Source organism: Primulina eburnea, chromosome 10, assembly GCF_022965805.1.
Source record: "Primulina eburnea isolate SZY01 chromosome 10, ASM2296580v1, whole genome shotgun sequence".
Classification (NCBI taxonomy): Eukaryota; Viridiplantae; Streptophyta; class Magnoliopsida; order Lamiales; family Gesneriaceae; genus Primulina; species Primulina eburnea.
This window is the reverse complement of record NC_133110.1, coordinates 8,796,052-8,849,587: the sequence shown is the minus strand read 5'-3', so window position 1 is coordinate 8,849,587 and position 53,536 is coordinate 8,796,052. Positions and strand designations below refer to the sequence as shown.

Here is a 53,536-nt window from a genome sequence, read left to right as displayed (position 1 = left end):
TCCCGGGACATGCTCCCCGGCCCAAGGCTCCGCACCTTGGTTCTTAAAAGCCCAGGGCACTACACCCTGGCTCGGTGCCACACACCTCGACCATTCCCAAGTCCCGGGACATGCTCCCCGGTCCAAGGCTCCGCACCTTGGTTCTTAAAAGCCCAGGGCACTACACCCTGGCTCGGGGCCACACACCTCGACCATTCCCAAGTCCCGGGACATGCTCCCCGGCCCAAGGCTCCGCACCTTGGTTCTTAAAAGCCCAGGGCACTACACCCTGGCTCGGGGCCACACACCTCGACCATTCCCAAGTCTCGGGACATGCTCCCCGGCCCAAGGCTCCGCACCTTGGTTCTTAAAAGCCCAGGGCACTACACCCTGGCTCGGGGCCACACACCTCGACCATTCCCAAGTCCCGGGACATGCTCCCCGGCCCAAGGCTCCGCACCTTGGTTCTTAAAAGCCCAGGACACTACACCCTGGCTCGGGGCCACACACCTCGACCATTCCCAAGTCCCGGGACATGCTCCCCGGCCCAAGGCTCCGCACCTTGGTTCTTAAAAGCCCAGGGCACTACACCCTGGCTCGGGGCCACACACCTCGACCATTCCTAGGTCCCGTGACATGCTCCCCGGCCCAAGGCTCCGCGCCTTGGTTATTTGTAAGTCTAGGGACCCGTACCCTAGCCCAGAGAACCGAACCTCGGTCATCTACTAAGTACAGAGATTTTTATCCGGTTTAGATCTCAATATCCCGACTACTTATTGAAAGTTCCTGGCGTATTATCTCAAGTCCATAGACACGAGACTCCGACTCCTCATCCCATCTCTGGGAGACATGAAGCTCCCGATGCTTTTATAAACTAGATTGATCATCTCTTTCGGAATCCAAGCATGACTAAATCGGGACAGCGAGTATGACTCTAGCCCGACTATTTAAGGGATGTGTGATGATACCCCTGTAAGAGCCTTGGTCATGAATGACCCGGGATATCATATGGATTCCCAAATCAGGATCAATTTGCAGGATGGATTCTTCTGAAGGCGGGCAAGTGCAAGCTCGGACTCTACTCCCCGGGCAACCAGACGCCCGGGCTCTCATATAAAGCCTCGGGAGGTATTCTAACCGGGCCACCTCGAGAATTGAACCACACTCGAGTATGATTGATACAGGCCGTCTAATCTGTCAGAACAACTTGGGCTTGGAGTGTCCTAAAAGTCATCAGAAGCTAGGGTATGGACAACCGACTTGCCATACTTAGTAGGTGGCACTGGAATCGAGGTACCTACCTCATTTTCTCCTATAAATAAGCAGGTATACTTCTCATTTGAGGGATCCCCTCTCTGGTTCTCTCTGGAGAATTCACCCTTACACATATGTTATCACACATATTTACACCAGTAGCCTTTACTTTTATCTAAGCTACACTGGTTATCATCTTTACCTGCTGACTTAAGCATCGGAGTGGCCACGCCGGACACCCCTCCGGCGCCCATTCACGAGTTCATCTCCTTATTTGCAGGTCACAGTGGAAGCTATAGCTCACGGGTTCATCTACCTTGCTCATTTTCCTTAATAAATTATTGATCTGATCCGGTGGAGCACCCGACCCTGCTCGTCCATTTCACCAGGATCGGATCAATATTATTTTTGAAATAAAGAAATGTTCGAGTCATCCAATCATGATTGTGGCTAACATGGGAAAATTGAAATAAAAATCCAACCTTTAATTATCTGCTCAAAACAAAGATTCATTGATTCAAAACAAGTCAAAAAATTGAATCTGATTTGTATTTGGGAAACAATCGCCCTATTTTTTAAATAAATCAAAAAGTTCGAGTCATTCATTCATGATAGTGTATTATCATGGCAATATTGAAATAACAATCGGAAATTTTCTCCATTTACTTAGAATCAAAGATTCATTGATTCAAAACAATTCGAACAAGTTGTATGTGATTTGTGTTTGGGAAAGAATAGCCCTATTTTTAAACAAAGTAATGTTCGAGTCATTCACTCATTATAGAATAGCCACCCCGGGAAGATTGAAATAATTCCAAAATTTGATTTATTTGCTCGAAACCAAAGATAAATTGATCTCAAACAAATCGAGCAAGTTGAATATGATTTGTTTTTTTAGAAAGAATCGTCTATTTTTGGAATAAAACAAACTTTGAATCATCATTTTATGATATTGTATCTATCATGGGAAGATCAAAAGAACAATAGAAAATTTGATCCATTGGCTTGATACTAATTATTAATTAATCCAAAAAATGTCGAACAAGTTGAATATGACTTGTGTTTGGGAAATAATCGTCTTAATTTTCAAATAAAACAAAGTTCGAGCCATTCGCTCATGATAGTGTGGCCATCATGAGAATATTGAAATAACAATTGAATTTTTGCTCCATTTTCTCGAAACAAAAGATTCATTGATCTAAAACAAGCCGAACATATTGAATATGACTTGTGTTTTGGAAAAAAAAAGTTTTATTTTTCAAAAAATCAAAGTTCGAGTCATCCATTTATGATAATGTAAAGATTCATTAATCCAAAAGCAGCCAAACAAGTTGAATATGATTTGTGTTTGGGAAAGAATCATACTATCTTTTTATCAGTTCATAATATTGTAGCCATTATGCTAATATTGAAATAACAGCTGAAAATTTGATCAATTTGCTCGAAATAAAAGATATTGATCCAAAACAAGCCGAACATGTTGAATATGGCTTTTGTTTTGGAAAGAAGAGACATATTTTTCAAATAAATCAAAGTTCGAGTAATCCATTTATGATAGCGTAGTCATCATGAAGATTGAAATAATAATCGAACCTTTGTTTCATTTTCTCGACCGAATATTCATCAATCCAAAACAAGCCGAACATATTGAATATAACTTGTGTTTTTGAAATAATCGACTTATTTTTCAAATAAGTAAAGTTCTAGTCATTCATTCATGATGGAGTAACCATCATTACTCCATCCTGCCAATATTAAAATGACAATCGAACACTTGCGACATTTGCAAAAGCAAAGATTCATTGATACAAAACAAGTTGAACAAATTGAATATGACTTGTGTTTTGGAAAGAATTGTCTTATTAAATAAAGTAATGTTCGAGTCATCCAATCATTATTTTGTAGCTATCATAAAAAAAGATTGAAAAAAAATTGAACATTTTGTTATAGTAGGTGCTTAACAATCCAAAACTTATGACTTTGCCTTCATTAACTATTATTTAATAAAGAATATTTATTTTAGTAATATTTTAAGTTTGAATATATTCTGGAATTTACTTTATCTGTATACACATTCAAAATACATAGATAAAAACTTTTTGAATATATTATATGGTAAATCAGGTCGTATATAGAAAGATCGAAAATAACAATCGAACGTTTGCTCCATTTTCTCAAAATGAAAGAATTATTGATCCAAAAGAAATCCAAAAAAGTTGAATATGACTTGTGTTTGGACAAGAATCGCCCTATTTTCAAATAAATCAAAGTTCGAATCATCTATTCATGATAGTTTAGGCATCATGGAAAGATTGAAATAACAATTGAACATTTGCGCTATTTGCTCAGAAAAAAAGTGATCCAAAACAAGCTGAAAATATTGAATATTACTTTGGTCAAGAATGAAACTAATTTTCAAATAAAGCAAAGATCGACTCATCCATTTATAGCACAAATCGGTCTCTTTTTTGCACAATGGTCTTTCCCCTTAACCGCTGGGATCGAGTTGGAGCCTTTGAAGGTTGTTTTCCATCTCGGTGTCTTTGGTGTTCAATTCTCTTGCTTGATCTAATTAAAACCTGAGCCCTTCTGCATAAAGTGTTTCCTTATCTGTTGTCTTTCCTTTTCAATTTCAAGCTTATCTTGTTCTGCCTTCAGTGTCTATCAATAATTTCACTTTATTCAGCGGCTTTAGACATCCACACATGCATATCTTTTGATTTCCAGTCCGACTCCTCTCATAAAGTGTTCCCCCTTCTCATGGGCTATGTACATCACATATTGACATCCCTTTCAAATTTCAAAATATATTCAGTGACCGACATACAAGAACTATTTAGTTTTCCTTGCCCTAACATCATTGCTAAAGTATTTGTTGAAAAACATCGTTTTGAAGCCTCTCCAAGTGAGTTGTTCCTTTCTGACAGATATACGGGTAGCTTCCCACCATATCTTTGTTTGCAGGGTTAACATGAAGATTGCACAACTAACCGTGTCTGTATTTTTAATGTGCATATATGCAAAAATGGCTCTAAGTCTTTAATCCATTCTTTAGCCACAAACAAGTATGTGTTTTCTGCAAATGCCGATGGATTCATTATACTGAACAGTCAATGTCTAGGTGGCGCTCCCACTTGTGCTTGTTCTTGTTGCCTTTGCTGCATGATTAACAATTGTCGTATTTGTTATAGTAGGTGTCCGACAAGCCAACTTGTGGCTCGGGTTTTATTGACTCAAATGTAAAACAATCTTTATTTTAAAATTATTTTACGATTTTATTTGATTATAGCATTATAATTTATTTGTATATCCATGCAAGCTGCATAGATAAAGTCTTTGAATATACAATAGGTACCATGAGGTTTGCGTCGCAACGTAAGATTATGGAACTCATTAGGAAGTGTTCTGTATATTCTAAATAAGTTTTAAGTTAAATCAGCCGCCTAAAACAAGGATAAAAGTCGCTCGAGTTTGAGACTAGCATCTGTGATGTAAACGCCATGTTACATTGGCAAGGGTATGTAGATGTCCATTCACAGAGATGGGTGATCATATGATGATGCACTGAACAACCCTCCCTCGGATTGTCCAAGTGGTTCTCACTTATCGAGTGGAATAGTCCAAAGTTATGGTTGTACACCATTAGTCCTTTGACCCGGACAATGTAGGGGCTATACGTACTAGCATGCACTTTGATCCGTTTATCGACTCCATCGAGGGTCATCAGGTGGCGAGATTGGGTGTAGTTTCGAAATACGTAGAAGCAAATGCATTGTAGTCGGGGATTCACCATTCGCCTGCGAGTGAGGATATCCTATGTGATCTGATGAGTTAATAGTGCAAGGAGTCTCTGGCCAGAGCAAGAAATGTGCTTTAGGAAAATTGGAAAAGGTGTTTTCCTAGTTGCACATACCATGACACTATTAGTGCTCAAAGATAAATCACATCGTTATCGAATTCGTATGCAACTCTCGTTTTAACAATAGTTGCAGATTCGATCGAGATATATGTGTTGAAGGGACCGTACTGTATGCTAACCATGACTAAAGGTTCTTGCAAGCATTATCAGTAATACTTAAGGCATCATGAGGCGATGCTACTAGACGCTCATACCATGATCTGATGAGTGCGATCAGAAATGAGTTCTGACATTCTTGATCAATGTGTTGATGTAAAGAATGAGGTTAACTAGGGTAAACCCGAATAAGAATAAATGTTATTCTGAATTACATGGAGATGTGAATCCACTACTAGCTGTATCCCTGAACCATTGAGGGTCACACACACGTATCGGATTCTGTGTTCCCATTAAGATAGTCAAATTTCAAGGATTTGGAATTTGGCGAATTTAGTTTGATGGAGATCAAACAAGAAGCTTATGAAGGAATTCATAAGCTGATTCCATAGGATGGAAGAAATGAAAGTTAGCATGATTGCTAAATAAGGAAAGAGAGTGGAATTACCTGTTATGTGAAGGAGTTCACTAAAACTGGTAGCTGCCCATTATGGTAAGTGAAAATTTTGATTTTCGAAATTTTCGAATTTCATTATATGAACAAGATTTGTATTCTCGATACATCAGAGCTCTCGGATCGTCGATCGAGGTTATAATGAGTTCGAAATCATTTATTTAGTGAATTAGAATTTACTGATTAAATTATTGTACTGGTACTAATGACTACTAACATGTACAAATTCCCATACATATTCTAGAGGAGTCTAGAATTAAAATAACATATGAGTTAATTATATAAATTAAATAATGATTATTTAATTTAATTAATAAGTATATATATTTTATATGATGATATAAAATACATGTATATATCTGGTATTATTATATCATGTATTATCAAAAGTTGATAAATTTGCTATATACTAATAATATGAGAATTTAATTATAATGAAAATATAGAGTTTTTATGGGAGAAGAACTCCTAATTAGATTAAGAGTCTTACTCTATAAATACAACATAAGAGGCACAGTTCAAGAGAGAATTTTTCCCATAAAAATTCACAAAATTCATTCCCAAATTGGAAAAACAACTCACGGCCAACCTTGAATTTGGAAGCAAATCAAGCCATGTAATTTTGGATTATTGACTTCATTAGTTTCCTTAATAATGATAAGACATCTCTCGGCCACTTTGTAAAAAAGGTTCGGCCACTTTGAAAAAGAAGAAAGAAAAATTGGCTGCAAGTTTCTTCCTTGTGACGCACCTTGTCGTCGCTACACTGATTCCGGATTTAGGAAATTCGGACGTCTCAGTCTAAACGCACAAATCTTTTGGATTTTCTAGTGCAAACTAAGCGAGGAAAACAGCCTTCGATCGTGGACCTAATCAGACGATCAGAGGAAGCACGTTCGTAGGAAATTACAAGAAAGACTATATCCGCCTCAAACCAGAATAGTTTAGAGTTCATCCCAAACACCCAATGAATGTTTTAAACACACGACGTCGAAGAACAAAAATTTAAACTTGCGATGTGTCTTGAGTGCGAGGATATGTTTTGTTGGCATCCTATTATCTTACATATAATAGGATTATTATAAAGAAAATAGAGAATGAAATTCATAGTTACCTACTTTTCGAGTTCCTCGAGCATGAATGAAGCCTCGTGTCTTCTCTGTCCAAGAACTTAAAAGACTCTGATATCATTCAACTGTAACACCTTGTTCTTGCATAGTTGCTCAGTAATCATTTTATATATACTAATAGTTTAGTAAAGACATTGATTTTGGTTTATAAAAATTTTGACAGCACTTTTCCGTAATTAGGACCCATCCAAAATCTGAAACCATAATAAAATACCCTACACATTTCAACAATTAAAACAACACAACAACTGTAATCCACAACATTTCCTAAAGTCGTGCTCTAGTGCCTGAAGTTGCTCTTTGTTTGATAATATATGACGGTGAAGTGTGAGCGTATATATAGATGCATCTCCATTTCGGAAGAAGGACGACATGGTGATTCGATAAGACAGTACATTAATGTTGATGAATCTTTGTGCGTGTTCTTGATCACCATGTTTTTCTTATTTGAGAAATCTCCATTTTGATTTTCTTAAGGCTTCGTATAGTTGTATGTTAAAAGATGATGTCCTTATGTCTTTGACTGTAGCCGGATTGAATGTTTTTGTCCTTTTGTATTATACTACTAATTGGCATTTGTTAATTGGTTCTGGCCAGATTGGTCTTTGAAACTTGGAAGCCATGAGTGTGCAGAACATATATGTTGATTTATAAATTTATTTGTTTACATTAAACCTTAGTATTTATCGTATAGAGAAATGTTATGTCGCTCACTCATTGCAGCCAATCCATGCGGACGCTGCAGAATTGGCACTAACATTCATTATATATACTAGTAAAAGATGCACATGCATTGCATGTGCTATTATTATTTTTAATTTGAGTAAATAATATTAAATAATTAACACGAAATTATTTTTGATTTAGAAAAGTTGTTCGATTTAAAAAGGAAGTTTTTTTTTTTATTTTTTATATTTAAAATATGGAGTGATTTGAAAAGGTTTTTAGTAGAGTAAGAAGGGTAATTATGGAATTAAGTATTTTGGTGTCCTCAAAGGTAGTTATTCTAAGGCTCTCATACTTAATATAATAGTATATATATATATATATATATATATATATATATATATATATATATATAATTTTTTTAATTTTTAAAAACTTTGAAATTTTTTTAAAGAAATATTTTTAAAGTATTTCTTAATAACCCCGCTGCTGCATCGTGTTTGTACGATATGTTTTTATAATTTATTTGGTTTATATTTAAATGAGGATCAAAATATATTTATAAGAAATAATAAGTGGCTACATTATAATTTTGATATATGAACTAAAAAAAAAAGACCTAAATAAGAATTGAACCCACAACCTCATGGCAAAGAAACATAGGTTTTATCCACTAAACTACATGTGATTTACATTAAATTTTTAACACTTTATTAATGAATATAATTAGTAAAACAGACCAAGAAACCAAAAATTAGTTACTCTAGATATCTCTTACTTAATAATATAGTATAGATAGTATAGAAGTCTAGATATATTATAGAAGTATAGATCACAGAGTCAGTGCGAAACCTAGGTTCGCCACCTCTACATGCAGCAGTGGAGAGTCCGATCGCCACCTCACCGCACCTCCGATACAGCCCATGCCCCACGTGCTGCCGCCCCCTCCGGTCTCTTTTTCAATTTCAGATTTTGGAAATAAAAACAAACTAAAGAATGTCGATGTGGACGAGGCAGCGGTCTCCTGTCATATATATATATGTATAATCAACTTTGGATTACTTGCATTAATTGAAATAAACTCCCCCACAAACCCCAAATTTCTCTTCGACTTTCTCTGCTTTTCATGTAACTGAAGTGCGAAGCCGTTCTCAAAAGCCAAAGCAATAAAACCCTTCAAAATTCTTCCTTTTCTTCCCTTTTTTTGATTGTTTTCCTGCGAAGAAAAAGATAAAAGAATCATAGAGATGGGTGAACTTGGGGTGGTGAATTCCGACGGCGCTGTTTTAAAGGAGGAAGAGCGTTTGGTATGGAGTTTGGGGACGACTCCTCCACCTGATCCAGCGTCCTTTAGTGAGGATTGTTTATCTGCGGCAGAGGAAGCGGTGGCGGAATTGGTGAATTGCATTCACCCCACTTTAGACTCCGATGAAAACAGAAGAGACGTCAATGATCATCTTCAGAAACTCATCAAGACTCGGCTCAATTGTGAGGTGGAATCATTTTTCCCCAACTTTTTTCTCATGTTTTTAGCGGGTTAATTTTATGCTGGACAAGCTTTCTTCTATATCAAGACCGTTTGATAGGAGAAGCAACACGCTCAAAGATTGAAAGCTCAGAAATCTGTTCTTGATTCTTTTATATGGTTTGATTTGATATCTCAGAATTCTAACATTGAGCCCAAATAAAGTTGTTCTACTCTTCTCCATCATGCTAAGGTTTCCTTCCAGATTAGATTAATATATTATGAATTAAACCCTCCGGTGTTGAATCTTGCCAAGTTATCCAGGATATAATTGATTTATTAATTGGGAAGCTCTAAAAAGTGTACTTCTTTTTTTCGTTTCATAACTTGCTAAGTTATCCAGGATATAATTGATTTATTTCTCGGGAAGCTCTAAAAAGTGTACTTTTTTTTCGTTTCATAACATAGTGAGTTCAATAATTACATGCTTTTTTTAGAATGTAATTACATGTATTGTTATACCCATTAATTTGGTGTTCAAATACCACAGGTTTTCCCCTATGGATCTGTGCCTCTCAAGACATATCTACCTGATGGAGATATAGATTCAACAGTCCTGAAAGGTCCTAATGTCGAAGACTCTTTGGCCCACGATGTTCTTGCAGTTTTAAAGAAGGAAGATCACAAAGAGGATACTGACTACCAAGTTATGGATACCCAATTTATTGACACCGAGGTAGTCCAGATGTAAAATATACTTTATTAATTTGGTTTTCTGAATGACTCTGTCTTCTCAGGATATTTATGATCATTTTGTGTAGTTTTGAAGTGTGTTTGTTCTTCTGATTGTAGCTTAAGCTTGTGAAATGTCTTGTACGGAACATAGTGATAGATATATCTTTCAATTAGCTAGGTGGACTTTCTACTCTTTGCTTTCTAGAGCAAATATTTAGCCACAAAATGAGAAATATCTTTCTTCATACCTTCTCACCAAGAACGAGCTCTTAAGGCATGATACATCTTTCGAATTCCTGGATGAATACTGTGTCGACTACAATGTGCTTCCCGTAGTATAACTTCTTTCAAATCTATCAAATTAGGAACCACTGGTCTACCATTAAAGCGTAGACTACCATCTGAGGCAACACTAAACTTTTCTGTCTGACCTGTTCGAGACAATTCTTTTAATCTATGGATATGCGGATCGGTCTTCTGTGCTGCTTTGATGCTGGATAAAATCTATAGCTCAACTTGAATAGATGACACTATAACGTAGTCTCCACTGATCTGATAAGTACATCCTGAAGTTCCCAAGTGCTCGTGAACTTTAGAGATAGTCAAAGATGTCAGCATGACATTCTGAACTTTCTTGCTGAGAGCATCTGCAATAAGATTCATTCGAACTGGTTGATACTGAATCTCACAATCAAAATCTTTAAGCAACTCCATCCATCGACACTGTCTCATGTTCAAGTCAGGCTGTGAGAAAAGATATTTAAGACTCTTGTGATCCGAATAAATCACAAACTGCTCATCGTATAGATATTGATGTCATAACTTCAATGCAAACACAATGGCAGCCAACTCTAAGCCATGGGCTGGATATCGGGTCTCATGCGACTTCAACTGACGAGAAGCATATGCAATCACTCGCTCATTTTGCATTAGGACACAACCAAGTCCATTTAGAGATGCATCTGAACAAACAACATATCCACCTGAGCCTGATGGCAAAGCTAGCACTGGAGCTGTTGTCAACTTTTCCTTCAAAGTCTAAAAACTTGACTCACATTCATCAGTCCACACAAAACGTCGATCTTTTTGCGCTAATTGGGTCATAGGCCTTGCTATAATAGAAATCATTCAATAAAACGCCTATAATATCCTGACAAGCCCAAGAAACTGCGAATATCGGAAATATTTGTCGGTGTTGGCCAATTAATAACAGCGTCCACTTTACTGGGATCTACAGATACTCTTTGAGCTGATATAACATGACCCAGAAATACTATTCTGTCCAGCCAGAATTCAAATTTAGAAAATTTTTTGCATACAATTGCGCTGCTTTGAGCGTTTGGAGGACTAACCTTAAATGTTCTCGATGCTCCTTCTTTGTTTTTGAATAAATCAGAATGTCATCTATGAAGACAATAACAAATCTGTCCATAAATTCTCGAAAAACACGATTCATCAAATCCATAAAAACCGCTGGAGCATTAGTCAATCCAAAAGGCATAACTAGAAATTCATATTGTCCATAACGTGTTCGAAATGCTGTCATTGAAACATCTTCCTCTCGAACTCTAAGCTGATAGTATCCGGAACGAAGATCGATATTTTTTTTTTTGATAAAAGACTAATTTATATTATAATAGGTAAAAGTTACATGAGATAGCGGATAAGTAATCCGCGAAATTACATAAGAGCTGGACTATTGTCTTAAAGCACTATTATCCCGTCAATAAAAATTGCCAACTGATCAAACAAGTCATCGATACGCGGCAGAGGATACTTATTCTTCACAGTAGCTTTGTTCAACTGTCTGTAATCAATGCACATTCTCATCGTTCCCTCTGTCTTCTTTACTAATAATACCGGAGTTCCCCAAGGTGACATACTTGGTCTAATATAGCCTTTTTCTAGTAAGTCTTGTAATTGCCTTTTAAGTTCTTTTAATTCCGCCGGAGCCAAACGGTATGGTGCTCTAGAAATAGGATTTGTCCCCGACACCAACTCAATGCTAAAATCTATTTCCCTTTGGGGTGGAAATCCAGGAATTTCGTCGGGAAATACATCAGGAAATTCCTTGACAACAGGAATATCTGAAATTTCAAATCTTTTTCCATGTGTCGCATCAACTGCATAGATCATGAATCCTTCATCCATGTTGACAAGATTCTAAACATTTCTATTGCTGACACTAATGGAATACGTGATTGTGAATCACTACCGTAAAAATTCCATTTACTCCCAAAATACGGTCTGAATCTGACAACTCCATGGAAACAATCCACGGTAGCTCGATAATTTGACAGAGTATCCATTCCCAGAATACAGGCGAAGTCAGACATATTTAACTTGATGAGATTAGTTATCATAATATTATCATCAAATCTAATAACACAATTCAGGATTATCTCATGAGAGATCAAACATACACCGGCAGGAGTAGAGACTGACACAGTATCTATCAACGGAGTAGTAGCAATCTCATGCTCATAAACAAATACAAAGATACAAATGAATGAGATGCTCCTGTGTCTATCAGTATACGAGCATGATGATTAAGCAGATACCTGCAATAACTCCGCCTGGTGCGTCTTGAACTTGATCCTGGGTTAAAGCATGAAATCGAGCATGCTGTGGCCCGGGAAAACGTTGCTGAACAGAACCTTTAGGCTGAGGATAGTTAGACAGCTGAAAAGACTGAGTCGGAACAAAAGGTCTATTTGCTCGTCCTCTAAAACCCTAACCAAACTGAGGTTGCTGAAATTGTCGTCTTACTGCATTAGGACATACTCTAGCATAATGTCCAACTTGCCCACAGAAATTACAAGATCCATGAACTCCCGTACACTGAGTACTGAAATGCTTACCACCGCAGCGATCACAAAATACTCCACCTGGTGACCTAACTGAACTTCCATGCTGACTGCCGGAACTAGAAGAACTACTACGAGTCTGTTTCTTGAACTGTTTTCCTTTGGCCTTAAAGTTTTGCTGCTTTGGTTGCTGATAAGACTGCGAAGGCTGATACGACAGTAAAGGTCGGTATAGTGGTGCACCCACTGGCATCGGCACATTACCTCCGAAACTCTGAGGAAAACATGGTTGAACTGACTGTGGTTTTGCCAAAAGTAGACTTGCTTCCACATTCTTGGCTTTCTCTACAGCATCGACATAATTAACAGGCGCTCTAGCTACTACTAAAGTACAAATGGTTCGATTTAATTCTTGCATAAAATGAGATAGCTTGTTCCGATCCCTGCTAGCAACATGAGGAACATAGGCAAGAAGCGCTGAAAATTAAGAGGCATACTCCACTATAGTCATGTTACCTTGAGTCAATCTATTGAATTTAGCTTCCTTGGCCGAATAATACGAGGGCGCTGAATATTCTCGAGTAAACTGAGCGCAAAATACATCCCAAGTAACTCTTTCACCTGATTCTTTCAGAGCTTCCTCAGTAGTCTCCCATCATAACTGAGCTCGGTCTTTTAGTTGACAAATAGCCAACTTAAGCTGCAAATCAGGAGTGTACTCCAACATATTAAACAAACGTTTCATACTTTTTAACCATGCTACAACTTTCTCACCATCTTCATTTCCAAAGAATCGAGGAGGACGAATATTCTGAAATCGGGATATAACTAGTTCCATTTCACCCATTCCTCTAGTCATCTGATCCACTTCATGCTCAACGTTAACATTTCGTGCTTCACCACGAAGACGACGACCTCGTCTTCCCCATTCAATCTCGTTAAGTCCTCCCACATTAGGAGCTTCAGATTCCTGAACAACTTCCTTTATTTTTCTGCCTTACGTCCAGGTGTCATCTACAAGACACAAGAGTTTAATCCACAGACAGAAGCAAAATAATCGGTTTAGTATAAGAGCATAAACTTAAACTAATAGGCAATTTCTACACTAAATGCCAAAACTTAATAAACTATTCGCTCTAGTCATTCTGATTCAATTAATTCAAAACATAGAAACAACTAAGAGCAAATAATCAAGCACATGCACAATCATTTTATTTGTGTCTAAACTCGAGTGACCTAGACTCTAATTCTCTGATACCAAACTGTCAGGGCCTGTGCTCTTAATTAATATTTAATTATCACACAACAAGGATTAAATGATGTAAACAGCGAAAACGAGTTTAAAACGTTCATTTTGGCCTACAGAAATTTCGGCATGACCTCTCCGTAAGTAGGACATCCCAAAAGTTTCAAAACACAACAACAATATGCGCTCGAAAATAACATCAAGTTCACAATCAACCAAACAAATATCCTACAGCCGCACTGGTCAGGACTAAACACAACATACCACAAATAAAATGATATTGCGTGTGTTCGATTATTTGCTCTTACTTGTTTCTATGTTGTGAATTAATTGAATCAGCATGACTAGAGCATATAGTTGATTAAGTTTGGCATATAGTGTAGAAATTGCCTATTAGTTTACTAAAACGATTATTTTGTTTCTGTCTGTTGATTAAACCCTTGTGTCTTGTAGATGGCACCTGGACGTAAGGGCAGAATAGGAAAGGAAGTTGTTCAGGAATCTGAAGCTCCTAATGTGGAAGGACTTAACGAGACTGAATGGGGAAGATGAGGTCGTCGTCTTCGTGGTGAAGCACAAAATGTTAACATTGAGCATGAAGTGGATCGGTTGACTAGAGAAATGAGTGAAATGAAACTAGCGATATCCCGATTTCAGAACATGCGTCCTCCTCGATTCTTTGGAAATGAAGATGGTGAGAAAGCTGTAGCATGGTATGAAACGTTTGTTTAATATGTTGGAGTACACTCCTGATTTGCAGCTTAAGTTGGCTATTTGTCAACTAAAAGACCGAGCTCAGTTATGATGGGAGACTACTGAGGAAGCTCTGAAAGAATCAGGTGAAAGAGTTACTTGGGATGTATTTTGCGCTCAGTTTGCTCGAGAATATTCAGCGCCCTCGTATTATTCGGCCAAGGAAGCTGAATTCAATAGATTGACTCAAGGTAACATGAGTATAGTGGAGTATGCCTCTCAATTTTCAGCTCTTGTTGCCTATGTTCCTCATGTTGCTAGCAGTGATCGGAACAAGCTATCTCATTTTATGCAAGGATTGAATCGAACCATTTGTACTTTAGTAGTAGCTGGAGCGCCTGTTAATTATGCCGATGATGTAGAGAAAGCCAAGAATGTGGAGGCAAGTCTACTTTTGGCAGAACCACAGTCAGTTCAACCATGTTTTCCTCAGAGTTTCGGAGGTAATGTGCCGATGTCAGTGGGTGCACCACTACACCGACCTTTACTGCCGTATCAACCTTCGCAGGCTTATCAGCAACCAAAGCAGCAAAATTTTGAGGCCAAAGGAAAACAGTTCAAGAAACAAACTCGTAGTAGTTCTTCTAGTCCCGGCAGTCAGCATGGAAGTTCAATTGGGTCACCAGGTGGAGTATTTTGTGATCCCAGATATCTATATATTATACTGGTTTGATACTTTTGCCAGAGAGATGTCTTGTGTAGCTGTATGGTGATGTATTTATGTTGTTTTGGATTTTATTTGTGGTATGTTGTGTCTAGTCTTGGTCAGTGCGGCTGTAGGATATTTGTTTGATTGATTGTGAACTTGATGTTATTTTCGAGCGTATATTGTCGTCGTGTTTTGAAATTTTTGGCATGTCCTACTTACGGGGAGGTCATGCCGAAATTTCTGTAGGCCCAAATGAACGTTTTAAACTCGTTTTCGCTGTTTACACCATCTAATCCTTGTTGTGTGGTAATTAAATATTAATTAAGAGCACGGACCCTGACATATTCGGTAGTGTATTATTTGTATTCTTGTATTCAGGCACTCTACAGATTTCTGGATTACTACAGTCAATTTGATTGGGATAACTATTGTATCAGTTTGAAAGGGCCAGTTCGTAAATCATCCCTGCCTAATATAGTGGGTAAGCTGACTCCTTTGGTTACATATTTGTGATTTGAATTTAATGCCCAGTGTCCTGTGTTGAATGTTCTCATTCTCCTTTATTTTCTCTTATTATCTTTCTCATTTTTATTCGCCCTTTTGGATTCTAGTCTCTCTGTTTTTGTCTCTGCGGTGAAGTTGCCAAATAGTGGATGGGATGATCTATTACTTGGTGAAGAATTCATGGAGAACTGCATGGAAATGATTTCAATTCCATATAGGGGGTCTGAAACAAAACAAGAAGGCATTTCAAACAAAACACCTCAATATCTTCGATCCACTAAAGGAAAATAACAACCTTGGGCGCAGTGTACATAGAGGTAATGCAAATTTTAGTCCGTCGCCTTTTTGTGTGGATGACTTTTAAGCTCAATGACATCTGAAATTCTAGGTTGTGATGCAACCTACTGCATCAGCCATCATGCCAGATTTTTAATCCACAGCCTTTTGACAGGTTTGGTCCACATTCGGCATTCTCAAGTCATGTCGGATTTTGGGTTTTGGTGGAAACTAATGTTAACAAACAAAAAATAGTTGAATTTGGATTTGACATGGTATCTCTTGGGCAATGTCTATTTTCATTTTCTGAAAATGTTTTCCATCTCTGGAAATAAAGCATACATTAACGTATTATTTTATTTTCTAAAACAGTAATATTGTCTTGTTCTTTTCAAATCAACTTTTATCACTCCCTAAAACTACTCTGTTTATGCATTTATATTCTTATCCAGTACTATATATTTGACGAATGTAAAATACCCTTTCACTGAAATTAAATATATGTCAACAAATAATTTCATGACTGACATGACATATGCATGATTAAAATATATCATTTAGGAAACAAAATCAAACATTCTATTACATTTTCCTTTACAATCTCCAAAACACATTTCTAAAAACATACCTCCAAAGATGCTGGAAATGAGACAAATCTTCACATAGCTGTATTTGGTCCATCTGCATTTTCTCCTGCTCTCATAATCCAAAGATTCCGTTCAAACAAATTTCACTTAGTGGATGAACTAAGGAATGCTAAGGTATGTTCTCCACATGTTTTTACTGGAGTAATAGCACCTTTTGTAAAGTTGTGAAATAAGTTTTCGGCATCAACTGAATGATCCATACTATGCTTATTCTAAGGTAATTTCCACCGTATCCGGAGTGCCTTTAAGTATGGGGCTCGCAAGCTAGGTAAAGCTCTATTACAACCGAGGGATAAAATTGCTGAAGAGATCAATAATTTTTTTGCCAATATTCTTTCTAGGCATGGAAATATCTCCAGAAATTGCATAGAACATTTCGCTCTAGAATTTGGTGATGAAGTGTCTTCAACTACATCTTTTTCGTCCGACGGTGAATTATATTCTGACAATGGAAAACATCTAAAATTTTCTGTCAGTGATTTTGATAAAGTTAGTTTTGGGATTGAGGAGAAATATATTTTCAAGAATAACCTTGATAGATATTTGGCAAGGGAAGTTCCTGCGGAAGTGACATCACAAGTGTTAAAATCACCTGCCAAAAATGAAAGCTTTGAGGCAGGGAATTTTCAAATAAGTTACTTAGTGAATACTCATTTGTTTGATGGCAATTCATGGTTTTTTTTTTTTGATGGCAATTCATGGTTGAAAAACAGGGAGAAATATTCTGAGATAAATAATATGTATCAATTGTGTGTGAACAATTTGAAGTGTCTTTGTTTGAATGGTTCTGGTTCCTCTACTCACAAGCCTGGTATTTTGGAAAATCTATGTTATGATGTTACTAAAGTGGGATCAAGTGGCATAGGAGTATCAGAAACTATTGATTCTTTGGCCGACCTCTCTGGAGATTATGATAGTCATATCAGGAGTTGCTTCACGGTCAATTATGCCACGGGTTTGCTTCATCTGCATCTGTAGTGTACAATCCTCCATCAGCACCTTTTACGACTCGAAGCAAAAAGCAATTTGATATTGTTTGTCATCCAATGCCTCTCAGGAGGACCACCTCTCAAACTACCACTCGTTCTGGAGGGAAAGCCAATGTACGAGTAACTGGCACTTACTTTCCGAACATGATAGTATATTTTTCACTTCTCAAGTCTTGATTTCGTGGTCATGCTTCAATTTTCCCTATATGATTTCGACACGATTTATTTTCATTTGCCTTGTAGAAAGTTTTTTACAGGAAGAGATCGTCACGAGGGAGGGGCATGAATAAGATGCAGGACTATCACAGTCAGTTTCTGGATGTCAGTGTAGTAATTGCTTATACCCAGCTGTCGGCTGGTCAAAATCTTTTGGAAGCTATACACATGATATTCTGTCTGCTCAAAGCAGATCTCGAGGTTAGCTGGAATCGATGGGAAACCAACCGATTCTAACTCAGATCCGTGTAGAATTGAATTTGGATCAATTGGTAATTTAGCAGAACAGTTGCTTTCACGCCTTACTAATCTTAGTGGATCGATTCCAAGAAGGTCAGAGGAGATGCAGGGTTCGAGTACCATAATTAATCAAGAAAGGTGTGTAAACTTCCCTTCACAATCTTCACGTCATAGGCACTTCTAGCTCAAGACTTTTTGCTACATCATCTCAAAGCATGCTGTATCTCAATCTTTCAGGTTTGTCAGGCCGTCAATGTATCTTAAAGATTCAAAAATGCTCCCTTTCTCGGGCGATTCACGACCCAACGGACAAAAACTTTTCACCATCAGTGGCCCGTGACAGCCATCATCGCCGATCAATTTCCTCAAATTCAGCACCGACATCAACACCGATCGACCGATTGCAGCCGGAAATTCCTCTACACGGCATATTCACTTTTTCTCTACGAGGGCAAATCAAAATCAGCTTTAAACTTCGCTTCGAAAGACACTGGACTTTTGCCGACTCTATTACAGATGGGTTTCGGCGATAACAACCGAGCTACAGGTAGGTTTCAACCACGAGGTAGCCGGAATGGAAAGAGGGACGAAGTCATCAAGATTGAATATAAAATATTCACGCTGAGATTGGGCAACGGAGGCAGATCGATATGGTGGTCCGAAAGAACGAGAAATAAGTGTTATATGATGGATTTCGAACGTGAGGAAGGACGTTGGATAAGCTCAAGACTTAAGGATGTTATCAATGTATCATCGATAGGCACGGGCTTTTACAGACTCCGGGGTAGAAATGCCGTATTCACGATACAACACTTCACCAACAAGCGTGGAAGATTTCTGGAACTGTCCAAATACAGTTCACAAGGAAGGAAATTCACCACTATAGTGCCTAGCGGTAACAACTCAGTGGGATGGAAAAACTTATCAAACACTCTGGACAAGCTCATGTTCGGATATCAACAGCGGGACATTCTTCACGATTGCAACGGCTTAGATCACAGGAAGAACAGTAACTACAATATGAATGACAGATTGATAAAGCGAGCTGAAGGTCAAAGGAACGGAAACTAGACGGGAGAGAACAGAACACGATACCCTAACAGGAATTGGAACAAAGCACTCATTGTTACCAAAGGAAGAGTCAATATTTCGTGGGAGTTAATCCAAACAAATCTTGGGAAAGACACTAAGACGAAGGTCGAACTTTTTCCGTTCCAAGCAAACAAAGCTGTATGGTGGCCTATCAACGATGAAGTTTTTTCATCTTTTTTAAAACTGAGAAGAGGATTCTTTGATAATGGGATCTCCTTGGATTTCGAGGCATGGAGGGATGATATTAATTCATCAGATACCGTTGAAAAATGTTGCAATAGTTGGATCAGTATCTACGGGCTACCTTGGAATTTATGGGAGACAGTTAATTTCAAAATCATCGGGGACCTATGCGGGGGTTTGATGGAAATCAGCAATGACACACTATTCTTCAGAGACCTTGCAGCAGCTAAAATTAAGGTCAAAGGCGTTGAAGGAGGGTTCATTAACAGTCGTATGAAAATACAGCTGGAAGGAGGAGTTAGAGAATTAAGCATCCGGGTTGAAACTTTCGATCTTACAGCCTACAATAATTTCGAGAAACAAACTTATGCGCAAGTGGTGGTGAATGGCAAGAAGAAAATGGCGGGATGAGGCAATCAAAATATTCAAATGAAATCAAGGATCATCGATACACCACAACGCTGTCTTACAAAGAATAATGAAGCTTTGGAGGTGCAACCAGATTCCGCAACAACCAAGGAAGATGTGGGAGTAGAATTGGAAACTGTGGGACAAATGGCATCACGGAATGCACTGCAGGGTTCGGGGACCATGGGGGAGGATTCACATGGCTGCAATCATAGAACAAGTCAGGACATTGCTAATTCAGTTAAAAAATTACAGGCCGCTCAGAAGATGGGAAGGAAGGTGGAAAAAATAATCCAACGAATATCACCTAAACAGATTGAGGAATTCAGAAAGTCTCCCATTCATTCACTATCTGCTATGTTTGATGAGGACGGGGAATCAACAAGGAGCACACAAGGCAAGCATTCGAGAATTCAGGTCACCCAACAGAACTTTAGCAATTCACACAACAAAAAAGCTGAAGAGGTGATGGATCCTGTCAATACCAGCGACAGGAATAAGACGGATGAGCTGCACAGCGAAGATTTAAACAGGGAGGGGGAGTTGCATCAGGATGAAGAAGAAGTATTTCATATTGAGGATTCTGAAGATGATTTTTTGGATGATGGTTACGATTCTACGGAGTCGGATACTTATTTATCTTATCAAACGGAAATCATTTCTAATCATGAACCAATTGACGTGGATTTTCAAGAGCTGTTCAAAGAAAAGGAAGTCATCTCTCCTTCCAAACCTGACACTATCCGTGACAACACTAACCCTTTAGTGGGCAAGGTACTTTCCTGTCTTCCTTCATCGACTTTCAATCACTCTTTCACTCTTCAATATCTTTTCCCTTGTTCTTTCAATGCGTTGGGGCTGTCTAGTGGGTTTTTAGGAGGGGGACAATCCAGTGATTTTGCCAAGTCAGGGATCGAGGAAGATAACCAACTAGGACTTGTAAGGAAGGAGTGTTCCGATGTAAATAGGACGGTGCAGGAGAGGGGTCAAATGGTTAAAATAGACAATGGTTTGAGTAAGTCATCGGGCAAGCTAACCAGAGAGCTTGGTAGATTGAAATGTGAAATCAATTACGAGAAAGGATCGACCTCGAAGGGATCTAAACGTTGTTTATGAAGATATGCTCGTGGAATATTAGGGGTGGGGGGTCGACTAGAAAAAGGGAAATAGTCCGCTCTACAATACGCAAGGAAAACCCGGACATTGCTGTGGTGTTAGAGATTAAGAAAAGTGCAGTTGATCGTCGCTTTGTGGCAAGCTTGTGGAAATCTAGATTCGTTGATTGGGTATGTTTACCAGCGGAAGGAAGATCAGGAGGTATTCTGGTGTTGTGGGATCCAAGATTGGTTCGCGTAAGTGATAATTTGATTGGGAATTTCTCGGCTTCAATAAAAATTCAGTGGAATGATGACATTTTTTGGTGGTTCACCGCCATTTATGGACCTTGTAACTCAAGAAATCGAGAGCTACCGTGGGATGAATTAGCGGGACTGAATTCCATCTGTGGGGAGAACTGGTGTGTTGGAGGCGATTTTAATGTTGTGCGTAATTTGAGTGAAAAGTTAAACAGTACCTCCTACACCACAAGTATGCAATGTTTCGATAAGTTGATACAAGATTTGGGCCTTCATGACCCCCCTTTGATAAATGCAAAATTCACATGGTCGAATTTCAGAGCCAACCCAATTTGTTGCAGACTGGACAGGTATCTAATTTCTGAGGGCTGGAAAGATTTATTTCCCACTTTCCGTCAAACAGTGCTTCCGAGATTTACATCTGACCATTATCCGATTACTTTGGATACCACAAAGTTAAAATGGGGACCAACTCCGTTTAGATTCGAGAATGTTTGGATGACACATAAGAACTTCAAAGAGTCTTTTGCAACGTGGTGGCAACGAGGAATCACACAGGGATGGGAAGGCTACAAGTTCATGAAGAAATTAAAGAACATCAAAAAAGAAGTTTCTATTTGGAACTTCGAGGTCTTTGGTGATTTAAATGTTAAAATCTCAGAATTGCAAAACAGAGTTAGTGGGTTAGATGCGAGAGAAGCGGAAGGAGATTGGACAGACCAACTAAATGAACAGCGACGGGAAGCTAGATGTGAGCTGGAAATTATGACCATTAGAAAGCAACAAATGGTGGGTCAGAAAGCAAAAGTTAAGTGGATGAAAGATGGGGACCAAAATTCTAAATTTTTCCATTCAATATTGAAGAACAGAAGAAACAGGGCTTTTATAGAAAAAATTGAGTTGGAAGATGGTTCTTTGATTACTGATGATGCACAGATTCAAAATGAAATTATTACCTTCTTCGAAAGGTTGTATAAAAAATCAGAAGGAGACGGATCAGGTATTGAAGGGTTGGATTGGATGCCATTATCAAGGTCAGAAGCAGCACAACTGGAAGTGCCATTTGCGGAGAAGGAGGTCAAAGCTGCGGTGATGGAATGCGATGGTACTAAAGCCCCGGGGCCCGATGGCTTCACTCTAGGTTTTTATCAACAAAACTGGGAAACAGTAAAAGATGATCTGATCAGAGTTTTTGATGAATTCTTTCAAGACGGAATTGTTAATGCAGTTACGAATGAAACGTATATATGCCTTATCCCCAAAAAAAATGAGGCAAGAAAGGTTAACGATTTCAGGCCAATAAGTTTGACTACAAGTTTGTACAAAATTTTGGCTAAAGTTTTGACAAATAGATTGCGAAAGGTGATGACCATAACAGTTTCGGAAAACCAAAGTGCATTCATTCAAGGAAGACAGATCACTGATTGTTGTCTTATTGCCAACGAGGTTGTGGAAGAGTATAGAAGGAAAAAGAAAAAAGGGTGGGTCTTGAAAATAGATTTGGAAAAAGCTTACGATAATGTGGATTGGAGATTTATGGATTTCGTCCTTAGAAAAAAGGGGTTTGGGGTCAAGTGGAGGAAATGGATGAAGGGTTGTGTTAGTAGTGTCTCGTACTCAATTTTAATTAATGGAAGACCGAGGGGGAAGTTTAGGGGGGGCAGAGGTCTTAGACAAGGTGATCCATTATCACCATTTTTGTTTAATCTAGTGATTGATGGAATGGGGAGATTGATTGATATGGCAAGGGCAGCAAATGAGGTGAGAGGACTTGTGGTTGGGAGAGATAAAATGGAAGTTACACACATTCAATTTGCAGACGATACCCTGTTCTTAATTCAGTCTGCTACAGATTTGTTGGTGGTGGTCGAGCTGCTCAAATTCTTCTGCACGAAATCTGGCCTCAAAATTAATTTCGAAAAAAGCTCTCTGTTAGGGCTAAATCGTTTGGATGATGAAGTTGATGCCTTAGCGGCTGCAATTGGCTGTAAGAAAGATCAGTGGCCAATCAAATACCTCGGGCTACCGTTGGGTGGAGATCCGAAGAAATTGGAGTTTTGGACACCGGTGATATCCAAGATGTCAACTAAATTGGGTGCTTGGAAGAAGGCTTTTCTATCTAGAGGTGCTCGTTTGGTTTTGATAAAATCCGTTCTCAATGCAATGCCAACTTATTATATGTCCATTTTCAAGGTACCCAATAAAGTTGAAAAACAGTTGGAAGCATTGATGAGGAACTTTCTATGGGATGGAGCTGATGGGGAAACGCATAATCATGTTGTCAATTGGAACCAGGTGTGTAAACCGAGAGACAGGGGAGGACTAGGATTAGGGAACATTCGTCTGAGAAATAGGGCTCTATTAGGGAAATGGTGGTGGAGATGCGCTACAGAAAGGAATTCTCTTTGGAAAAAGGTTGTGGGTAGTATTTACGGATTTCACGAGAATGGCTGGGACGTAAGGGTAGCAAGGAACGCGACTTTCAAAAGTCCTTGGAAGTTTATTTCTCGATCCCATTCGACTTGTCAAACCATGATTGCAACGGTCCTTAAGGGGGGGAATATAGTTAGGTTTTGGGAGGATAGGTGGGTGGGTTTCTCCTCGTTCCAAGATTCTTTTCCACACATTTATTTATTAGCATCGAACTCTAACAAACCCATAGCTCAATTCTTCTCGGTTTCCAGCAGTCATGGTGATTCAGTCATTTCTTGGGACGTGAGGTTTAGAAGGGATTTGAATGATATCGAGTTGGGAGAATATACTGATCTTCTAGGGGTATTAGAGTCGGTATCGCTGTCTGTAGGCACAGGGGATGTCAGGGTTTGGTTAGGGGATTCGTCTGTTGTCTTCTCTGTCAACTCTTTTTACACTTCATTCTTTCCGCTTGATTCTTATCCTGTATTCCCATTTTATCACAACATATGGAAAGTACCTATCCCACAAAAAGTGAAGGTGTTCTCATGGATAGTGGCTTTGGGAAAAATACAAACTACCGATAACTTGCAGAGACGAAGGCCAGAGCTTGTCTTAAACCCACAACGGTGTTATTTGTGCAAGAACGACGAGGAGACCCAGGATCATATTTTGCTTCACTGTGCTTTCACGACTAATATTTGGACAAAAATCATGCGCCATTTGGGATTTGAGTGGACATTTCCAGCAAAGGCAGGAGATATGTTGATTTCAAATAATGAATTTCTCACGGCAAAGGGGTTAAAAGATTTTTGGTGCATAATAGTCCATTGTGTTTTTTGGACAATTTGGTTGGAGCGAAATGACAGATTATTCAATGACAAAGAACAGACCAGCGACGAAGTATGGGAGAAGATCAGATTTAGAGTTGCGACATGGACGACCGTCGTACCAAAGTTCCAGAATTATTCTATTTTGGATTTAATTAGAGATTGGTGTTATATTTTTTGTTGATTTTTGTGATTAGCATCGGTTGTGGTTACTCGTGGAAGGCTCATCCACGAAATCTGTAATTGATTGACTTTTATCTATTATAATATAAGTCTGTTTCCTAAAAAAAAAAAAAAAAAAGATGACCTTGCTGAAAAAATGTATTAGAAAGGATGGTTAAACTTGTACAAAAGAATGAAGGGATATGACTTGGTCGCTTTTACATCAAACATTTTGGTAGATACAACGTGTTCAGATTTTTCATTCTGTCATCACAGAAGGAGAATTTAGTCTAATATAATTTAGTAAATATATTAGGGTGAAACTTTTTGAATCTCACCCCTTGCTATTGAATACTAATGGCTAACAGTGAGTAGTTAATTAACGGCTCAAGGCTTGTAGTATATACCACGGCTGTTTTCTGGGGAGAGTCTATGCTCCACCGGGAGCTTTACTCCCCCTACCTCAAATAATTGACATGTGTCTATTTTTATTATTTTATTTTGTTTGTCTTTTTAATTTTTCTTTTCTTTTCTTTTCTCTTTCCTAATTTATTGATATTTTCTCTCTCTACTTTTTTAATTTCTCTTTCTTGGTTACGTTAACTTATCATTACAAATATTGTTTTTTCTTTCTTAATTTTCTTTATTTTTCTATTTCCTCATTTATTGTTATTTTTCTTGTTTCTTTTTTCTCCTCACTAGTGTCATACATAGTATAACATAATATTTACAAAAAATGATTCATAATATTGTAACTATATATTTTCATATTTATATCTATAAAACTAATACGAAATATGAAACAACAACATTCAAATGTAATTTTATAATAATTAGAACATCATATATGTTTCAAAAAATAGTTGAACTACATTATATTCACTGTGAACAAGCAAAAATTATGTTCTAGTCATACCATCAAAAATCTCCAAAAGTCATTCTACCATCAGCAAGGTCTTCAATCATCCTACAAAATAATGCACCCAGTTTATAACAATTAATGACCATTCATATTCATAAAAATATAATAATAATATTCATATCTTCTAAAACTTGGTAATACTAACCTGTGAAAATTTATGAGATAAATGTTGCATTTGATTTGGATTGAGTCCACTCCAATTGTTATGTAATTTATTTCCGTGTTCCTTTAAAAACAACATGTGAGTAATTTCAATGTATTTATATATAATCAAACAATAATAATAATTTTACTTACACCATGCATAACATAATTTAATGTTGGACAAGATATTTGAGATGACCAATGAAGATGATGCATTTCTTGAGCTCCATTTTGATGAGAATTATGTGGATGACCAATTGTTGCTCCAAGAAAAAGTTCATCTCTTGCATATTGAATGTTTTGAACTTTACTTGCTGTATTTTTCATCATTCTTCCTGTAATACACACACACACACACACACACACACACATATATATATATATATATATATATTTCAAACAAAAAATGGGTTAATACATTACATTTTCAAATAATACACACTATAGCATGATAAAGTGAAATGTGCTATAATTACAATGTAAATTTAGATATAAGTATTACCTTTTTTTTTCTTTCCTTTTGAAATCCAATGGCTTGTCATTCCAGAGTTATTAGTTCTCTTTGATCTAATATGAGCAGGATCACGTACAATCATTTGATTCATGTCATGATCATCTTCACCAACAATTTCACCAGCAATTTCAACATCTAATTTCATGTTCTCAAACATCTCATTTATCTCCAGTGAAAGACTTTGAAGTCTTCTTTTGATCAAGTTTTTCGAATCAACATGAACCGTACTTTTTGTAATGAGATCATAACAAAGTCTCATCATTTGATTTCTATACACAACATCTGAATCTTTCCCACACTCCATGCTGAAATTTTCACAACATTGTATCCTATTTCTAATTGTCTTCGTCCATCGCATTTTTATGTATCTTGTTGGTATCGAATGGACATTCATGAATTTTAAAACAATCAAAATGTGCTTACACAACACCCCAACAGTTTCAAAATAATGACAAGTGCATTTGATTTCATTAGTTTCCACATCAAATGTGACATTTTGGATCCTATTTGATTGTCCAACCGATCTTATGTCAAACTTCATTGGATTGCCCGTGAATGTAGGGGGGTGATCAAACTCAATGTTTAAAGAATTCACTAACTCCTTTTCAAAGATTTTGTAGATGTCAATTGTATAAACAGATGCGGCATGCTGTAGCAACGGTTGATTTTTCACTACGAGTGTAGGCATCTTATGTCGGCACTTATAGTCTTTTTCATTTTCTTTTATCCGCCACCGTTTCTGAATTTCTTCGAATCTATTCACAAATTCAAATAGAGTAAAAGTTCTCTTTCCACCATCTTTCAAAACAGAGTTTGTGCATTCACTTCTAGAGGTAGCCTTAAGCCCAGCACAAAATTTTTGATTACTAAATGCTGTTGACCATTTATGTCGCAACTTGTACATTCCCCTCAACCACGAATGGTTTTCAAGACCAAACTCACCAATCATTTTTTTCCACACCACATCAAATTCTTCCTCAGAATCACAAAATTGCATACACTTCATAAACATGCCTTTAAATTCATGATTGACATTCAAATTACCCAAATGTGAAGGGACATTTTTTGAAATGTGCCATTGGCAAAGACGATGTTGTGAACATGGAAACACCGATTCAATAGCATTCATCATTGCTTGACATTGATCTGTGAAAATTGTTTCTGGTTGTTCCCCCCCCATAGATTCAAGAAATGTCTTAAACAACCACTGAAATGAAGTCTCTGTTTCATCAGACATGAAAGCTAACCCAAACATCACATTATCCATATGATGATTAATGCCAACAAATGGAGCACATATTAAATTATATCTATTAGTCCGATAAGTTATATCAAAAGAAAGCACATCACCGAAATAATCAAAATCAATCCTAGCTCGACTATCTCTGTAAAAAAAATTTGACAAACGACCATTTTCATCCATCTGAATATCCCAATAAAACAAGTCTTCCTCGTTTGATTTGGTTTTAAAATATCGTATCAACTCAAAAGCATCTCCATTTTCAACCCTCGAGTGTCCCTTAGTGACGTAATTCAGATAATTATAAGCATCTTTTCGAATAAAACCTAAATTCTCCACTCCATGTGATTCTTTCTCCATATATGACAACACACTAGAAGGTTTTATCCCAGCCTCTGACATTACTCTTAAAGTTTCACCTTGAGCATATGAAACTTTACGAGCCGATCTCAACAAATATTTTTGACTTTCATCAACCATTTCATGATTATGGTTAATTTCAAAAATTGTCACTCTCCAGTCTTCATTTTTTTTCCTTCGAATCCTAAGTCTTGCTTTACATTTGGTTCTTGTTTCTAGATTTTGATACACAGGTCTATTGTTATTTGCACTCCGCTTTCCATCCTTTATTCCTTGAGATGAACATTCAAATTCTTTCATATAAAGATCTTTAGAACCACTAAAATAAGCTTCTTTCTCCCTTCGAGCACTAAAACCTCTAGTGTGTGCATACTCACAATATAATAAATAAGCATCATCAATACTTTTTATGGTTTGACCAATAGCTAACCTTTGCTCAAATTCTTCAACAGTGGATACATGTTTTTTCTCAACATTTGACGTCTCCTCATTTTCGGCCTTGCTGTCTTCATTGGTGCAAATGGTATTACCAATAACACCTTCTCCATCATTTAATATCAAATCTAACAAAAAATAGAGATAAACATTATAGATATTAAAAATCATCAATTAACAATATTATTTGATATATAAACGATCAAGTAAGATATTTTAAAAAATATGATTCATTCTATCAATGTTGTATTTATGGGCATATCTGTGTTTCTTTTAAAAAAATTCTTCATATTAATGTATTGTTCATATAAATGAATGGTGAAAAATAATATTAAATCAAAAAATAAAACTTGGCTATTCAAGAAACGATATCAACGAAACATTAAATGGTGATTCTGAAAAAGAGGACTTTAAATGGACTAAAAAACTACTATAAAATACATACCTTCCATTAAAAATTAATGCTGCTGAATGGGAGAACTTTGGGTTGTTGAATGGCGGGAAGAAAACACTCGCATCACTTAATTGACGGTGGTGAAGAATTAGATTTTTTTTATCTTTCAACCTTTTCTTCTCTTATTGTTCAACCATGGTTAAATATATAAATGTAATGATAAGTTGAGGTAACCAAGAAAGAGAAATTCAGAAAGTAATCAGAGAAAATAGCAATAAATTAGGAAAGAGAAAAGAAAAGAAAAATTAAAAAGACAAACAAAATAAAATAATAAGACAAAACACGTGTCAATTATTTGATGTAGGGGGCGTAAAGCTCCCGGTGGAGCATAGACACTACCTGTTTTCTGCTACTGAGAGTGATACAAGAAACCTTGTGTCAGTATATCTGTTAGTCCTTTTGAAAGACAAGCCATTTTCGTCTTTCGTGATTTTACATGGTATGAACAGATCCGCAAGAAAATTTACGCAGTCGGTAAAATGATTGTAATAGAAATGTAATATATGATGTAAAATAGTATTATGTTTGGTATGATTTTTAAGTATAAAATAATTTTGAATTTTTTGATGAAATGACGAAATTGTCTTTTTCTTTATTTTTTTTCTTTACTCCGGCAACGGAGGTAGTCCGACAGCCGATGGCGATCCGGCGGTCGGCGGTCGGTCGGTGGTCGGCGGAGGCGGTCGGCCAGAATCGGCGGCGGCGGTTGCCGGCGGCGGTGGTCGACGGTCGGTGGAAAGAAGTGGTGGTGAGTTTGGATTTAGGAGAAGGGTAAAATTGGAAAAATAGGATGGATTAAGAGTGGGATAAATAATCCGAGGGGATGAAAATGTATTATTTTAATCTACCTAATATAATATAATCATTCATAGCAGGGATTGACTTGGTTAAATAAAAAACATACCAAACAGGTGATTAGGTGGTTTAAAAAAAATAACCCACATAATCTTACAAACCAAACGCAGCAGCGTAATAGTTACAGGGTGACCTCAAACATATTTACTTTAAACCATTCATATTTTATAAAAAATATATATATATATTCTCTAACGATTGCTTCAATGGGAAATTGGCCTTCAGTCCCCCGCCGTCGATTTTTTTTGTGTTCAGTCATTTGGTATTTTTTTAGTACCACATTTACACATGAAGTGTACCACATTTTGTATGACATAGTACCACAATTTTGTGGGTAGGGAGTGAACCCAAAGAAATGTTTTGACCGGGGATTTTTACCAACTTCTCCTTGATTCAAATGTCTGTTACACGGCAATTTTTAAAAAAAGTATTTTACACAACATACTTGACTTTTATCAGTCATCCTTGAGATGCTTCATTTTATGGCACACCACTTTCCTTACAACGCCAGACGTGACATCCACGCACATCACCATATAATACACCTTCCCTTTTACTTTTAAGGAAACTAAACAAGACAAGTTCAAACATCTATACAACTATATATATATATATATATATATATATATATATATATATATATATGTGTGTGTGTGTGTGTGTGCGCGCGCGCGCTTGTGTATCTATATATACATGTGTATCCGAGGACTATCTTTAAAAGCATCATTCTTCCTCTCCCCACCCCTTCGTAATCGGCATCCCAATCTTAATCTTAGAAAGAAAAATGGGCCTTAAAAATCTGTCTCACTTCAGATGCAAACTTACCAAGCCCTGCAAGAAATTGTTTAAACTCTTCAAATTCAAACTCCACAAACCACTTTTTATAAGTACTCTTCGACTCCGCCCTCATCGAAAACCAAACATGAACAACTCCACACGTAAAGGGCGGCGCCACCTCTCCAAAATCCTACCAGTTTTATGTTCACTTACGCGAACAAAAGAGATGGATCGAACCACAGAGTTCACGAGTTTTTCGGATCCAGGGCAGCGTATAGCACCACATCCATCACCTCTGACCCCAGCATATGTAAGAATGCGTGCTGAAGCCATGGGAAAGGTCGACGTTTCGAATCAATATGCTGCATGCAGGAGCTTTGAGAATCATTTGACGGAGTTGATTGTGGGAGAGGGAAAAATGAGAGATTTGGAGGATGTTGAAGAGTTTCTTTATTGCTGGAAAAAGCTGAGATGTCCTGTGTTTATGGATTTGGTATGTCGATTCTATGGAGAGCTCTGCAGAGATCTGTTTTCCAATGCATTTGATCAGAATGAAATCGGATTGTCAAAGGAATATCTACGATATAATTGATTTCCTCACAAAAAGTTGTAGCATTTTGCACTTTAAATTTTATGATACGTAAGTTTGTAACATTCATTATTTCCATCTCTCAAATTTACACTTTATAAATTATACATGAGAAAACAATGTAGGAGAGTTCATTGACCCAAAGGCCCATCTTGTCTATACCACAACCAGAACGAAAAACAGCAGCACAACAAAACAAAAAGGAGTAAGTCTTTTGTGAGACGGTCTCACGATTTTTTATCTGTGAGACGGTCAATCCTACCGATATTGACAATAAAAAGTAATACTCTTAGCATAAAAAATAATACTTTTTCATGGATGACCCAAATAAGATATACGTCTCACAAAATATGATCCGTAAGACCGTCTCATACAAGTTTTTGCCAACAAAAAATGATATACTGTCTGAAAGTTGAAAGAGTAGAAGTCTTCTTCTAATTTTGTGGGCATAGTCTGGACATCAACACTAACAAAATAGACACCACAAACATGTATTTTGTCACGTCCCGAGACCGGGGTTAGTCGACATCGACGTTGTTCAACAATCACATAATCGTCAAACAACAAGCCTTGCAGTACAATATATACCAAAACCAGTTTATTTCTCATAATCAACAAAAGAATCGTCTTTACAACTTAAATACCAAAATAAACTGATTAAAAATGTTTTAATAATGCGGAAGCGATAAACATAAACTAAGCCTTAAAACTTCTGGAATAACTCGAGATCTTCTACCATCCCCAAAATTTCTCTTGCTTATCTTTATCAATTTGCTCTTCGTTCTTATCTGGGTGGAGAGGAAGTAAGGGGTGAGTATTTTGAGAAATACTCAGCAAGTGGGGGTCGTTCGAGACATGAAACAATATATACATATACTTGAATTCAAATTTTACATAGCATATCATAACTTGAATAATAACGAATATTCATACTTCATAATCATAACATGTCATCACATATCATACTCGTACATCATACTTGTTTAGCATACTCATATAACATACTTGATTAGAACTGAAAGTCATCTCATTTCCATGGTTTCCTGATATCAGTCTCCTATATGGTAATCATCTAAGGAGTGAGTCCATGTCCAATATGTTAATCCTCTATGAAGTGAGGCAGTACAACGGTTACCATCCCACCGTATAAGGGTCATAGTTCGGAAATCCTTTCTCATATCCAATCGAATCCTAACAATGCTTTGAACATAATGACTTGAAAAATCTTGAAGAAAATATATCATTAACAAGGAATTATGCTCGAACGAACTTTCAAAAACTGAAGGGAGATTGGTACACAAATTATAATTTCTTTAAACGCAAGCCCACTTCAAAGAACAAGTGTGGCAAACAAAAATTCACTTACGAAAGAATATACACATAACAAAAGCGCACTTACGAAGGACAATTGTGCAAATTATAGTATAACAAAAACCCACTTACGAAAGAATATATGTATAACAAAAGCACACTTACGAAGGACAAGTGTGTAAATTATAGTAAAACAAAAATCCACTTACGAAAGACAAGTGTGTAAATTATAATATAACGAAAACCCACTTACCTTGAATAATTCGAAAAAAGAGATCTGGTGATGATAGGATTTCGAAACTGAGCCTGGATCTGGACTGCTTCAGAGCTTCGATACTCGTCACACTAAGAGATAAAAGTGTCTAAAATTCCTAGGGAGAACTAGAGAGGAAATTTCGAAAATATGGATGTGTGAATTTCTGATGGCATGGCTCTCCTATTTATAGAGGTTGACTGCTATCCTGATCGTATATTATCCTTGTGTTTGAAATTTGAATCAAACTTTAAATCTAGGATAACTATCATATCAAATATTAGATATTTATCTGATACCAGTATTATATCAAATCTTAGATCTTTATCTAGTATCAATAACATATCAAATCTTATATCTTGATTTATTTATCCCAAAATTAGGCTTATCATCAAAATTCTTATCTCCTGAAAAAAAATTCGCGGTTTCACATATTTGGTATAAATAATGAATCATTAAAATTACTTAGAGACGTTATCAACTATAGCAAAAAGTATCATCTTCAAAAACTCAAAGTTTTGTGGAAATTTTTTATTCCATTAGTTTTTTAAATGCAGAACTTTTTAAAGTGGGTTTTTTATTATATTTTTTCGTAACTCTACATATAGCAAGTTTGTTGGATATGAAACCCACTCTTTTAGTCGAGCTTGGAGTTATCTTTGAAAGTCTATGTAACCTTGTTTTATTATTATTAAAATTAATCTTGATTATGTATATAACCTTGTTTTGTTATTATTAAGATTAATTTTGATATAATATATTGGAAAATTTGCAATTTTGGTCATGTATTTTTGTTTATGTGCGATTTTGGTAATTTATATTATTATATTTCAGTTTATGTTTATATTTTCAATTTCTTGTCATGTGTGTTTGTCTCTTCACAATTTGATCCTACATGTTATAAAATTTCAGTCTAGTATGCTATTTATATTTTGTTTTGACTATTTTAGTCTTTTTTTCCGATATAGCCAAGATCTGACCGAATGCATAATGTAGAAACAAGTCCAATTGATGAAAGACCACACAAGTCATGATTTCCTAGGAGACGATATAAAAGTAGAAGATTTTCTGACAAAGATAAAGTAGGTATGTTACCCAACCACTCCATTAGTGAAGAATGAATCACCACTAAAAGACATTTCCTCTGACTAGTTGAAGATGAACCACCAACAACCTATAAAGACAAGCCATTAACCGGTGGTCGAAAGGACCAACATTCACAAGATGTTGTCGGCCACAACTGGTAGAATAATTCATAAGCTTTGAAGTCCGGATTTCAAATCCACCAAGACTTTTATATATCTCAAGACAGAAAGAAGATGAAAAACATCATTCAAATTCTTCATTTTTCTCTCAAAATAAACTTGTAATAATTTTCTTTAATGTATAAGTGTTGTAATTCTGGCTATAGATAGCTAAGCAAGTCCTTCCTCTTCTATAGGAAAGTAATATGCATTAATAATTGTATATTTGAATAAAAAGATCAAAGCTTACTGCCTCTCTCGTGTATTATTTTCAAATAACTACTTTACCATATACATTGAGGTAGGAAACAAAATAGGATTGTGCGAAGTGCTGTTGAAGGAATCTACATCAGAAACCATATGTTGCGACTGTATGGTTGGATTGTGAGGAGCAGTTTATAAAACCTGGTGGATACAAGTCGACGACACTCCGGTCAAAGAAGTAAATTGTTCAATTTATTATACGGATACATGATGAGCCATTTAAAAAAAAAATCAGTCATATGTAATATGATGTATATGATGGAAACCCTATGTAGTTGCATGTCTAGCTAGGCTATATGTCTTTAAGAACAGACTCGATAAATATAACAATGACACATACCATATTATGAAGATTGATGATATTTTTTGAAAATTAAAAGATTAGGAGATCAAACAAACATTTAAGGGAATGGAGAGTGATGAGAAAGTTATATTTTAAGGTAAAGAATTATTAATAGTTTGCCCATCTTTTAATCATGCTAAATTTCAAATATATCCTCTAAATATTTTTTCCCTCCCTCACAATGAATTCTTTATCGGCAAAAACTTGTGTGAGACGGTCTCACGAGTCGTATTTTGTGATACGGATCCCTATTTGGGTCATCCATGAAAAAATATTATTTTTTATGCTAAGAGTATTACTTTTTATTGTGAATATCGGTAGGATTGACCTGTCTCACAGATAAAGATTCGTGAGACCGTTTTATAAAAGACATACTCTTCTTTGTCATGATATGTAGCATCGAACTTCCTGATCTCTAGCCTAAATACCAGGAGCTGCTTAAATTATAAGAATATTTTGGCTTGCTCCATCGACTAAATGGTCAAATTATTTAATAATGATAGAGTTCTAAGATCGTTATGATATATTGAACAATGTTATATGGTCAATAGTAGTTTTCTTGTGAGACGTCTCACGAATCATATTTACAACAATAAATAATATGTTTGACTTAAAAAGTAATATTTTTTTATTGATGACTCAGATAAGTGATATGTCTCACAAAATTAACTCGTGAAATCGTTTCAAAATTTTTTTTGTATAAGGTCAAATATGTTTAGGGAATAGTCGGGCCACATAATTAAGTGTACAAATATATCTAGAAATCCATGCATGCGATCATTGCATAGAAATTTAAACTAATTTATTTTTTTAAAAAATAAGTTGATGATCATTATTAATAAAGTTGAATATAATAAATCATATAGATTTTTATGATAAATTTTTTTTTTAGAAATGAAATAAGGGGTTTAGTTTGTTAGATATATACGTAGGATATATAACTTTAAATTGCTTTTTTCTTTTCACCATACAGTAGTCATGAATAATTTTTTTGAACCTATTAGTTAAGTGTAAGAAATTATAGATAATATAAATTATAATGGTAGAATTTTGAGTTCCACGTTTGGTATACGAAAATGATTTGATTTTTTCATAGCATTTTTCACCATAATTTTCCTATTACTCAGATTTGCTTTATGAAATTATCGTGAGGACGTTTTTAATTTGTATCATTTGACACACACAAAATTGTCATTTCTTAGCTAACGTTTTTCACCATAATTTTCCTAATGAATCCAAAATGAACATTCCATGTATAATATAATATACATTATAAAGCTCCTAGCTAGCTAGAAGTTTTCTTTGTGAAACTGGAACCGAGTCGAGGAATTCATGCTAAATTCTTGGCAAAGCTTTTTGAGCGGCTTCGTCAAAGTCGGACTTCCACAGTAAAATACACCTGAGAATCGATATACCCATTGTTTAGTTTTCTGTAATAATATATATATTTTTTTGGTTTGGAGCGATGATTTTTATAATTGGATCTCGAACTTGACGATGGGACGAGGTACCAGTCATCGGCCTACACTTAGATGTGGCTTGTTGAAGAATAATAGAAAGTAAAACATTTTTTACCTATTCGAGTAGATGGATGCGTAGTAGCCAAATGTGCGAACACTTTCTTCCAGTTTGGCCTTGCGAAATGCGTTCTTATCTGTTTCACCAATAGTCCATTGGTAAATATATTGATTTCTCAAGCTTATTGGTATCGGATTCGAGTCACGTAAACATGCAAAAAGGATGCTTACCCGGCTTTCTGAGACGACATCGACCCCATTTTTCGCATGTTGCAGCGATTGAACCATTCCTATCAGTGCCGAGCGAGCATCTCCTTCCTCGTACACACTCGTCAAGTAGTTGTGCATTTCTATGACATGCTGCAAGATTTAATCAAGAAGCTTTTACGTGAGATAAATGTAGAAACACATGAAAAAAACGTATCGTGCTCGCTCTAAGTAAGTACCATACGTTGTGATCGTATTCTGCAATGTCATCCATGACACCTTTAAACCAGTCAAATGATCCTTGTTCCCTTGTCACCCAATAGAAATATGCTCGTTCAGGGCATTTTCTGTCGTCTATTGAGCCCTGATTCGAGAAGTTTATTCATTTGGAAGATCAATTATCTAAGGGAAACCGGAAGTTGTTTTGATTTTTTTGTACTCACAAAGTCATCTTCGTTGTTAACTATGTCTTTGATAATGCTGATAAATGGGGTTGCTCCGATACCCAAACCGACGAGGAGAAGGATGTCGTATTTCTTGTAATTCTGCGCCGGTGCTCCATACGGTCCTTTGATCACTATTCTTGGAAATCTGTAAGGTAGAACTTTGTTTGTAAACATAAAATTGAACCCTTTTAAACTGAGGTCAGAAACTTGTATATCTGAAAATAAATAGTATCGAAGGACTATTTGCTCACTCTGAATTTTCAGTGTCTGAGTATACTTTAGTTTCCATTCTCACCAGATTTCCCCTTCTTGGCTGTGTCGATCTAGGTTCACAAGCCTGCATTTGTTGATGTTTCCTTATATTCACTACATCCTAGTGATATGTTTTTTGAAAAACTAACCATCGGAGAAGAAAGACGAGTAACCTTAGCGAAACGGTTTCTAAGTTCAGTTGTCCAATCTCCCAATGTGCGTATATGGACACTTAGATAGTCGTCGCCGGGGGCAGAGGTAATCGAAAACGGATGCCTGTATCGTTAATTCGAGAAAGTTCTTCAACTATTAGTTTCATTGACTAAGAAATATGGATACGTTATTTCACAAGTTAGTACACTTTTTACCATTCGAAATTTGATATATCAGGACACTTGACAAAAAGGTACATCCCACTCTTGTATTTGAATCCAGGAGGCCTACTCATATATAAGGCTAACACATTTCCTGTGTAAATAACAGCCTGAAAATGCCAGACCAAAGATTAGATTGCTCAAAAAAATTTCGACAGCCCAGAGAAAAACTAGTAAAAGTTGATGAAATTCGACCTTAATGATGCTGACTCTGTAGTTTCTGTCATAAAGGGTGAGAATTCTTTCACTGGTGTAGACGAACATTGGTATGGCAATATACATCCATGTCTGCAAATCAAAAAACTCGGACTGTAAGTCACTGCACATTTGCTTTCGGATTCCATGTGAGATCATAACAGAAAAATCGCAAAACTCGGGTTACAGGGAATGTTTGCATACCGTTTTTTTATACCATTGTCTGGTCAGAAATATGAAGTAACCGTGAATGATTAAGAGGGCATAAACGAGAGCCAACAAATGATGCGCATACCAGAAGGAATTGAAACCTGCCAAATGGTGTAAAGGCCACGGCAGTTTAACCACGTTCCTCCTAAACGAATGCATCGCCAATGTGAAAGAAAAGATCATCAGAATTATCATCAAGATGCCTGTAATGCCGAGGACAGTTCCAAACATTCCCAAATAACTCGGCTGGTGGAAATGAAAAGCCGGTCCAAAAATGGCGTTAAACTGATTATTAGGACACTTTGTCAGTCTTACAAAGTTGCAGCCTGAGTGCATCAGCGTATGAACAAGGGTTGCTATGGCGATACATAGTGCGATTAATTTGTGGAAATTGATGTTGTCGTCGAATGGTATTACCGTCCCAAGAAACGTCTCTCTTAGCTTAGTTAGAGTTCTTCTGCACACAGGGAGGAGAATCAGAGCCATGTTGAACTTAAGAATCTCCGCTGCACCTTTAGCAAAACATAGACAATATCCCATTACTTGAAAAGCAGCCCTTTTTTTGTATTGATAGAATTTCCAAGTGAAGAGGGAAATATTTACACACATCCACAACGTGAGAACCAGTATTCTTCTCCAATTATCGAAGAATCTTTCCGAGTTTTTCGATAAGAATTTGCTTATCGGGGTCCTGTACTGTTTAGGGATCATGGTTCTTGCCAATGTTTGCGTTTTCTTGTAAGTCTTTTTTTTGTCTTCTTCCGAGCCAACCATCCCTCTTAACAAGACCTCGAGTTGCCACATCTGCTTTAAAGGAGAGTTGATGGAAAAGTAATATAGATCATAATTCTTAGAGTGGAACCCAAATCGAAACGAGTGGCCTATTATGTAAGAGAGCTTCTCAAACTTAGCGATCAGTGCACAATTATATGTACAATCCTATATATATATATAGGATTTTAACATTGTATATGAGGGAGGGGGCAGAAGGAAAGAGAGTGGCTTTTATACAGAAAATGATCCAACAATGTATATATATCAGCACCTCTATATATCCTTGATGGTCGGGGTCAAGCTCTTCCATGATTAAAGAAGCATATGTTGAAGCCTGTTGCTTGAATTTCGACAGCTTGTTCGCCGAAGCACTCATTACTAAAACCTTGATCACATAAAACAACCGAAAAAATTGTCTCATGAACAAGAAGAAAAAGCGAAAGGCAAACAGAAGAAGCTGCTCGAAATTAGAGAAACGTTGCTCACTTCTTTAACCTCGTCTTCCGACAGCATTCCATCTCCATTTTTGTCACACCTACAACATTACTAATATGTCCAGTCAATAACATGACCGATGCAATCCAAAATAAAGTATATTTTGGCTCTAGCTCAAGTCCCATCGGCGTGGGATTCCGCTAGAATAGGCCGAGAGTTAACTTACATGTCAAAAAATATATGAAGCCTCGTGTCATAATCTTGATTTGTCATGTCTTCCCAGAATTCCCTTAGTAATTCTATCTCGATCCCATTTTCCGTGCAAATGCTCCTCCTTCTTGCCAAAGCTTCAAACAACTCAGCAGCAAATTCCTTGCTGTCTCCCATTCCTGAATTCCAGAAAGCAAATCAAATGCAAAAAACTTACCACATTCAACAGGAAAAAAAAAAAGAAAACTTAATGACAAAATTACCGATGCATACTCCAAATTTGTCCTTCAACAATCTACCATAGACTGCATGCTGATTGAAACGCTTCTCAATATCCTTCCACGCGTCCTCTTCCTTCCCCGTTCTCGTCCTGTCGAGAAACCTTAAACTCTTTAGCCCTTGTGAGGCACCGGATTCCGTTCGGCCATTCCTATTTTTCGTGTTGCTTGTCTTCCTCCTTAAAAAACTCCGATTCGCACCATTTCGTACAGATTCCGATTTATCGTCCATTGGAATATCAGCCATGTCATCTATCTCAATATTCTCTAATATCCATTTCACAGAATCTCCTCTAGGTAGTCCTGTATCATTCATTTCGAATTATTTTTTTTTTCTCTTTTTTTTCCTTCTTTTTTTTTCCTGAACTGTTCCTGCAAAAGGAATCAACTGCAGATTTTTTTTAAGGTAATAAGGGAGGGATAAAGCAAGAGGAAATATAACTATGAGGAGAAAAGGAAAGAGGAGGAGAAGAGTTAGTTAAATTAGTTGTCCTGAAAGAGAGAAGTCGCCTTATATGTAATAGAAACGAATATTGTTTTTCTAAATAAATAACAAATAGTGGACTATTTAATATTATCATTAAGTTATTTATTATATTTATCTTAGATATGAACTGTCTATGGACAACAGAAAATTCAAAATTTGACACTTATAAATATATTTTCCCAAATTAAAAATTAGAAACTATATAATTCCTCGATCGAAACTTATAAAATCTTACGACTTACATATTAATATTTTTAACATTCATCTATACTTTTATGATATAATATTAAGATTGAGAATATGTTTTTTTATAAACCAAAATTACTCTTCTTTTCAATTATAAAAATTCCATTTTTATAAAAAAAAACCATAGAAATCTATTTTAGTTAATGTATATCTCATCTCTATCTACCATATACCATATTTTAATAAAATATTTTTAGTACTTATCTATTATTTTGAATTTTAAATGACCATATCAAGTTATTTCACAAAATCGTTTTTATAAGAAGAAGAATATCAAGTTGGTGTCCGAGGCGACTCAAGCGGAGACGGTTCCAGAGGTCCAGCCTACTCTGCTAATGGCTAGCATTTACATTTCTAAAGGTTTTGTACTTTCTACCGTTGATTTCCCACCGTTGGACCCTAAGGACAAAGGCAAGGGGAAGATGCAACGGTCAACAAAGCCTTCTACAATTCTTACTGTGGTTCAGACAGATGTCACTTTGACATTGTCTCAAATATTGAGGGTTGTGACCAGGAAGATGAAGTTGTATGATAAATGGTTTGAACACCGCACCTTTGTCAGGTTCAAAACCATCCTCGAGGAGGATTTACCAGAGAAACTGGCCACTCTTAAAGGTCAGATGCTAGACTAGGCAAAGACCACTACAAGAAAAATACCATACAACAACACACATACGACAACGGTTTTTGTCAAAAACCGTTGTCGTAGAGTTTTTAACAACGGTTTTCGCAAAAACCGTTGTCTTTTTAGGGTCAAAGACAACGGTTCGGGTCAATGACAACGGTTTATAGAACCGTTGTCTATTAGCGCGTTTTTTTTGAGAATCGACAACGGTTTCTTAAAACCGTTGTCGATTAGCGTGGTTTTTGGACAAACAACAACGGTTTTGGAAAACGTTGCCAAATTTAGCGACGGATTATTTTAAAACTGTTGCTACATTTAGCGGCGGTTATAAGCGACGGTTTATTATAACCGCAGCTAAGTGCACATTCGCGACGGTTTTGTCTAAACAGTCGCTAATTGTAGCGACGGTCTTAAATCAATCTATCGCCTGCTAAACATTAGCGACGGTTTTTATGACATCCGTCGCTATATTTAGCGACTGTTTTGACTAAACCGTCGCTATTTTTAGCGACCATTTAAAGCCAAACCGTCGAAATATTAAAACATGTGACAATATTTGAAAACCCTTCGCTAACTTTAGCAGCGGTTTAACATAATCCGTCGCATTATTTAAAATTCGCGACGGTTTAAACACAAACCGTCGCCAACTCACTATAAATACCCATATTCCGGTCCATTTTCCTTCCCAACACTTAAAATTTTTCTCTCTTACACAATTTCATCCCTTCACACAACACTTAAAATTTTTCTCACTACTTCACAACACTTAAAATTTTTCTCTCATACACAATTTTATCACTTCACACAACACTTAAAATTTTTCTCTCATACACAGTTTTATCACTTCACACAACACTTAAAATTTTTCTCCCATACACAATTTTATCACTTGACACAACACTTAAAATTTTTCTCTCTTACACTTAAAACACTTAAAATTTTTCTCTCTTATCACTTCACACAACACTTAAAATTTTTCTCTCGTACACAATCTTATCACTTCACAACAATTAAAATTTTTCTCTCTTACACTTAAACTTTTTCTCTTTTACATGATTTTAGTTTAAATTTTAGTTTCTTATAGATTTAATAAATTATTAAAAGAATTTTTTTTTATTTTTCGAAACAAATTAGCGACGGAATTCGTGATTAAAGACCGTCGCTAACTATAGCGACGGTTTATATATGCTGACCGTCGCTAATTTTAGCAACGGTTTGTATATGCTGACCGTCGCAAATTGTAGCGACGGTTTTTATACGCTAACCTTCGCTAATTTTAGCGACACTTTGAATAAAACTGTCGCTAATGGATTTAACGACGGTTTTAAAATACCGTCGCAAATGCTACCTACCACAACGGTTAAAAACCGTTGTCGCTTAAAGGACTTTCAACAACACCCTCAGTTACAACAGTTTTTAAAAGGCTACGACAACGGATTTTATCCGTTGTCGTATGTCGTTTTTCTTGTAGTGGACTGATGATATCGAGATAACTCTCGAATGGCGGAAATTCATAGAATTTCAAATGAGAGAGAGTCTTTTGTTGCTAATAATTATTTAGAAACAGATCACTTTTGATCTCACAAGCCACATAGCTCCCGGTGATGCTGAAGTCATCTCATAGTTGGAGTTCGATGTTCTGACCAAATCACCTCCAAGAGTCAAAACAAGAAGAGAGAGTTTGAGATGCCCAAGCAACTGCCTGCCAAGACAATCTAAGTCTACACCAATGAAGCACTTGTCATGCTCAATGATATGGATATGGAAGAAGAAACAGCTAGGGAAGAATGGAAAGCCAAAGGGGTTGAAACAGTTGTCCCAGATCTTACTCGTTTCAAACGGTCGCACACCGGTGATGGCTCTTCCACTGCTTATGTGGTGGACAAATCCGTTGTCTTTGAAGCTGAGAAAGCAGCGTTTGAAGAAGCCTCTTCGACCATTATAGACCATGCAACTGTTGACCTTGCTTCAACCATTGGGGAAACCCAATCAGAGGTACTTTTCTTATCTCCTTTAAATAACTCTGAAAAATGTCCTTCCTATGTCGCTGATATAGGGACTGTTGGAATATTTCATGTTCTCAATCTTGATTTTGATGTTAACAAAAGTTGTTATTGTATTTCTAATATATTTACTCGCGTCTGAAGTTGCTAACACAAGAAGAAAACTGAAACTGAATTTAGCCAAACTGAATTTCTGACGAGCTTCGATTTTCTAATGATATCTCTCAGCTGGATGATTCAAATGACAATTTGCCAACTTTACTTGTGAGAAAACTCAATTTGGAATAAGTGTAATTCACGTTAGTTGGGCAAAATCGGATGTTATCTAGGTCACATGATCGTTGAATGACCAAACAGATTGCACGAAAACAACAATCAGTTGGGTATGAGCATTTGAGGTATTTTGGCCGTATCTCTAAGCTTGGATATTGGAATAAAGTGATTCAGTATGTGTTGGAAAGATAAGACAATGATCTACAAATCATCTTCATAATTCAAAGTCTGAATCGAATCTTAAAATGCTGATAAATGACAATAAATCTACTGATTTTGCACAAATTGATATCAGCAAGGCTGATTTCAACACACCAGCTGAAACTGAACAAGTTGAACTGCTGACCAGTTGAACTGAACCAGTTGAGCTGATGACCAGTTGATCAAAGTTGACCATTTGACCAATTTAGGCTCGGGAAAATGTCTAGCAAAATGAATTTAACCATTGCAATTTCATAAACAGTACAGGAACTTTCAAAACGATCATATTCTTGTATCTAATATATATATATATATATCATTTTTGGGGTCTATAAATACAATATCTTGAAGATCAAACAAGAACTTTTGTAGGAGATTCAAATAATGGGCATTTAGCATGAATAAATCTGCTAGTTGAGAACACAAGCTCTTGTGTGAGGATATATTTGAGATGTACACTGTAAATGATAAATTCCTCACACACAATCACTCACACATATACAAGAGAGTTGAACTTCAAAGATTAGATGATTCGTTCTTCACACAAAGACGTAAAACAATGTATTTGTAATCTTTCAATATGAGACATTAAACAATACGCTGATTCTGATGTGCTGTCTGCAATTTTGAGTACTAAGAGTTCTAGTTGGGTGTTGCCCTTCTGGATTGGGTTTGAGCAAAGAGTTGTATAAATCAAAGTCTTCTATAAATCCTTCCCAAGGGGAAGAAGGAGTGACATAAGAATATTGCATACTAAGTGTTTGATAATATTTACATATCATCTCCATTGTTTTAAAGATGTATTGTTAAAGCATTTTATGTGTTCTTCAAATACCAAAATATTGCATACTGAGTGTTTGATAAAATGCTTCAACCAAAATATTTTTACTCATTTAACTTGAATATATTTTAAATGCTTTACAAAATAGTTAATTGATTTGTACAAATTATTATTTCGAGTGTCTTCTGCTTGATTTGAAAACCAAACTCGTTTTAGTTCATCGGTGTTCAATATTTTAAGAACCGATTTATTGTGGCTCAACAATTTCTCCCCAAACTGATCCTAAAAGAGACATCACTACCTAAGATCTCTCTGACCCCAGTGGATGATGAGATGAAGTATAGTTTTGATCTCTTTGGTGATCGGTCCACTCACATACACACTGATCAAGACACAGACCCCAAGAGTGCATCTCATGAGATAATATTTCAAGAAACTGTTCTGAAGTACACACCTCCTCAGACAACCACTAATCAAGTGCATCTCCTGAGACAATCTTTGAAGAAACGGTTCTGAAGTACACACCTCCTCGGAAAATCGTTGATCGAGAAGATTCTTCTGTTCTTTCTCCCTCACTAATCGAGTCTAATATTCCAAAAGATGCATCTCCCATTCTTCCCAAACTCAAGGACACCTCTGGAGCCAATAACATGGAGAATGTGGAAATGAGGACTTAAAGTGAAGACGACCGGTTGAAGTCAAATGACAGTGAAGTTGACCCTTCACACACAACTGATCATATTGCGGCTAATGCATATTTTGCAGAGGTCAATTTCTATCTTGAGAAGGTCCGGCATCTCATGGTCTTTTTTATGCTCGTCTGATAGCCTCTGATGTTTGTATTTTCAATCTTCACCAAGCTTTAATGCGAAATGTGTCCGAACTCAAATTAGAACTCAAAATTTACATGAATAAGTTCAAGAGTTCAAAGAAGCACACTAACGATACCATAGTCACTTTGTCTAGACAGCTAACCCAAACTTAACAAAGATTTGGGGCTCGTAATGGCGGTATTCAGACTATCCTTAGCACCCAACTGTAAGATATGATGAATCATTTTCATAAAGGTGATGCCAAAAATGAAGAAGAACAATGTAGATAGGAAGAGGCATCCTGTCAGAGGTAGGATGAAGCCAAAAGAAGATAGACTGAAGAAGAGAAGAAAAATAAGGATAAATCTAAGAGAAGTGCCTGAAGCTTCTGTTCTAGGAGTTTTATTTTTTTATGCATGTAGGCGTATTAGGTTCATGTAGGCGTATTAGGTTTTTCTACCTTTCTTTACGTTGTAACAATGAAATTCATTATCTCACTGAAATTCAGTTTTCCTTAAAGCATTTGATGTTTTCGGAGCTTAAGTTTTGTCATCACTAAAAAGGAGAATTTTTTTATATCCATCAGTTTTGGTAATAACACACAATAACTTATTGTACTAGATTACGTTGTCTTTGCATATAATTACAGGTACTCGACCGCCCTACTGAAAAATCAAAAGAAATCATCCAATGGGTCTCAAGATTTAAAGCTATTCGATCGTTGCAATCTTAGCATCTTATTTGATCGACTCGACCGCTCAAGCATACAAGTTTGTGGCATAAGGACTACTCAACCTTTCACTTTATGAAAGTACATTTGAAAATGGTTTAGTAAGATAACATCATATTTAGGCCACACATCTTACAAAAATCTCACATACGTTATCATAGAAATTGACTATCTGGTCTGTACTGCAGAAAAGAAAGCAAATCGTAATGTTTTCCGAAAAAGTCATAAGGCAGGGTTGGTTACTTTTTATGTCAACTTTCGTTTTTTTAGCATTTGGAAATGCCAAAATTTCTCATTAATTGAAGTATAATGTAATTCAATAAAGGACATCGACAATAGTGCTTTTGAACTAATACTCATTTATTGAGTTACAATTGATTGAGAAAATGCAAAAGAGCGCTATAAATAGAAAATGTCAAGAAGATATGAATTCACAAAAATTACAAGTACACGCATTTGAAGCAAATTTTCAAGCTTGCATTATCCAAAAGATTTCTTAGCACTCTTAACCAACAGTCCTCGCTTCAAAAATCGTCTACCAAATCATTAAGGATCATTAAGAGATTCTGTCAAACTACTCAACCATTTCTTGTCAAGATCGTCTGAGGAGTTGTTTGACAGTTTGAATATGAAGATTCATTACTTTATTTCATTTGTATTGTATTGGTTATTTGACTGTGTGTCTCAACCTTTTGTAAGAGTTGACTAGGAGTTTTGATTTAGGCAGTTGATAAGTCCTAAGGTTGAAGTGAGTTGTTTTAAAAAGTTGTAATACCAATGTCTTATAGTAAAAATCTTTAGTAGAAGAAGAAGCGGTGTATGAGCTTGGATCTTCGAATTAATTATTTTTAATTAATTTTAGTTGTTTCTGATTGATTGATTGCTTCCATTCTATATACAGACTCACGAATATTTCAACTTCTTAATTGACCCAAGTAAAACAATTATTCTTAATTAATTTTTATTTATTGTTTTTTATTCGTGATTACATCCATTGCATGTAATTGTAAACGTGCAACGTTTATCTTCGATAATAATTTCCCAATTTTTTTTGCCAAATTGCGCCAAGTAAGACGTAGAAATGGCAAGAAATGGTAGAAGTCATAATATGTAATTTAAAATTTTCGCATGCAAAGTCAATATTAGTTGGAAGCACGTTGTTCGTAGTTGTTAGTTGCTTGAGACGCGCTTTTTTAAAAAATTGAAGCAACTTCACCGAGCAACGTGCAAAGAACTGCAAATAACTGGCCACTTATAATTTCTTTTTTTTTCTTTTTTAAAAACCAGAACTATAAATAAATTATATAGTGCATATATATATATACATACATATATATATATATATATATATGTTTTTCAAACCGATCCGTACATTGACTCGGCCAAAGCAATGGGTCATCGGGTTACTGGTTCAAGCACCGGTTCGATAGTTGAACCAACGGTCAATTCCTTTCAGAATTTTTTTTTTGAATAGTTTATAGGATAAGAAAATATTTATGATAATTCATATTTACCTGATAAAACCTTTAACAAAAGCCAGATTATGTGCTCTAAAAACAAATTATTTGAGTATAATCAATAGTAAATATTTATTAACAGAATATGCATTCAATAAAGAAAATATAAAAGTTTTAAACAAATAACAATTATTTGTGTACGTATGACTTTATAAAGTCACATTGATATTTTTTTGTTGTAATAGAATAATAATAACTTAAGATTTTTTTTTTTTTGGGTGAACAACTTGAGAATTTGAATAAATCCATGCAAGAATATCGTTTATAAAATATTCAATGTAGGATAATTTTTTTATAATATTTGATACTCACGAGAAATTTAGAGTCCGATTCCAGCAAGTGTCACTGGTACAGACGCAGGTTTCAAAATTGTCCAGAGCCTGAAATCACGAATAAGACCGTTAGAAGAGGACCAGAAGAGTGTCATGGCGTAGTCCCTCTTATGCTTAAGTCAGAGACTGAGGATATAAGTGAAAAGCAGCTAAGGTTGTTGTTGAAAACAATATAGTGAATGAATTTACTGAACACTCAAATCTGATATTTATAGAAGAATACATGGGACCTTGATAGGCTTCTCTTCCACTTGGGCTAAAGATGGGCCAAAGATAGTGGGCTCATCCATGGGGTATCAATATTATTGTTTATAATAATAATTTTAGTTAATTAGATAAAAAAATGATATAAAAAATAAAGTAATTGGTAAGTTCATATTTTTCTTCTTTCAACTCCTTCAAGGTTTCTCAAAATTTTCATCTTCGATTCTTTGTTGTGTGCACGAGAGCAAACATATAATTTATTTATTTATCTTTTTATTTTATACATATTTAAATTAGGTCCAATACGCGAGAGTTCTGTATTTTTATCTTCGCTCCAAGCCTTATTTTTCTCATGACCGTAATTAAAGACGAGCAAAGGAGAAGATTGTCATCTCTCATGATTAGTCGAGCAAAACTTGAATACTCTTGTTAACTATTTTTAAAAAAAATTAATTACTTTTTTCTATATAAGATCGATGATACCCTCTCATGATTTGTGGGGACTCGGACGCTAATCCTCTTCTTAATCATTTTAGGATTTAATTATCAATTAAGATACACAGGGTCTAAATTTTTTTAAAAAAATACAATGCGGAAACGAAATGTAAATCAATCTGAATTACATATTAAGCATAAACATACAAGTCTTGTATTGTCTACGATAATTCAACTAGATTCAACTACATATCAGTGTTGAAACCTAATTTAATTCCAAGCCCGGATCTCCACGCTAACTAGTCCTGCCTCGTTCTCTTCTTGACCCTGATCATGTCCCACCTGTTGTCATGCACACATACAAACAAGACAACAGCCGGATAACTCCGGTGAGATATAAATATCCCAGTATAAACAATGTATACATATGCATTCATATAACCATATAAAGCATAAAACTGATATCTACAACATGTAACATAATCAGAAACATGAGTTAATATCAATCTATCAATCATACTCTGAACATGTATCAATCAGAAACATGACTCAATAAACAACTCTGAATCACACTATGTGACTCTAAACCTCTGACTCGACTCGTCTTAATCTAGGGATCCTGATCTAATTTAGACTTTGGCATTCTATATCGAATATCTACAATAGAAGTCGATCTAATTCTAAGCTCATCGATATACCACAAGTCTAGGGTCTTAGCGGTTCTGCCAAAGACTTGGCGGTTCTGCCTTAGGTAGGCTGATCTGCCCTAGACTCGAACTCTTACTCTGCTATAATTCAATAGACTAAACATATCAATCTGATATTTGCAATGCAATGAAATAAAGTATGTGATTTTGGGAAACTCAAGTCAAACCTCACTCGAGTTGTGCAATCCCGAATCAACATTTATTTATACCTTTATCTTCTCGGTCTGACGAAGTCGAAGTCTCGAAGTCAAATCTGTCCATATCCAATCTGACATGACAATATCGAATAGACACAATATCAATATACAACTCATTCAAGATCAGTTCTGATCAATACTCAATTCGAAACATAATCTGATCAATGTCAAAGATATAATGATACAATCTATCAATACTGAATCTGATCAAATATCAATCTGCTAATGTTTCAACGGCATAACAATACAATCTTGATAACCCCGTCAATCTCAACATCACAGATATAATATCACAACTCATACTCGATATCGGTACGAATCATAATCTTCAATAATAACAGATTGTAATATCAAATCTGCGCAATCTCAATCATATCAACTCTAAAATCATAACAATTATATCATCAGTCCTTTCTTTGATCTGACTTCAATTATATACTGATCAGTATATCCAAAACACATAATAATAGTCAAGTCTCAATTCATAATCAGTAACGATACAAATCTGATATCAACTCTCAATCAATTCCTTCCGTAAATTATAACAATTTCATACGGTATCTGTTCTTCAATCCGGTTTCGATTATACGATGTCTGATATCGTAAGAACAACATATATCAATCGTATATAATTCTGGCAATATCATAATTTCAAATCATATCAAAACCGTCAGAAACTTACGTCCAGTTAAAACCATCGTCAATAGAAACACGATACCGAAATCGGATTGTAATTCGGATGGACGGATTTCTCGCAAATTGAATTCTAAGTCTACGAATTTCAAGCCTTTCCCTTCGATTTCGTTTTCTTCCACTGACTACCGAAAATTGGAAAGGATATATATATATATATATATATATATATATATATATATATATATATAAATATAAATATCTATATATCATGCATGTCTCAGCAAAACGTGGCTTATTCTTTGCACTGCACATCTCGCGCATATGCGCGACACTACTCGGCGCATAGGCGCGAGACCTTATGTCTCGGCGCGTGTGTTCTCGACAGCTCGCGCAAAGCACAATCGCCGCGCATATGCGCGAGACCTACTGTCTCGGCATTTTACCACTCGCGCATAGGCGCGCCCCACGTGGCGCATATGCGCCAACTTCTCCTGGACATCTCGCGCATATGCGCGTACACGTCTCACGCATATGCGCGAGGTCTTCTGCCACTGGCGCGCATATGTGCGGCTCCTTGTCGCGCATATGCGCGAGGTGTTCAGTCCTCGCACATATTCCGTGTTTTCTTCCGTCTTTTCCGGTCTAATCCTTTCCGTCTATAATTATATCAATTATCCCCAAATCATTTCAGATTACGGTAATCAAAATCTCGGGCCTTACATTATTAGTCGAGCAAAACTTGAATACTCTTGTTAACTATTTTTTAAAAAAATTAATTACTTTTTCTATATAAGATCGATGATACCCAAAAGTTTCTCATATGTGTATTCATAAAATAAAAATTATTGTCATTGATAATGTGTGTTTTAGAATCACATTCCAGTTCACAAAATTAGAATTCTGTAAATTTTTTTAATTAATATGAATAGAAGTTAATTAACTATTTTTAGTAAAAATTTTTATGGATATGCAGAACATGTGTACAAGTGTTCTTATTAAATTACTACAATCTCATATAAATTGAAATCAATAATACTGGGGAACGTTTTTTTTTTTTTTTTTTTTTGTGATCTCTATTACGGAGGGAGGTGACTCTATTGCACTGCAATATGGATGATGGCAATCGAAAAAATATAAGATTTGATGTTAAAATATTTATGAACGTCGATAATTTATAGTTCATCTGATATCAATATCTTAAGTTTGGGATGAGATCTTGAGTTTGAGACTCGATTATATAATTATCTCCCTCTACTCAAATAAATAAATAACGTGGAACATATGAAATCTAAAAATTTCCAAACATACCAAAAAATACTCCCTCAGTCTCAATTGGATAGCTCACATTTTTTTTCATTGTCTAAAAAATATAGATATGTACCATATTTAGCTACATTTTTTGTACTCATTTGCAAATATATTCCTATCTAATTTGAGTCATAGAATTAAATAACTATTAGTAAGATAGCAAAATATTTATATAAGCACTCATTAAAAAATATGGAAAGTTGTTTGTTAATTATATTTTCAAAGAATTTATTAGTTTGTGTGAAAAAAAAACATATAGAATTGAGACAAGTAACACAAAAGATTCACGTTTGCTAGGTTTTTCTTAGGCATGATAGAGGGATATAGCTTATAGTATGTTTTAGTAACTTTTAATGTCTTACACCTTATTTTTATATTGAACATTAATGTGTTATAATAAAAATATTTTGTAGCTTATTCTAAATCAATTATTGTGAATTCATATTTTTTAGAAAACATAAACAAAGAAAATACAAATCCTCTTATGGATTGTTTCGGACACCTATAAGGGTGTTTCAAACACAATATGCTCAATGAGCTATAATATTTCGTGTTCTAAGAATGTATAAACCGATGAATTAAATTGAGTTTGGTTTTAAACCAAGCAGAAAACACTCGAAGTAATCATTCTTTAAGAAAAACTGAGAGATTTTAAAAATTAATGTCTTGTGTAAACTGATCGACTGAAATATAGGAAATCAGTTATGGCTTCTATCAGTTCAGCTATGGACAGAACTGAACTGAACTGATATCAGCTGAAGTGATCAAATCAATTTAAAACACGGTAAAGCAATTAATACAAAAGATATGTTTATGGATGTTCGGAGACTTCAACTGCTTCTACGTCACCTCTTCTACCACCTCGGGTAGGATCCATTAGAAGACATTGATTTATACAAAACCTTGTACAAACCCACCCAGCTTAGGAATTACCTATCTAATATCTGTGTGTCAAAGACTACATACACAAGTTTTACGTCTTTGTGCAAGATGGTATTTGAGTGGTGGTGTGTGTGTGTGATATAACTTTGCAATGTTCCCTCGACTGGGCTGATTGCTTGTTTGTAAGCTGATATGCAATAAGTGTGCCCCTTTTTTTCCTTGTTTTTCCACTCTACCTTGCTATGTATGTTGATGGTCTTGGTCAGTATTTATAGCAATAATGCGATCGTACATAAAGACTCATCACATGTGATCGTTGCATCTTGAGTGCTTTCCTTGATATTTGTGTCTCGACTTTTCCAACAACCATTCTGGAAAATTTTGTCTTTAAACTTTGTTGCAACGTCCATTATTGTACTATATGATAGTACATATGTTTTTCCTTAATGCGCACAGCTGGATTCCAATTTTGATAAGCTTGTCGTGTTCTGCAAATTTATTGATCCCAAACTGATGCTCTGATTGGTCAGTTGAACTGGTCTTCTGTTGGGCTGGTGAAATCAGTTGACTCATCAGTTGAACTGATTTCACTCTTTCAATTGAACTGGTCAGCTGGGCTTGTCATCAGTTGAGCTCTTCATCAGCTGGTCAGGCTTTGAAGGTCTTCTACTGAACCACCTATCAGCTGGACAATTAGTTGAACCGGTTCACGATATATCAGTTGAACTGATTCAGTTTAAGCGATCAGTTGGCGCGAACTGATTCAGTTTGAGCGATCAGTTAGCGGTTTCAGTTTGTGTCTCGATAGCTTCAGTTTAAGCCTTAGTAACTGATCAGTTCGATGTCTGATCAGTTTCAGCTTCCTGAGCACTTAGATAAATTATTAGTAACAAAATAACAAGTTTTGTTAACATCAAAATCAAGATTGCGAACATGAAATGTTCCAACATTCTTTTTTATTTATAGTATAATTATTTAAATTATAATGAACACAACTGGGGTGAAAACAACCGTAATAACTTGGTAATCTTCTTATGAACCACCAAAAGAAAGTGTGGGATTTCATAAGACAAATATGATAGGAACCCAAACAGATTTTCATACTGGTGGAGAGTCACGCCCAATAGGAACAATGTTAAGGAGAAGTCAAATTCCCTTGCACCAAATATCCTCTGGGAAATTTATTTTGGAACACATACATCCTTATGGGGTTATGCTTAACCTTGATTATTGGACTTTAAAAATAGAGAAGACCTCATAGATGATTGGACATCGGCTATGAGAATCATAGCATGAACACTTGATCCCAACAGAGAAGGATTCATTAAACTTTTAAAAATGAGTTTTATAAGATCAGTTAAGATTGTTGGGACATGACTTCGGTAGAAACCAAAGAGTCAAATCTAGCTGGAGAATCTCTCAATGAGATAGCCAGAAGAATGGCTACCCTATTTAAATCACAATTTATAGGGATAGACTATCTTATCAATCAAGACACAAAGGAGAAAAAAATATACTCAAGCTTTGTATAGCTTTGAATTACATGACATCTGTTTAGTGGATGAATATATTATATTATTCAGTAAATATAGATGGAATTCAGGGATAGGAGAAAATATATCAATGAAACTTTTCTTCGCCAAAATACCAAGTCCCTGGAGAGAAATGCTAACTAAGGAATATGTCCCGGGAAATCAAGATAATTTGGCACGAAGAACCTCTTTTCTCAAAGGAAAATTGACAGAATGATGTCATATGACAACATTACAAAAGAATCACAAACGGCTAAAAGGTATTAACAAACGTACTTCTTTATCATGTAAAGAAAATTATCTTCCAACAATTATTGGAAGTAAAATACAAAGTCAAAAAAGAAAGAACTTTAAATCTCATCCTTATGCTAAAACTGAAATAAATTCTTGGAAACCAAGAACAGTATGGTTTAGACAAAGGTTATATCTTACAAATCTGGACAAAGAAGTGGACAATCAAAAAACAGGATGTCATCCCAAGTATCAAGCACATCTCGAAGTACAGGAAGAACACCTACAAAGAAAACTTCCAGAAGAGCTCATACTCGAGCTAATGAA

At 36.0% G+C, this 53,536-nt stretch overlaps 3 protein-coding genes and 2 long non-coding RNA genes across 21 annotated transcripts; 2 read left to right on the top strand and 3 right to left on the bottom strand.

Annotated features, from left to right (window-relative positions):
- The first annotated feature begins 8,330 nt into the window (after nucleotides 1-8,330).
- Nucleotides 8,331-17,546, top strand: LOC140803039 (uncharacterized). 17 transcript variants are annotated; one of them, XR_012111744.1, is made up of 6 exons: nucleotides 8,331-8,991; nucleotides 9,514-9,699; nucleotides 15,532-15,634; nucleotides 15,765-15,974; nucleotides 16,798-16,848; nucleotides 17,428-17,546. XR_012111744.1 is itself a non-coding variant. In XM_073158724.1 (4 exons), exons 1-3 carry the CDS (start codon nucleotides 8,746-8,748, stop codon nucleotides 15,609-15,611), a joined length of 453 nt encoding a protein of 150 aa, XP_073014825.1. In that variant the 5' UTR covers nucleotides 8,331-8,745; the 3' UTR covers nucleotides 15,612-15,634; nucleotides 15,765-16,543. The 17 variants fall into 17 exon arrangements, 7 of the variants coding, with proteins under 7 accessions (XP_073014825.1, XP_073014820.1, XP_073014824.1 ...); XR_012111743.1 differs by lacking the exon at nucleotides 17,428-17,546 and adding an exon at nucleotides 16,922-17,179; XR_012111740.1 differs by lacking the exon at nucleotides 17,428-17,546 and adding an exon at nucleotides 16,109-16,208 and having other exon boundaries at nucleotides 16,798-17,179.
- LOC140803041 (uncharacterized) lies at nucleotides 16,668-17,257 on the bottom strand. The gene is made up of 2 exons (XR_012111748.1): nucleotides 17,173-17,257; nucleotides 16,668-16,731 (listed from the first exon to the last, which is right to left on the bottom strand). It is a non-coding gene; the product is annotated as an uncharacterized lncRNA (long non-coding RNA).
- A 699-nt stretch (nucleotides 17,547-18,245) lies between the features above and the next one.
- Nucleotides 18,246-29,003, bottom strand: LOC140803040 (uncharacterized). The gene is made up of 3 exons (XR_012111747.1): nucleotides 28,876-29,003; nucleotides 24,613-24,879; nucleotides 18,246-18,302 (listed from the first exon to the last, which is right to left on the bottom strand). It is a non-coding gene; the product is annotated as an uncharacterized lncRNA (long non-coding RNA).
- Nucleotides 29,004-30,133: 1,130 nt separating this feature from the next.
- Nucleotides 30,134-30,760, top strand: LOC140842861 (transcription repressor OFP17-like). Its single transcript, XM_073211062.1, has one exon. The coding sequence runs from the start codon at nucleotides 30,176-30,178 to the stop codon at nucleotides 30,758-30,760; it is 585 nt and encodes a 194-aa protein (XP_073067163.1). The 5' UTR covers nucleotides 30,134-30,175.
- Nucleotides 30,761-35,355: 4,595 nt separating this feature from the next.
- Nucleotides 35,356-39,530, bottom strand: LOC140803729 (putative respiratory burst oxidase homolog protein H). The gene is made up of 14 exons (XM_073159618.1): nucleotides 39,056-39,530; nucleotides 38,809-38,971; nucleotides 38,634-38,682; nucleotides 38,419-38,532; nucleotides 37,368-38,177; nucleotides 37,164-37,256; nucleotides 36,963-37,078; nucleotides 36,768-36,870; nucleotides 36,594-36,679; nucleotides 36,340-36,487; nucleotides 36,141-36,260; nucleotides 35,921-36,049; nucleotides 35,748-35,826; nucleotides 35,356-35,571 (listed from the first exon to the last, which is right to left on the bottom strand). Exons 1-14 carry the CDS (start codon nucleotides 39,384-39,386, stop codon nucleotides 35,462-35,464), a joined length of 2,451 nt encoding a protein of 816 aa, XP_073015719.1. The 5' UTR covers nucleotides 39,387-39,530; the 3' UTR covers nucleotides 35,356-35,461.
- Nucleotides 39,531-53,536: the final 14,006 nt, after the last annotated feature.

Excerpts from the sequence above, each read along its gene's own strand:
- LOC140803039 (XM_073158718.1), top strand. The coding sequence starts at position 8,746 with ATGGGTGAACTTGGGGTGGTGAATTCCGACGGCGCTGTTTTAAAGGAG. Across the intron at positions 8,992-9,513 it reads AGACTCGGCTCAATTGTGAG|GTTTTCCCCTATGGATCTGT; the intron begins GTGGAATCATTT and ends CAAATACCACAG. Across the intron at positions 9,700-15,531 it reads CCCAATTTATTGACACCGAG|GCACTCTACAGATTTCTGGA; the intron begins GTAGTCCAGATG and ends TCTTGTATTCAG.
- LOC140842861 (XM_073211062.1), top strand. The coding sequence starts at position 30,176 with ATGGGCCTTAAAAATCTGTCTCACTTCAGATGCAAACTTACCAAGCCC.
- LOC140803729 (XM_073159618.1), bottom strand. The coding sequence starts at position 39,386 with ATGAATGATACAGGACTACCTAGAGGAGATTCTGTGAAATGGATATTA. Across the intron at positions 38,533-38,633 it reads CGGAAGACGAGGTTAAAGAA|GTTTTAGTAATGAGTGCTTC; the intron begins GTGAGCAACGTT and ends TATGTGATCAAG. Across the intron at positions 36,871-36,962 it reads GATATATCAAATTTCGAATG|GCATCCGTTTTCGATTACCT; the intron begins GTAAAAAGTGTA and ends TTAACGATACAG.